General features: G+C 44.5%; 1 protein-coding gene across 1 annotated transcript; it reads right to left on the reverse strand.

Annotated features, from left to right (window-relative positions):
* Window positions 1–584: 584 nt before the first annotated feature.
* Window positions 585–38,005, reverse strand: IL2RA (interleukin 2 receptor subunit alpha; the record flags this gene model as incomplete). The annotated part of the gene is given in 9 exon segments (XM_082649340.1): window positions 585–640; window positions 643–692; window positions 815–881; window positions 2,084–2,155; window positions 2,498–2,584; window positions 3,723–3,944; window positions 6,346–6,459; window positions 8,071–8,253; window positions 37,864–38,005. Coding segments are annotated over 9 exon segments (915 nt in total). The 5' UTR covers window positions 37,928–38,005.
* Between the last annotated feature and the right edge of the window lie 34,084 nt (window positions 38,006–72,089).

A 72,089-nucleotide genomic window follows, 5' to 3' on the forward strand; every position in this document is an offset into this window, starting at 1 on the left:
CCATAGAGATGGAACGTAGATCAGTGGTAGCCAGGGAATGGGGTGGGGGGATGGAGAATTGGGAAATATGGTGTTTCTTTTTGGGGTGATGGAATGTTCTGGAATTAGATACTGGTGGTGTATACGCAACAGTGCTGAAAACCACTGAATTACACACTTTAAAATGGTTAAAATGAAGAATTTTATCTCAATTAAAAATTAAAGTACTGATGTCTGGGGCCCACCCAAGCATTGGTATTTTTTAAATCTCACCGGGTTGTTCTCCTCTGCAGCCGGGAGAGTTAATGCAAATAAGTCCACACGTGGGGTCGCGTGGGTCAGGTTCCCGGCCTAGGGGGCTCTGGTGTGAGCGGCTGCATTGGGGGGGTGAGGAGCGCAGGAGAGGACCAGGGCTGACGCTGCCCTTGGTTCTCCGCTGCCAGGTGACAGGGGCAAAGAGGTCCTGGGCACTAGACAGAGGTTGCAGTTTGGGCCTCTGCTGTGCAACCTTGTCCATGTTGCTTAACCTGCCAGAGCTTGTAGCAAAGGTTTCAGGTTGCCATAATGTTCGCAAGATAAGCATGGACCCTGGCATACAGTAGGCGCTAGTGGATGTTCGCTTCCTTGGCTTTCCCATTTCCCTGCGGCTGTAATTCTGTCGACTCTGGGAAGGCGTGCACTGGCTAGTTCTCCCTCTGCTGCTCCCCAAACCCCTGGTGGTCAGGGAGGAAGGGGGTGGGATTGCGGGGAAGGGGTCCCTGCCCCAGTGCTTTCCTGCGCGGCGCTCTCCCTCCCCCCAGCGTGGGCGGGGCTTCCTTGCCCACCCGGGACTCACCATTTCTGCTGCCAGGTGAGGCCAGTCAGGAGGAAGATGCTGATGAGCAGCAGGATGCAGCCGGCCACTGTGGACGGAGAGGAAGGTCAGGGGAGGGGGCCCCGGGGCTGAGAGAGCGAGCCCGTCCCCTTGTATCCGTCCCCACCCCCAGCAAAGGGCTCGCTGAGAGGCGAGCGCTGCGGTTTTTGCCGCCCCTTTTCAGAACGCGGCTCCCTCCCGGCAGAGTTTCCCTGGAGGCTCCAGGACCAGGGTCTGGGGGTGTGGACTGGAAGGACACAAACCTTTCCTCAGGGGGCTCCACTCTTTCTGTGGGGAGCAGCTGACAGGCACCCTCTTCAGAAAGGTTCAGAGTCCCCGGCCTCAGTTAAAGAGGCCGTGAGTGAGGCCCGCGATGGGTAAAAGAAATGTTGAAATATAAAGATGCATGATAAACACTTAGCATCTCCTGAAAGTGTTGTTTCCCAGATGCTTCTTTCCTGTGGTCCTGAAGCTGTCAAGTTATCCATACGTCCATCTGTCTATGTGTCTTAGACGTGCCTCAAAGCCTGTTTTGCTCCACTCACCCCCTCCCCTTATGAGATATAATTGACATGTAACATTGTCTAAGTTTAAGGTGTGCAGTGTGTTGCTTTGATACACTTATACATTGCAAAATGTATTGTAATTACCATTTCTTTTTTGGGCCAAGAACATTTCAGATTTACTCTTAGCAACTTTCAAGTCTACAATACGGCATTGTTAGCTGTGATCACCACGCTCTACGTTCAATCTCCATACTTGCTCCACTTCTCACTGGAAGTCTGTGCCCTCTGACGCCCGCCTCCCCATTGACCCCACCCCCAGCCCCTGGTCACCAGCATTCTGCTCTGTTTCTAAGAGCTCGGTTTTGGTCTCTGTTTTGTTTTTTTCTCAAAGCCCGTTTTTGCCGCCCACCAGGAAACACCTGGAGTGTTGGTGGCATGCTTCTCTCTTCCGCTGGTTCCACCACATCCCCGCACCCTGGCCTCCCCTCACATGCAGGTGCCGGGTATTTTGTCCTCTAGGATCTGGTCGGGAGGCACTGGTTGAGGCTGGTTTGAGACCTCACTCCTAACTCACTACAACCGGTGCCTGTGATTCCGAGTCATGTTACTATCTGGATTCGTCTTTGACTTTTATAAACATTATATAGTGTAAAGAGCTAGTTTATAGTAACTAACCAAGCAACTCACCAACCCACCAAGCAAACGTCCCCTGCTCTCTGTCTGGGGCACGTTTGTCACTACCCACCTGCGATCTGATACTCGGTTGTAAATATGAACGTATCCATGGTCGCAGCCACTTCTGTGGGTGTTTGGAAATCTGTGCAAAAGAGAGAGAAGGGTGCTAGTCACTGCTGGTCGTGGGGCTGCACGGGCTGGGAGAGTCCAGGCTTCTCGGGGCTGGGGGCTCGGAAGCCACTGGAGAGCTAGGAGAGACCAGGGGAGCCTGGGGCCAACATTTGAACATTTCGTTCTTCTGCCTCGAGGCGCCGCCCTCATCTTGTTTCTCCTGTGACACTGGCGGTGTTTGAGGACTGGGAGGTTGCCCGCAGGTGTGTGATCATCTCTAGTACCTACGGGCAGCTCCAGGCCAACTCCTCCCCTTATCCTGCATCATGGTTTAATAGCCAACCTTTTATCTTCCAAGAAACTGCAGCTGTACCTGTGGTACCTGCCATCCTCGTTGTTAAGGGAAAATCAGTTTCACTGCCAGGGGGAGCATCCGTGCTCTCCTGAGGCTCTTCATCACCTGGAGGAGAGAGTAAGGATGCTTGTGGAACAGAAGGTGGGGCGTGGAGGTCTCATGTCCACCCCCTCCCTGTCCTCCTCAGCTGACTCCAGATGCACTAGCTGAGGTGTGAGTCTCAGTTCTCGGTTCCCCATTAGGGTCACAGCAAAGTGGCTCAGTGGCCACAGCAGAGCAGGAGGGAGGGAATTTTGTGACCCTGACCCTGGCTTTCTACAGAACTCAGCAACTTTCTCCCCACGCTGCCTACTCAGCTCTGGTTTCCTTCTGTGGCTTGGAAACGGGTCATCATAATACAAATACCATCAAACCATTAAACGAAGTAGAAATGCACAAAAGGAGAGCTTTTCTCTGTGACAGGTTCCCCGTTGCTCGTGGAGATGCCTGGCGTGCAGTGTGGCTCATGGGGGTCAGGCTGTGGGAAAGAAACACAGAAGCCTCCCTAGAAGATCCAAGAGAGAGATGTGGGGTCTGGGAAGCGGGGGTGAGCAAAGAAACCACTAACAGGGTCAAATGGAAGTGACTTTTGACTGTAGAAATAGTAAGGCTATTTCAGAATGAAAATAGCAGAAGACCTCAACGTAGGTGGCTTGTCTGCATGTGTGAATGAGCGTGCATGCGTGTGCATGTGTGTTTGTGCTTGAAAAGTCCCTTCCCTGCACATCTGCACTTTGGCAAAGCTCAGGTGGGACTCACACAAGAGGAGGGGGCATGCTAATGGTGTGGCATGGCACAAATAATGGATTTACATTATGTATCAGCAAGTTGGAAATGTGTGCATGGCACGTGGACTTTCCTTTTTGAATGAGGAAGTTTTGGTAGCTTAGAGTCAGAAGGAAAATTTCAGGATCAGCTAGAAAAGGGGGCAGCAGGATCACCAGTGAGGTAGCACCCAGGGGGCTTCGGAAGACCTTTCTTCCTCTTCCATCTCCTGCTGTTTATCCCCATCAGGGTACAGGGGACCTCAGGTGATGAAGACCTTGGAGTTTATCTAGTCTGTTTTCTAGAATGAGAAAAAACAGAGGCCCCAAGAGAGGAAGAGACTTGCCCAAGGTCACGTAGCGGGTGGGTCAGGGATTCCAGGCTGGTCCGCCTGACAGAAGCAGCAAGGTGGTAGACCTGGCGGGAGGCATCTCCATACCTGGAAACTGACTGTTCTCCCCTTCACTTATGCACTCAAGCTTGGGCTGGGTCCACCTCATGTTCCCATAGATCATCTTGCAGGTGCTCTTGGTAGGGCCTCCCTGTAGGGGCCTGAATCCCTGAATGCACTGGTAGTAAACTGTCTGCCCCGCCATGAAATGGTAAATTCTCTTCAAAGGTTCACGTTCATATTCCCATGGTGGAGGCTCCTTGCAGTGACCTGGAAGAGGGAAAGGAAATTCCAAAGGCAAGCTGGGGAGACATTGTGAGTCCAGGTTGCCTCTTCCTAGAGACTGGACCATGGTTCTTACTCTTTTCTTTGTCCCCTTCCTCCCTCCCTCCCTCCCTTCCTCCCTTCCTTCCAGTAAGTATTGATAACATCTATGTGTTAGGACCTTTGCTAGACATGTTGTGAAAAGGCATAAAGACCCAGTCCCCCTGCAAGGAGCAGACAGTGGATCTGGTAAGGAAGCACATACAGGCAGAACGTGGTGAGGATGACAGCCAAGAGACAGACGCTTGCTCTTGGAATGCAGAGAGATGAGCAATTACTTCTGCTGATGGTGAGAGATTTGATAAGTAGACAGGCGTGCGAATGGTGGTCTCAGTTTAGGGCTAAAGGCAGGCTCAAGCCAATCTGGGCCAATGAAGTGTAGAGACCGTCTGGATCCCCACTGCTAAGTGCGTTGCAGCTGGTGGTCATCTTGGGGCCACGGCGGAAGGACTGGGGACAAATCCAAAGCCAGGAGGAGGGGAACACTAAGATGGTCTTGGAGAAATGGAGCCTGATCCCTGATCAAGCCATGCCTGAAGCTTGACCCAGGTGGGCCCTTTTAAGGGCTCTGAAAACTCCCATGCCCAGTAACTTTCCACTTACCCAACTAAAACCCAAGCCTGGCTGACCTTTAACCTCAGAGATCATGTCCTGCTCTGATTTAATCCCAGAATCCAACCCCTGCCCCCGCCAAATCTGGACATATGGACCACGACATATGGACCACAGGTCCCTCTAAGCCCAGAAGTGTGAAACTGCATATATGCTCTGACCTTCCACAACCCCAAGGACCCATATAACCTTCCCCTGTGCCCTCTGTAACCCTCTGCAGCAGGAGGCCGAGTGGTCCCGTCCAGGGTGGTCTGCTCAGTGCAGCACCTTGCAAATCATGACTGAACGTGTGTTTCAGTCTCAGAATCAAATTGCCTTTACAGTCAGTAAAATTCATAACCATCTGAACCCATTTGAATTGGGTTTGCTTCTTTCAAGTGAAAACCTCCATGTTAAGACAATCTGTGAAGTATCCCTTAGCCAGAGCCAGCTGGTTATCTCTTGAGTAAGGACAGTAAACTTTGAGCTCTTGAGAAAACTTTCAGTAATTGTGGAAGGTGATGCGGGAGAAACAGAGAGAAACAAATAATTAAATGTGTTCGGAAGCCTTGTTCCAGCACAAAGTCAGAGTGAAAAGGGCTGGAAACAGCATGTTGCAGAGTAGTCCTTGGATTAGTCATTGGGTTTTAGTTTTTTTAATTAATAGAAGCTGAAAATAAATTCAGACTAGTTTAAATAATCAGTAGCAAGATCCCTGTTCTAATTCAGGAGACCCAAGGCCTTATTTCAGTCCTATTATGTGAGTTTAGCCAAGTCTTTAAATGTCTCTGTGTCTCAATTTATTCAGTGAATTGAAGTAATATTTCCTGCTCCCTGACTCACTGGCTTCTGAGGTTCAAATGAGATTATATACAATGTTGTAAAGTTCTTCGTAAGGTTATAAAATTAGCATTGGACCATGGGGTCTTGTAAGGTCAGCTGGTCCCCCAGAAGGCTCAGGTTTTCCTAATGGACTCTCTTTCTTCCTGATGTTATGGCTTGACTTCAACATTTTTTTTTTTTTTTTTTTTTTTTTTTGCGGTACGCGGGGCCTCTCACTGTTGTGGCCTCTCCCGTTGCAGAGCACAGGCTCCGGACACGCAGGCTTAGTGGCCATGGCTCACGGGCCCAGCCGCTTCGCAGCATGTGGGATCTTCCTGGACCGCGGCACGAACCCGCGTCCCCTGCATCGGCAGGTGGACTCTCAACCACTGTGCCACCAGGGAAGCCCCAACGTTATTAATTTTGGGAAGTTGGGGCAGCAACTCACTAGGCCACAGCCTATTAGCTAGGAGGTGTTTGTCCGCAGCTTCCAGAGGCACCAGTGTGGCACCGCCCACTTCACAACCCTGTCCTGTAAGGAATGTCTGGAAGTAAATTGCTTTGCTTGGAGTTCACTGCCTTGTACTTAAGGGGAAAACACAGCATCTCTTTGAGGGCAGGGGTGACCGTCTGCTCAGGTTTGTATTGTCTGGCCGCAGTGCCTGGCACAGTTTGTCCCCAAACATGCTTTTTGAATTGAATTGAAATGAAGTGAATTGAATTGAGTTCTATTTGGCCAGTTCCCAAACCCGGAGGCAACCCAGAGCCCAGGTTGGCTGCTGTAAGAGTGGCTTGAAATGCTGAGCAAACAGCCTGCAAACACTACACAATAGTTCTCGTCCACATGACATCCTTAGGAAAGAGGACAGCAGGACAGATCCTCCTTCTCTGGGGCACACATCCTGTACCTGCAAGAGAATGGGTCCCCTCTTACCTGGAAGGTTAGCTTGGCCTGTGGGCTGCATTTGGCTCTGCATTTCTGTGGTCGTTTCTTCATTCTGTTCTTTGAGTCCAGGAGTAACTTGTTTTCCTGGAGTCTTAGGGGAGGCTAGAGAGTATGGATGGAATGAAGAAGATAGCTTCACAAAAGTTTAAAAGAGAACACACTCTTCATGTATTCATTTGCTCAAAAAGAGAGTCTTTCTAGGGTCTGTGATGTGCCAGGCAATATCAGGGGATACTGGGATTATAAAGATGATCCCCACACACCCTGCCCTTGGGGGGCTCTCAGGGGGCCTGTTCCTGGCCAGTGCAGCACTGGCCTGTCAGGCAGGTTTCCTGTACATGATGTCAGTGGCCTACAACGTGTTTCTGAAGGAGCTGAGATTTTTCTGGTGGAATTGTTTGTGTCTGTGTGTCTCTCCAAAAGGGACGCCATTCTGGCCATCAACCCCATCAACACTGTACGTGGGGATGAGTGTGGTAGCGAGAGGAGCTATTAATTCAACAGCCCGCCCACTCCTCTGTTTCCCAAGGCAGTTCATTTAAAAGTTAGAGAGAGGCCCTCCTAAAGCAATGACAATGGTGCAGCCACTATGGAGAACAGTACGGATGTCCTTAAAGAACTAAAAATAGAGCTACCATATGATGCAGCAATCCCACTCCTGGGTATATATCCAGAAAAGAAGAAAACTCTAATTCAAAAAGATACATACACCCCAATGTTCATAGCAGCACTATTCACAATAGCCAAGACATGGAAGCAACATGTCACCAACAGATGAATGGATAAAGAAGATGTAGTGTGTGTGTGTGTGTGTGTGTGTGTGTGTGTGTGTGTGTGTGTGTATAGTGGAATACTACTCATTCATAAAAAAGAATGAAATAATGCCATTTGCAGCAACATGGATGGATCTACAGATTATCATACTAAGTGAAATAAGTCAGTCAGAGAAAGACAAATATCATATGATATCTTTTATGTGTGGAATCTAATCAACAGTGCTAATAAACTTATTTACAAGACAGAAACAGACTCACAGACATAGAAAACAAACTTATGGTTACCAAAGGGAAAAAGTGTGGGAGGGATATATTAGGAGTATGGGATTAACAGATACACACTACTACATATAAAATAAGTGAATAACAAGACTTTACTGTAAAGCACAGGGAACTATATTCAATACCTTGTAATAATCTATAATGGAAAAACATCTGAAAAAGTGTGTGCGTATACACAAAACGGAATCACTTTACTGTACACCTGAAACTAACACAACATTGTAAATCAACTATACTTCAATTTAAAAATTGTGATAAAATGTGCATAACATAAAATGTACCATAGTAACCATTTTTAAGTGTACAGTTCAGTGGCATGAGCTACATTCACGTCATTGTGAACTAGAATTATTTTTAGTTGTTTAGTAATTATTAGTGTAATGTCTGTCCTCCCTCCCTCCCCCCGAAGTATAGGTTCCTTGAGGGCTGGGTCTGTCATATCCCCAAGTATCTGGAACAGGCCTTGGAACTAGGAGACACTCATTCAATATCTGTTCAGTGAATGACTATTCTGGGAACCACCAACATTAGTTTCCACGTAGATGGGGCGGCCAGTTTTTGTCTGTAGGGCCGTGCGAATAATAGTTGAAGCCCTGTCTCCCTCTTTGCCACAGTTTTTCTCCTTCCCTCCGGGGTTACAAATGGAAACACTTACAGGTGCTGTCGCAGTGGCATCTGTTTTCCCAGGCAGAGTGGCTGGAGTTTCCTGTGCAGCGCATGAAGGGCGACCTTCTGCGGAAGCCTTTCTTGCAGTCACAGTTTATCATGGTGCCCACCTCATACCTGAGGACCTTGAACATGGCATTTCTGAGACTCGGTGGGTCTTCAAGACAAGCATCTGCCGAGACAAAAAGGCGCCTTAGGAGTCCAGGAGCTTCCAAACATGGGCACATGATCAAATCACAGGTTCCTTCGCTCGATTTAAGGGGTTTTGTATGTACCCCACCGTTTCCTGGAGAGAAACTAAGGCTGTTGACGTTTCTTTAGAAACCTTCATATCAGAGATGGTTCAAAATTTAACTTCAGCCAAGTTCACCTCCAAACTACAGTGTCTTTCAAACGAAATGAATAGAAACGAATGAGGTTTTATTCTGAATATGCCTCCTGCTGAGCAAGTATAGAATGAGGGGGCACAAGGGACATGAGCAAAGGGAGGGACGAACCACATTGATTTCATTGAGGGATGAGATGTGTCTGTGAGAAATACTTTGAAGGAAATAAAGATTGTCCGACTTTCTGTAATTAATGATTCTGTAAGGTTGTTTATTTTTGAAGAAATATTTGTAAAGTGCTTCACTCAATGTCTGGTGAGTAGGAAATGTGTGTTTCTCACCCACCTACCCACCTCTAAGTTTACCAAATTCCTTCTCACACCACGAAGACCTGACCCTCCCTCGCCCCCCACAATAGTCACTGGCTTCCCACTAAAGACACTTGAATAGTTGAACACCCAACTCTTATGGGAGGAAAAGGTGCTGGTCTCATCAGAGCAATGATTCCATTGTATATCTCGCGACAAATTCTCCTGCTTCAAGAGATGAGATTTTTCAGGAAAAAGTCACAGGCTGGATAAAGGAAGCGGACAGGAAGGACCACAGGAAACAGAAAAAAGGGAGGCAGCCAGGGCTCCCACATCTGGCCTTGCCACCCAGCAAACGGGCACAGGGTCCAGGCAGGTTGCTGCACTTGCTCCTGGCAGAGGACCATCTGCCGATCGTCTGTTAATCACTCAGGGTGGAGTGGGGCTTCTCTGAGCCCTCACAGTCCGCCCAGCATCTTGTCATCCTGGAGACCACCCCCAACCAAGATGTGGGACCCTCCTGACACCCTTAAGAAGGTGAGGTGAGGGGCTTCCCTAGTGGCGCAGTTGTTGAGAGTCCGCCTGCTGATGTAGGGGTCACAGGTTTGTACCCCTGTCCGGGAAGATCCCACATGCCGCGTAGCGGCTGGGCCCGTGAGCCATGGCTGCTGAGCCTGCGTGTCCAGAGCCTGTGCTCTGCAATGGGAGAGGCCACAACAGTGAGAGGCCCGTGTATCGCAAAAAAAAAAAAAAAAAAAGAAGGTGAGGTGAACCTGGACAGCTTGTCCCACCTCTAACCAAGAAGGGACTACACAAAAGCAGTTTGAATAGCTCACTGGGCCAGCAGTTGTAGAGGAACATGTAAAATAATGTAAATTCCAGGAATTATAATAATCATAAGGCAAGAAACACAGCATGGTGGAAAGAGGAGAAGGATAGGTTTCTAAATTGTAGTTCTACCAGCTTACTAGCTATGCAGCTTTATTGTTTTTACGTATCTAAGACTTGGCTTCCTTTTTTGTAAAATGGGTATAATAATTATTTTACTGATTTCTTTTAAATATTACATGAAATAACATATTAAGGTAACTTGCAGAGCACCTGGCACATAATAGGCATAGAATAGATGCTAGTCAGTTGCAAACTATCATATATAGAATGGATAAACAACAAGATCCTACTGTATGACACAGGGAACTATATTCAATATCCTGTGATAAACCATAATGGAAAAGAACATGAAAAAGAATGTATATATGTATGTATAGCTGAATCACTTTGCTGTACAGCAGCAATGATCACAACACTGTCAATCAACTGTACTTCAATAAAATTAATTTAAAAAGAAAAAAAAAAAGAATAGGTACTAGTTCCGCTCCCTTTTTTTCCTGTCCAGAAAAAGAAAATGTCCAGATAGAGACTCGGCTGAGTTTTACCTTAACCCTTAACTCCTGCAAAAGTTCATCTCTCCCTACAGCCCATGTCATCAGTACCATTCACTGGCACTTATCATACGTCAATACCAACCAACAATTTAAGTATCGGAAGGTAAATCTGTTGCTAAAACAAGATGTGTGTAATAATCAGAAAAGCCAAATGAAGGAACGAGGCAAGGATGTTCCCTGTTACCACTGCTTTTCAGCATCATATTGGAAGTCCTAGCTAATACAGTTAGAAAAGAAAAGGAAACAAAAGGTATCCAGATTGGGATGGAAGAAACAAAACTGTCTTTGTTTGTAGAAGACATGTTATCTATGTAGAAAATCTGAAAGAATAGACCAAAAATAAAACCTCATACTAATAAGTGATTACAGCAGGGTTACAAGATACAAAGCTAATATACAAAAGTCAACCACTTTGCTAAATACCAGCAATGACCAAGAGGAAATTGAAATTAGAAGCACAATACCATTTACATTAGCACCCAAAAAAGGAAGTACTTGGGTATAAGTAAAAAAATATATATATATATGTACAAGATCTACATGAGGAAAAACTATAAAACTCTGATGAAATAAATCAATGAAGAGCTAAATAAATGGAGAGATATTCCATGTTCATGGATAGGAAGATTCAATATTGTCAGTATGTTAGTTCTTCCCAACTTGATCTATAGATTGAAGGCAATCCCAATAAAACGCCCAGCAACTTAATTGGTGGATGACAACAAACTGAATCTAAGTTTATATGAAGAGACAAAAGACTCAGAATAGCTAACACAATATTGACTGAAAGGAGCAAAGTTGGAGGACATACTACCTGACTTCAAGACTTACTATAAAGTTACATTAATCAAGACAGTGTGGTATTGGTGAAAGGATAGACAGATAAGTGGAACAGAATAGAGGGTCCAGAAATAGACCAACTGATCTTTGACAAAGGGGCAAAGGCAATACAATGGAGCAAAGATAGTCTTTTCAACAAATGGTGCTAGAACAACTGGACATTCCACATGCAAAAAAAAAATCTAAACACACATCTTATGTCCCTCACAAAAATTAACTCAAAATGGATCACAGACCTAAAAGTAAAACATAAAACTATAAAACTCCTTGAAGATAATATAGGAGAAAATCTAGATGACCTTGGGTTTGGTGACAACTTTTTAGATGCAACACCAAAGGCATGGTCCATGAAGAAAAGAATTGAGAATCTGGACCTCATTAAAATAAAAAAATTTCCAGAGATTGGCACAACATTGTAAATAAACTATACTTCAGTAAAAAAAAAAAAAAGTAAAAGAAAACAAACAAAAAAAAGGAGTAGGGTGTTTGTTTTTGTGTTATTTTCTTGTTACCATATGCTTTAAAAAAAATAAATTCTGATTTAATGGAAAAAAAAAATTCTGCTCTTAAGAGACACTGTCACGAGAATGGAAAGACAAGCCACAGACTGGGAGAAAATATTTGTATGATAAAGGGCTGGTATCCAAAATATACAAAGAACTCAACAGTAAGAACCCTGATTGAAAAAAATGGGCCAAAGTCCTGAACAGACACCTCACCAAAGAAGATATACAGATGGCAAATAAGTATATGAAAAGATGTTCCACATCATGTCATCAGGGAAATGCAAATTATAGCAACAATAAGATGCCACTGCACATCTTTAGAATGACCAAAATTCAGAACACCTAATGCTGGTGAGGGTGTGGTGCAACAGAATCCCTCATACGTTGTGGATGGGAAAGCAAAATGGTACAGACACTTTGGAAGACAGTTTTGGCAGTTTCTGACAAAACTAAACATACTCTTAATGTACCATCCCGCCATCATGCTTCTTGGTATTTACCCAAAGGAGTTGAGAAGCTGAGTCCACAAAAAAACCTGCACACGGATGTTTCTAGCAGCTTTATTAATAATTGTCAAAATTTGGAAGCAATCTTAGATGTCCCTCAGTAAATGAGTGGATAAATAAACTGTGGTACATTCAGACAATGGGATGTTACCCAATGCTAAAAAGAAATGAATTCTCAAGTCATGAAAAGACATAGAGGAAACTTTAATGCATATTACTAAGTGAAAGAAGACAATCTTAAAAGGCTATACACTGTATGAGTCCAACTATATGACATTCTAGAAAAGGAAAAACTATGAAGGTCGTAAAAAGAATTGGTTGGTTGCCAGGGGGTAGGGAGGAGGAAGGGATGAATATGTGTAGCACAGAGGATTTTTAGGGCAGTGAAATTACTCTGTAGGACACCATAATGATGGATACCTATTAGTCCAAACCCACAGAATATACACCACCAAGAGTGAACCCTAATGTAAACTATGGACTTTAGGCAATGATGATGCATCAGTGTAGGTTTATCAATGGTGACAAACGTACAATCTGGTGGGGGATGTTGATAATGTGACAATGGGGGAGGCTGTGCATGTGTGATGTCAGGAGTATATGGGAAATCTCTGTACCTTCTGCTCAATTTTACTGTGAACCTAAAACTGTTCTAAAAAGTAAAGCCTATTAAAAAAGAACAACTTACAAGCACACAATGGACATTTCCTGAGCTAGACAAAATAATTGAAGGGGAAAAGAAAAACAGCCCATGAGGACTTCTGCTTCCGACCATGACAAAATTTATCTTCCTGCTGAAAGCAACTTTAAAACCAGACAAAATATGTGAACAAGAGTTTGCAGGCATTTAGCAACGGGCAGTGCAGCACAGCATTATTTGAGAGGAAGGAAGCACATGAAATGAGCCCATCATTGCCATGGCTTTCCTCCTGGGGCACTTTCCTGCCAGGTAGCACCAAAGTGGAGCCAGCAGAGTGGTGGCCTCACTGACCTGAAGGGGGAAAAAATCAGAGCCCTAGGCTGCTGGCATGGGTGGAATTTGTGGGATGGGGCTCTAGAGAGGAGGGGGGCAGAAGTGTGTGTGAGGATACTCTTCGGGTTTTTAATCCAGCAGCTGGGCTGAATATAAACAGGGCAGGACCCTGTGACTTAGAACCAACTCCCTGCTGTGGAGACTGAGAGAAGAATAGTTATACCAAATTTTATTTACAAAAACAGGCATCTGTTGCCTGTTGCCAGTTGTGGCTATATTTATATCAGAGAGTAGATTTCAAAGTAAGAAACATTAGTCACAGATGACTTGTTGGTTACATGAAATTACCGAGAAATCTCCAAAATAACTATGAGAACTTATCAAATTTAGCGATCTCAATATACAAAAATCACTTGTGGTTATACTGTGAGCAACCAATTAGAAAATTAAAAATTTTAAAACAATCCCATTTACAATAGTATGAAAAGACATAACATACTCAGGAATAAATTTACTGAAAACTCACAAGGCCTTTAAACTGAAAGTTCTGAAACACTGCTAACATAAAGTATTATATAACTGGAGAAATGCACAATATTTATGGATTGGGAGTTTCTTTTTTTTTTAAAAGATGTCAACTTATCTTAAATTGATCAATAAACTTAATGCAATTACAATAAAAAAAAATCCAACACACTGTTTGGCAGAAATTTGGCAAGACACAGACCTAGAATTTTAAGACAATCTTAAAATGATGTACAAATTTGGAGGATTCACATCATCTGATATCAAGACTTTCTATAAAGCTTCAGTGACCAAGACAGTACATATTGATAAAAGATAGACAAACAGAATAATGGAACAGAATAGAAAATCCAGAAATAGACTGACATAGGTATATTCAGGTGATTTTTTGCAAACACACCATGGCAATTCAATGAGGGAAGGGAAAATCTCAACAAATGCTTCTGGAACAAGTGATAATTGTATAGGGAAAAAAGAACTTTACTCCACCTACAAAAATTAATTTTATTGTATATTTAAACATAAAATATCCATCCATACACCAAATCCATACATTATAGATGTAAACATAAAAGATAAAACTATTACGTTTCTAAAAGAACATAAAGGCGAATAGCTTTGCAAGCTAGGGATAGGCAAAGATTTCCTAAAATCACTGGAGGGCTTGTTAAACTAGATTATTGGCCCCATCCTCAGAGCTTCTGATTGAGAAAGCACTAACCATAAAATAATAGTAAATTTAAAACTTCTGCCCTTCCTAAGGCATTAAGAACATGAAGAAACGAATGCTACAGGTAGACTGGGAGAAAAATCTTTGCAACACATATATCTGACAAAAAGACTTGTGTCCACATTATGCAAAGAACTACAAATCAATACTAAAAGTCAAACAACCCAATAAGTAAATGGGCAAAGACTTGAACGGTCACTTCTCCAAAGAAGATATCTGATTATCAATAAGCACTTGACGATGTGCTGAAGACATCATTAGATACCAAGAAAAAGCAAATTGGAAACCACCATGAAATAGTCCATTAGAATGGGTAAAATGGATAAAAGACTGACAACACCAAATGTTGGCAAGGAGCTACTGGAACTCACTTCCATTACTGTTGGGAGTGTAAAATAATGCCAAAACTCAAAGTTTTTAAAATGAAGTTAAATTTATACCTGCCCTATGATCCAGCGGTTCCACTCCTTGGTATTTATCTAGGAGGAGTGAAAGCACATATCTACAAAAAGACTTAAGCAAAACATTTATAGTAGCTTTGAATAATCTCAAAAACATTATGTTGAACAAAAGAAGACAGACACAAAATACACACACTGTTTGATTCCATTTATATTATGAAGTTTACGAAAAGACAAAACTAGTATGCAGAAAGAAGTCAAAGTAGTGGTTGCTTGTGGTGGGTGGGGATTGACTGGAAGGAGACAGTAGGGGGATGGAAACATGAGTGTACATCTTTGCCCTGCTGACAAATTGAAATTATAATGGACTTGTCACAGTTCAAGTCAGGGGGCCATTGAGGACCCGGTCTCAGACATGTCCCTGCACCACTGAGAACTTGAATTTTCTCTGAACTGCATCAAACTTAAGGACACCACCAGCCATTTTCAAAACAATATCAGCCAGCAGCTGCAACCTCATGGTCTCAAGGTTTCCCCTTGAAATTATGCAACCATTTCAGACCCCAACCAATTCTTACTCAATAAGCACCCTTACTGCTTGCCAGCTCCAATTATAATTCTTGATAGACAACTCATGTCACTAACTGTAACCTTGTGGGGGTTTGCCTGTATAAGTGTCCCCTATTTTGTAGCTGGGGAAACAATTCAAGGTCTTCTTGAATCTGTGTCACTGGGGCATTCCTAACAAACCCCAAATAACACCTTTTTATTTCAATCAGGTCTCCGTTTCTGAAATTTTGGTTAACAGCCCAGACTCGTCAAATTGTACACTTCAGATCTGTGCATTTCACCACACGTAATTTTACTTCAAAAAAATCATGAAGAAGTATATTGAGCAATTCTCGTGATTATCCACTAGCACAAATAATCAAGGATTGACCTCAGCCGCATTTGGAATCTGACGACTCAACCACAAACCAAGAGAGTTTCTAAACACAGAAATTTGAAACGAAGGCAGACAGATTGCCTTCGGGGCAACTTTGTGTCCTTAAAAACTATTTACATGATGATGTGCTTTTCTAAATTAGGCCATGGGAATTTCCAGGATCATCATAAATTAGCCTGAGCATCTGAGGTGGTCATGCGGGGACAAGAGAAATTTCCAGAACTTCTTACTCCCACAGACTTGCCTTTTATAAAAGCATCTTTCCTGGAATCTAGAAGCACTGAAACTTCCCTGGTCTATAGCTAAGAACTAGTAAAGAACTTGACTATAACCCTTTTCCCTGGAACCACGTGAAGAGTGTTCCAAGTATCACCTGAAGAAAGTGTGTGTGTTGGGGGCAGGGGAGTGTGCAGGAAAGGTAGACCTGGGGTGCCGGCGGTGTTTCTTTTAACAGGAATGAATCTGGGATTTTTAAAAGCCCTTCTCAGGGCGGTGTCGTAAAAGAAACAGCAGTACAACATCTTAAAAAAAAGGATGAAAACACTTTATCTCTCCTGAAGTCTTGCAGAGGAACATTGAAGGGCAGTTCTGTTTATGTGACTCAGCAAAATGTCTTTACAGCCTCCTTCCCCATATTATCACTTACAAATTTTCACACAGCATGGCAGCTGCCTCATTCTCTAGTTTTACTCCAAAAGCTCTAAAATTTCTTGAAATTCAGCAAACAGGGGCTGTTTCTGCCTTTACTCTTGCACCCACCTTTCCAGATCTATTTCTTGCTTCCACCAGAGGCTCTGACTTTCTAGCAGAAATTATTCTCTGCGCTCAGCTCTGGCCCATTCTCCCAGCCCAGGAGGCAAATGCAGAATTTTTTTTGGAAGGTGGGAAGGGAAATGTTTTTCTCTCTGTCATTTTTAAGTATTGGTGCATTTCCAGATTGGATGTCATTTTCTTTTCTGAGAGCTTTGAAAGTGTGTGCTGCCTGCAGATTGGAGGAAAAAGTTGAGACTACTAGCCTCGTGTTGGGACTTGGGGTGAATGCTCAGAGCTGGGACACTGGGGCCCCTGGAGGGGTCCTACCATGGGCTCGGAGGAACATTGATGTGGTCTTGCCTCCTACCTTTTATGTAGGCAGAGGGGAAAGAGAGCCAGTAATTATCATTCATCCTGAAAAATCCCAAGGGATTTTCCCGAAGGCCTTGCATTGACAGTTAAACTGAGCTCTTCCGATGTTGAAAGTGTTTCACATCTTATTTCAAATTTTTGCTAAGAATGGTACCTGGAAAGACACAGGCAGGACCCCATATGTCCCACCCCCTGCGCCCACCCAGCCTCCATCCCTGTCCCTGAAACACTGTCCCAGGTGCATCCTCCCTTGGAATATTTGTAGGCTTGTTGCCTCCAGGAATTCCCGGCTCAACTGAAATGCAGGAATTCATGGCTGCCTTTGACTTCTTCAGCCGACATTAGTGACGGTAATTGAGAGCCACCTTGCTCTGGGCTGTGTCACCGCACAGGTCTGGGAGGAAGGTGGCTGAGGTTGACGGACCCTGGGACACGCTTCGCTTTTTTTTCTGTGTTGTTTTGCCTTTTGTTTTCCCTCCACTGAATTGCTAGAGGCTCATCTCCTCCATCTCACCACGCCCATGCTAGGGAGGGAAAGATTAGGCATTCGTAGGTTACACAGCAACAGATTTAGGGATTCAGACCAGCTTTTGTGTCTCCCAGGCGTCTGCTCTCTCCTTTCCGCCACTGTTCCCAGAAGGACAGTCGTACAGCTTCTACTGCTTGGGTTTCCAATAAAAGATGAGAAACTTGGTGAAACGAGGCACTCCCTTCTCTTCCTCTAAGTGGCCTGTCACTCACTAAGAGAGACACGAGATGCAGACCAGGGCTTCCTGATTGGATCTGGAATGCTGACACCCTTTCTCTCATTTAGCATATGACCTCAACTCCACTCCCCTAAATAAAGCTACCCCTTGGTGTCTTGCTGTTTTGTTTTTAGAAGGGAACAGAACTAAGGTAAATTTTGTGCCTATATATTTTTGTGTTCCTCGAGTTAACCAGAAATATCAACACCTGGAAGGCAGTCGGTCCTTTGAGCTGGGAAGTTGGTTTCCTACAGCTGGTAGGACTCTCTGCTTCACTTGTTCACAGCAGAGCTTCTCAAACTTTAATGTGTGTACACGTGGCTTGGGGGGCTTGTTAAATGCACATCTGGGCACAGTGGGGTGAGTGTGGAGGCTGAAACTATTTCTCTCGAGCGCCCCAATGCTGCAGGGGCTGTAGCCGCACTCAGCACCCAGCAGTGGCTGCCCCGTCTTCCCCCCTCTTCTGCCCCCTCCGGAGGGCCCGCCTCCCCAAGGGGACCGAGAGCGGGGCCCTCAGGCGGGGCTGAATCTGCTTACAGAACACTTTGTTCCCAGGCAAAGCATCTAAAAGGGTGCAGTGAGAGCTCCCCTGGCTGGAGGAAAGGTGGGTGGGTGAAAATGGCTGTGGGCAAGGTGATTTTTTAAAAAAATTCTTTTCTGATGTTGTTCAAAATGAGAGAGCACTCATCTGGCCCTTGTGGCCTGTGTAACGTGAAAGATAAGGAAAAGGAAGGGGCTTCAAAAGGATGTGGACAGGGTCTGAGATAAGATTCTTTGCTCTGTGGATGAATCAAGGTCAAGTTTTGTTTACCCGTACAGCCCAGCCAGCACTGAGTGCATGGCTTCATCTTTGTGTCCTTCTGCTTGGCCGTCTATACAATAGGGATCGGGGATGAACATTAGAATAACTCACTAAGCACAGAAACTTCTAGATGATGATTTACTAAGCTTTATGCAAGGGACATAGGAGTCCATCAAGAGTTTGGGGCACTGGATAAAGAAATTGTGTAGTTCTTGACCTAAAGACATTCAGCTTCTGTGTCAGATCTGAGAAGAAGCCCAAGATATACCTAATGTCAAAGACAGTCTCCAAATTCCTTGGGAAATCCACCCAGCAGTCTGAGCCTTATAGAAAGCGGGTGTTTTGGGTTCAAAATAAAATATTATAGGACATGTTGATTATTCCTCTCAATATGGATCTCAGGATCTGAGAGCTGGGAGAAACCCCAAAGATGATTTAGGTTAATCTCCCCTTTTGTTGATAAGGAAACAGGCTGAGTGCCGTTCCTCCAATTGTGGCAAACCTGGGAGTAGAACGGAGCCCTGACTCCCAGTTCAGTGCTTTCTCATCATTATCTTCAGGAACGAGTATGCTTCTCACCCTGCTATGGAAGGTTCTCTCTAGCTAGGAGTTAGAGCTATGTCTAAAGTATCTGGGTTACTGGGAAGTGTTTGTGAGATGTTGTGGTTTAATTCAGATCATTATCTTTGAAGTCAGAGAGCTCAGGTCCTCCATTTGGGGCTATTTATGTAATAGTAACTCACATCTGAGCCCTGCCTGTGTGCTGCTCACTTGTGGAGATCACCTTCCATGCTCACTACAACCCTCAAAGGGACATATTGTCACCCCACTCTGTACAGCAGGAGATTGAGTTTCAGAGAGATTCAGTCAATCGCCCAGGTCACACAGCTCAAGGTAATGGGATCAGAATCACAAGAAAGCCCACTATTGCTGCCCTTATGTCTACCTTTAAAAAAAAAATCTCACTTTTACTTCCAGGAAATTCTTTCAAATAGCAAACATAAATGTCTCAGGAAGAAGCAAGGAAGAAGAGATCAGAGTGTGGAGAAAAGGTTTGCATGGACCTCAGGTCGCCGTAAAAGTTCAGCGGGTGATGCAGTTGGTTTCTCTGTAGGAGTGAGATTCAAAATGTTGAACAAGCAGGGTAGCAGGGTCAGGAACCAAGGATGCCAATGAGGATGAAGCCGAGGGTCCTGGAGCCCTGTCTGCCACACAGTAACCCTTCAGTGCCGATATGTGGGAGGAGCCAGGGGAATGAGTAGGGAGGGTCATTTGACAGGTTCAAAGCAGCAGGTGTTTACCAACAAGCTTGGAAGTATCTCAAATTTTAACAACCAGTATGACGAAGGCAGTGATTCTCAAACCTTTTGGTATCAGGACCCCTTTATACTCTCAAAAATTACTGAGGACCCCCCCGCAAAGCTTTTGTTTTTGTGGGTTATGTCCATCATTGTTTGCCATATTAGAAATTAAAACTGAGAAAGTTTGAGTACATGTTTATTAATTCTTTTTTTTTACATCTTTATTGGAGTATAACTGCTTTACAATGGTGTGTTAGTTTCTGCTTTATAACAAAGTGAATCAGTTATACATATACATATGTTCCCATATTTCTTCCCTCTTGTGTCTCCGTCCCTCCCACCCTCCCTATCCCACCCCTCTAGGTGGTCACAAAGCACTGAGCTGATCTCCCTGTGCTATGCGGCTGCTTCCCACTAGCTATCTACCTTACGTTTGGTAGTGTATATATGTCCATGCCACTCTCTCGCTTTGTCACAGCTTACCCTTCCCCCTCCCCATATCCTCAAGTCCGTTCTCTAGTAGGTCTGCGTCTTTATTCCTGTCTTACCCCTAGGTTCTTCATGACATTTTTTTTCTTAAATTCCATATATATGTGTTAGCATACGGTATTTGTTTTTCTCTTTCTGACTTACTTCACTCTGTATGACAGACTCTAGGTCCATCCACCTCATTACAAATAGCTCAATTTCTATTAGTTCATTTTTAAGTAACAGTAACAAGCCCTCACACATATGAACTAATCTGATCCTGACAACTGTACTATGAAGTGGACATTATCATGATTACTGCCATTTTACAAATGAGACATCAAGGCACAACGGGGTTTGGAGAATTGCCTGAGGTCACCCAGCGAGGTCGCCCAGCTAGAGGACCCACAGGGATGGAGCTGGAGGCTCATCTAGGCTTCCGAGCCGTGGTCTTGACAGGATGCTGTGCTGCCTCTTCTAAATTCCTACCTCTAGCCCTGAGCTCTAGTCTAGACGGAATGCCTTCCACCTTTCCATCTGGCCATCCTCTGGTACTTCAACTCTGTTCAAAACTTCTAGGTGAAGATACTATTTCTTCTTCTACTTAACATTGCCATTGGGGTTTTAGTCAATTCAATCAGATGAAAGAATGTAGGGGCATAAAAACTGGAAAGAAAAGAAATAAAGCTATCTCTGCTTGCAGATTATACGGTAGTGTGTCTAGTAAACCCAAGAGAATCAATGGTGGGAGTAATAAAATAATGAAATAATTTTAAAAGAGAGCAATCAAGAGTGATACTAAAGAAGTGTGGCATGGGGTGGGTAGGGAAGAAACACTTTTTTTACAGGATAATGCCAGCTAAGGAATGCAGAAAGATGGATCACAAGGGAATTGTGTGCAGAAAGGTGGATCTCAAGGGAATTATGTGCAGAAAGATGGGTCGTAAGAGAATTAGGTGCAGAAAGGGAATTAGGTTGAGTGAAAAAAGCCAGTTTCAAAGGTTACATATTGTGTGATTCCATTTATTTTGCAGTCTTAAAAATGACAAAATTATAGAGATGGAGAGCAGCTTAGTGTCTGCCAGGGATTAGGGAGGAAGGAGGCCTGTGGCTGTGGCCATGATAGGGCAGCGGGAAGGATCCTTGTGAAGAGAACTGCTGTGTATCTTGGCTCTGGTGATGGTCACATGAATCTACACACGTGGAACAGTTGTGTAGAACCAAAGACACACATGCACGGATGAGAGCATATAAAATTGGTGAGATCTGAGTAAGACTGATGGATTGTAGCAAGGTCAATTTCCTGGTTGTGATATCATGCTATAATTTGGAGGTAAATTGAATGAAGGCTATATTGGATCTCTCGATATTATTATTTACAACTGCATGTGAGTCTATAATTATCTCAAAATAAAAAGTTAAAAACATAGATTTACAATAGCTGGTCCAAGATCAAGCAGAACTAGAATTTGAACCCAGCTCATTCTAAACTCCAAAGCCCAACATCTTAACCATTACAATACAGAGCTTCAATACATAGTTATCAAAATCTACATAATCTTTTACCCATGCATCCTATATCTGGAAATGTATCCTGAGAAAATCACAAAATAAAAACTTTATACATAAAAAAAAGTTAAAAACAAACACACACACAAACAATCCTCTGTTCCTCTTCTTGTCCTTGTTTCTCTTGGTGACCCTGACATTCCTGTGATGTGACACTTCAGCATCTCCCTTAAATTCCACTTTCCTTTGCCGTCAGGTCCAAACCCTTCTCAAGAGTCCTTGCTTAGACCTCGGCGGGAGCCTCGCACACGCCCCCTCTCTTCTGTAACGTTCACCACTCTCCTGCAGCCCTCCCAGCTGCAGACCCGCCAGAGCAGTAGCATCTTATCATTTCCCTCCACCTCCCGTGTCTCCCCGCCTCCGATATGTCTTTTAAAATATCGTCAAGCCAAGCATCCTAGGGTCCCAGAGCACAGAGCTGATGCGCTAGTGTCACGGTAAATGCCTGCAGGTGAGGTATTCTCTGCCTCTGTGATTCACCGCTGGGTACCACAACTGCCCCTCCCTCTTTTTCCTTTAATCTGGGAAGTGGGTTTGTCAAACACTGGACTCCCTCCTGTCGGGAGGGATTGACAGCATTTCCTTGCTTTGCTTTGGGGACTGAGTCTGCCGATCAAATAGCAGATGGCAGATTCCTCAGAGCCATTAAGGAGCTTGTGACCATAGGAGCTTCTTAGATACTCCAGGTCACTGCCTTTGCCATGCTGATTGGTTTTCTGGGCCTCCTGGCGTGGTGCCCCTGATGGGGGGGGTGGAATCCCTCCTGGCCTGTGAGCCAGGTAAGGAGAAAGGCTGCTCCTGGCTGTACCTCGTTTGAAGGGTGAACAGGGTTCACCTGGCAGGTTCGGCAGAATATGTCACCCTGGCAGGGGGAATGCCAGGTTCAGGGGACTATAAGTGGAATGTTTGCTGGAGTGTGAATGGCAAGGGTGTGAATGACAGAAATGTATCTGTGGAAATAATGTAAGTGAAAGGACCTTGATATCTGTAAAATGTCCCACAAGTCTTGATTGTTGCTATTAGTATCTCTCGAGCAGTGTTGTTTTTAGGACCAAATGATAAAATATGTAAGGTTCCTTCGTGAGTTGGAAAAAAAATTATCTAAAATGTTAATTACTTAAAGCTTGATTGTGTCAGAGCAAGGAAATGGAGTTTCTTTTGACGTCATCTTCTAAGGACTATTTATGAGAATTCTGCATTCGTTTCCTTCCTCTCACCTATATTCACAATGGCCTTCACATCTAATAAAACATGGTCAACTTCCTGATCACTGCCGACTAGCTCCCCATGGTTTAATTTGAAAACTTCCAGTCGTTTCTGGTTGTTGTTGGCTGTCCATGCCACCTACTATTCATTTAAACTGTTTCTTCAACATGGGCAGCCGTAGGCACTGAATGGATGCTTGAGTGTATTGGCAATTGCGTCGATATTATGGTCTGTTAATCAGTTAATTCAGACACATATCCATCTTTGTTCAGCATAAATGCTGAGGGGAACGTGGCAGAGCCAAGTTTGTTTGTGCTCAGGGCTGGGGGGACGGGTTAAGGCAATTTAATGGCATCAAAGAAAAGGTGTCTGATTCCCTGGGTAAGAATAAGAGGGGAGGCTGTGTACTCTGAAGGGGAAGATCTCAGTGCAACTGGGCTCATTCTGCAGTAATTAGCATCCTTCATCTGTGAGTTCTGTGTGTGTCTGACCCACAGTTTCTGAGACCCGACTGGGCCTCCCAGGCCAAAGAGTCAGAATTTCCACTACCCAAGAATGAGTGACTCATGGGGTAAGATCCTTCTGGAGAACATCTTCTTCCTTAATCAACACTTGTTACCAAGAAAAAGAAGGTGGGGGAGATGGGTGGGAATCCAGTTATTTTCTCTTTCCCTTGGAAGGGAAAAAAGGAGACTGAGAACCGACAATATTCCTCCCAGAAGCTGTCCCTGAATCAAAGCTCTCGTGTTTCGGGGTCTCAAATGCTTCTGTGAATGAAATTTTGGGGGTGGTTGTGTTTTGCCCCTGGGAGCCTTAGCTGATAACAAACTTCTGTACTTGAAAGGGTTAACCACAAGTTTACTGCAGAATGTCAACCTGATGAAAATTAAAGGTTGTCAGATAAGAAAAACAAGGGGGATAGAAATAGACCTGTGTTTTTTCTCTGAAATCGAAAAGCAGTTTTCCTTCAAATCTTTGAAACCCATTTCTTGGGACGAAATAATGTTTTTAGTAGAAATGTGCTACGTTGGTGAATCCCACCCACTGTCCCACCCATTCGGGTCTCTAACAGCAGCTGGCCACGCTGACACGGACCCTAAGTGTGGCAGGCACCCCAAATCCACGTGTACAGAGCCTGGGGGGACCCGGGTCAGGTGTTGCCAGCAGGAACCCACACCTGCCGCCTCCACTCCACCTCCCGGGGATGGCCGCCATCCCCCTAACTCCGGGACACTCTTCTTCACGCCTCAAGAATCACACTCAGTTTTAAACAAGACACACGTGTGTGCCGTTTGGATTCAATGTTTGAGGCCCCCCGGCCCCCCCAAATTCGTATGCCGAATCCTTACTGTCCAGCGTGATGGTGTTAGAAGGTGGGGCCTTGAGGTGAGATGAGGCCATGAGGGTGGAGCCTCAGGGGTGAGTTTGTGCCCCTGTAGGAGTCATGAGAGAGCCGGCATCCTCTCTGCTTCCAGCCATGTGGGGACACAACGGCCCTCCCCCAAACCCCACCACGCAGGCCCCCTGATCTCAGATCCCAGCCTCCAGGAATAAGTGAGGAATGAAGTTCTGTTGTTCTGAGCCCCCCAGGCTTTGGTATTCTGTTAGAGCAGCCTGCACAGACATCACCGTGCGTTTTGGATGGGGATCAGACCCTTGCGTGGAGAATGTCAATCCAGACATGGAAATGGAGGCCACAGACTGCCGGGAGGGGAAGGTTCTTGGTGTTTTGGGAGCAGCCCTGATCTGCTTGTCCACTGTGACTCGCTTAAGTCGGGTTCAGGGTGGACAAACAGCAGCCTGAACGTATTTCCCAAATCCGCATGTCGGCAGGCACTGCCCCATAAACAGAAGAAGGATGAGGATGTGTCAGAGTGGGCGCGTGATGGGGTGGGTGACACAGGGTCGGGAGGAGGTTATGTTAAGATCGTCGATTAAATGAGACCCAAAGCCCTCCCCGGTACTCCAGGGACTGGCCTCGGAAAAGCAGCCTCAGCTGAAAGGCTTTTGATGAATTCAGTCTGTGGACTCAGCCTGGGCTGTCCTCCCTCAGCCGGCACTGAAGGAAACAGGCTCCGTGTTCCCCAGAGCGCCCTTTAAAGGGCCAGCTCTGCACCATTCCTGCCTTCCCTAAATTCTTAGGTAGCACCGAAACCCGGCCCTCTGCTCAGTGCCGTAGGTGGGTGCTGTTCCTTTCAACAGACACCTCAGGCTTGACGACCACAGGTGATGGTCCTGCAAGGGGCATTTGTGTCGGGCTTCTTATAGAATTTAAACCCCAGGTGGCAGCGCTTTCCCAGGGCATGGGAACTTAAGACCTGTTACCATGATTCACTGGGAATTGCTTTGCGCTGAAAAGGACAGATGGGACTCGCCAAGGATGTGGTAATTGTAGCGTGAACTAGATAGACTTCCTTCCGTAGTGTGAACTGATACCTTCAGTCCTGCTTACAAATGGACCGGATGCAGGTAGGGGAGCTTGCCGGCCGCTGGGGGGCTGAATGGCTCGGTCAGCACAGGGCTGAAGGGATGACTTTTCACTCCGCTATAGGGTGTTTATTAAGCCGTAGAATGTGGGGACAGAAAGGGGCTTAGAGACCCTCCCTATCCATCTGCTCGCATGCTTAGACAGTGCCCACTCTGTCCAAGGTGTGTGAGACATTGCACACCGGGCACTGATCGGGGTACATATATGGACCTCTCTGGTCCTCACAGCCCCCTATGAAGTAGGCTGTTAGGAATATTCATGACAATTAATACAATGATTATTATATAGTACATTATTATAATTAAAATATTAAATGTATAATAAATTGATATACAAAGTACTACAGTATGATTAATATAGTTATAAATAAGAAACATTTAAATATGATTAATTATTACATAGTCATTCTTACTGGCTCTGTGTCATACGCGATGGCAGTGAGGCCCCGACAGGGTCAGTGACCTTCGCGGAGTCGCACAGCTGGTCGGTGTGAGGCCAGCGTTTGGATCCGCAGCCTCACAGATGGAGGTGCTCGTGACCCCGTTCACCCACAGTTTCCTCCCTGTGTCTCAGCTGCATCCTGTTCATGTGGCCACTGTATGCTCTGACCGTCCCCCGCCCCGTCCCACATGTGTCCCGCATGGTGGGAAGGCCATTGTGGGCATCTTGGGGTGGGGTGGGTGCTGGAGCTTGAAGAGCAGATGCTGGGTGCTAACGTGCAGAGATCATTCGGGCTGGACTCTACAGGGACTGGGGCTTCATAGGGAGTGCCAGCCAAGGGAAAGGAATAAGGATTTTGCCCAGGGTTCCTGGGCAGCTGGGTGGATAGTAGTGTCTTTCACTAAAATGGGAAATAGAGGAGGAAGACCAGGCCTGGGGCCACAGCTCTGGCTGTACTGAGTTTGAGAAGTCTGTGAGACAGCCCTGTGGAGAGGTGCTCTGGGCCTTGGCTGTGCAGATTGGAAGCCCAGCAAGCCATGTTTACTGAGCACCCACTATATCCTGGTTACTGTAGGCAGGCCGTCGCGTCCCACTTTATACCCACAGCAACTGAAGCCCATGGAGGTTAGAAGAACCTGCCCATGACCAGCTCCCCACTAGGTCACTCAGCGCCCTCCGGGGCTGCACCCCCTCCCCCTGTCCCACCTGCCGTCATACGCACAGATGCCAGAGCCAACGCTCTAAAGCCCAGACTGCGTCCTTCCCTTGCCCACGCCGCTCTGTGGTACCCATTCCTCCCAGGATACAGTCGAAGCCCCTGTACTTGGCAAGGCTCCATGACATAGCTCACAGCGCAGCCTCAACAGCCTCCACCTCTGCCCCCCCACCTGAGCTCTCCAGCCTGGTGGACTATGCTCTGTCTTTTGTCGTTAACCTTGCTCATGACTTCGCTTCCACCTTCTCTACTTCTGCTTGTCCTGCAGGCCTCCCTTGCTGTCACATTTCTCTGGGAAGCCTCCTGGACCTGTCTCTTTGGCTTTGGGCATTCCGCTGCACTCCCAAGCTACCCGCCATTTCTTTACACAGTGCTTGCCACACCGTGTCCATCAGATGCCTCCACCCTGCTGGAGCCTGCAGAGAATGGTACCCAGCGATTGTTTTAAAGGAAAGGAGAGTCACACAAGTCCAAACCAGGATCTGAATCCAAGCCTGCAGAATCCCAAATTCATGAGCCCTTTCTGCTCTCCCAAGGTGCTTTCCAGTTGGGAAGAATTCCAAATAGGCCGACGAGACGCGGAAGATTATAAGAGGCGAGGATGCCCCTAGGCTTTGAAATCATAGGCGAGGAAGCTACGGTTGCAGAATAGGAGACCTGCGGGCTGGGGTGCCTGGAGCTGGGGGGCCTGATGTGCAGAAGACATGCAGATGGTCCAGGTCAGAAAGAATATGGGATGCCAGGCAGAGGAAGTGTGCCCCACAGGCAGCGGGGAATGATTTGAGCTCTTTGATCTGGGGAAAGGCATCACGAAAGTTGTTTTCAGGAGAATTAATTTGGGGATGGATCAAAGAGTGACTTAAAATGAGACCTGGAAGGCTTACCTAAGAAGCCCAGGGGAGTTAATGAGACCTGTCGACTGTGTGCTTCCTTTGTACAGGGATGGAGCCGGTAGCTCGCCTCCATCACTTTCTTGGGCGCGGGAATGACTGCTTCACAACTTCAGTCTCCTCATCTGTAAAATGGGAATGATCATGGTGGTACCTGACTCACAGGGTCATTGTGAGTCTTCTGTGAGGTAACAGGTGCAGCGCACACACTTACTCTCCCAGGAGGAGGAGGGCGGGAGGCTGAGGTGTCCTGACAGCTCTGCTCGCAGACCCTCTGCACAAGCCCACTGCAAACTCAGGCTGGAGGAGTGAGGTTAACGAAGCCCTGGGAAGAGGGAAAGTGAAACTTGATGGCCAGTGAAAGGCGTTGAAAGCCAAAAGTGAGATAAACAACGACCCGTTTGCACATCAGAGCCGAAGTGCTCACCCTTTGCGGTACCCCGTGCTCTCCTGGGTGTCAGCAGGGTGTCAGCGGAAACTGCCCTTTTATTTTTAAAAGGTTTTGGGGTTTGTAATTTTTTTTGTAGTTGTTTGTTTTGCTTTCCACTTAAAATAAGGAGTTTTCTCTTCACAAAGATCCTTTTATTCTAAATCAGGCTCTGAACAGAGGTGTCACTACCACAGGGACCGGAAACTGATACCACATTCAGCTGGGTGTGCAGGCTCTGGCGGGTTTCATCAGCCGGGGACGCCGTGACAGCCCCGGCCGCAGCCAGGAAAGATGCCAGATGCGCAGCCTCCCCCGAAACTCCCGGGAAACTCACAGAGCCCCGAGGCAGGAAGAAGCTGACGTCAACTTAGCCTTCGGGGATTTCAAGCAAAACTCTTAGAAATGATTCCTCTGCCCTTTATTTGGTATCATGATCTTTCTCTGAGGAGATGAGCCAATTTGCTCCAAGGACCTCATTTCATGAAACTATGTATATGTAGTTATACACACACATATATACACATATTATATACACGTGTGTGTATATATATACACACATGTACATATATACACATAGTATATATATGTATGTGTATACATACACAAACATGTATACATATAAACACATACTATATATATATATGTTTTAAAGAAACACTGTTGCTTTGCTTTTAAGTATATAAGGTAACTGGACTGACTAGGTTCCCTTCATCTCTTCCTTGGAGAGGAAGGTCCTTCCTGGGCGTTTAGAATTGGGGAGTGGTTCACACTCCGCTGAGGACATGCCATCGGTCAGCACTGTGTATAAATGGTACTTCTGCAATACCTGGGGGCTGTGGGAGCCATTAGTTTCTTCTTCAAGGAATGTAACTACTCCCACCTGAAATGTTCCCACTTTCTTGGTCAGGGACTTTCTCAAGCAAAAGAAAGCTTCTGCACATCCTCTATGTTGTTATAAATTCAAAATCTGTGGTGTTTGATTTTAATAACTTCAGTAGTTGATAATGACCAAGTAATGCTCTCAGCCCTCCTTTCTGTCCCAGATGTTAGTGTAAAGGTGAGGCAGTTCTTGATTCAGTAGGTACGGGGAGGGCTTCCCTGGTGGCGCAGTGGTTGAGAATCTGCCTGCCAATGCAGGGGACACGGGTTCGAGCCCTGGTCTGGGAAGATCCCACGTGCCGCGGAGCAACTAAGCCCGTGCGCCACAGCTACTGAGCCTGCGCGTCTGGAGCCTGTGCTCTGCAGCAAGAGAGGCCGCGATAGTGAGAGGCCCGCGCACCGCGATGAAGAGTGGCCCCCGCTCGTCGCAACTAGAGAAAGCCCTCGCACAGAAACGAAGACCCAACACAGCCGAAAATAAATAAATAAATAAATAAATAAATAAATAAATAAATAAATAAAGAGGTACGGGGACTCGTATAAGAACAAACATTTGTCTGTGTGTTCCATCCACTCTTTCTTTGTATTTGCATTTTAGATCTCAGCTTGTGTTGGCATTATCTGTGCGATATATTTCTCTCCTGCTGGATGGTGTGTTCCTGGAGGCCAAGGACTGGGTTACATTCATCTCCTAACCCTGTATCTGACACATAGTAGTTGCTCAATAAATATTTGCCGAATGAATGAATCAACAAAGGAATGAAGCAGTGCCTGAATGTGATGCCACAGGCGAGACTGTCCCCCTCCACCCTCCTGTGTCCCTCCTCCACCTGTCACACCCATCCTGTCTGTCTACCTTGGCAGCAGTGTTTTCACTCTGAAAAACTTCACAGCAGAGAAGATTCCCACCATCATGCCTCAGAGGCACACCTGTCCTCACCTTTGTTTTCTTATTGCTGAGGATACAAAAAGCAGCAAGACTTCTGAAGGAGGTATCTATTTTGGGCCCAAACAGAAAAGAGTGGGTGATTCTGTGGGCAGAGATTCCTGAACGTGGTGGGGTTGACTCATGCCCGGAGGTGCTCAGAATTTCCTCTGTTTCGTGGGCGTCTGGGGCAGACGTGGCTCGACTCGAGTGCTTTCTTTCAAGCACAGTCAAATGCAGGAAAGACACCCCTAGCTGCTGTTTGGGGCGTAGAAGGAGGGGGAGAGCGGGATTCAGAGAACTTAAGTCTGCAGGGGCTCTGTGTGCCTGAAGAGGTCACCTCCTAGAGGAGATGGAGGGATCGCTGCTGGGCATCTGGGGTCGGAGTCTGTAGGAACAGGCTCGTTCACTTACGCACAACCAAAGCAGCAGCGGACCTCTTCAGAGCGGACTCCACTTTTAAAAAAGTGAAATTAAACTTGTTTACTAACATGGGTTCAGGAGAATCATCAAGAACGAGGGCTCTGCACCACTGCAGCCTGGTTCACATCCTTGCTCCCCACCCCGGTTGTGTTCCATGGGCTAACTTACTCACTTCTGTGAGCCTCAGTTTACCAGGTGCAAAATGGGGGTGAGAGCAAGGCCGACCTGATTTTCAGGATTATTGGAAGGAACACTACGTTTTCACATAATGCCTGTAAGAGAGCATGTAGGCTGTGAATATTAGCTCTTGTTATTATCATTCGTGTTTAAAATGTTTCTTGGGGAGTTCCCTGGTGGTCCAGTGGTTAGGACTCGGAGGCTTCGCTGCCGTGGCCCCGGGCTCAGTCCCGGGTCGGGGAACGAAGGTTCCACAAGCCACGCGGCATAGCCAAAAAAAAAAAAAAAGTTTCCTGCAACAAGGCTGAAGGCAAATAAGCCTCAAAGGAAAAAGTGGGTACTGGGATCAGGGTTTGTGCCAGGCCTGCCCCAGATAGCCGTCTGTTCTCCAGTTCACAGCTTCGCCCACCACTCAGCTTTCTCTCTCAAGAGGGCCTCCTGAAGACCAGCGGGCTTTCCACGCTCTTTCTTTTAAAGGAACCAATCGCCTTCTTAGCACTTACTTTTTATTCTTTAGAAACCTACTTCTCTTTCTTCTCCTTTTGGGAAAAATTATTTAACTGTTCCTAGCCTCCTGATGCCAGCCTGGCCTTTCACTGCATCCAGAATGATTGGAAAAGGGGGGAAAGCAACCCAGGAAGCAGGTCTGACTAGTCTGACCCAGGCTATTCACCTTACTTGGTCCCTTGTGAGCTTCTGGTCACCCCCCACCCTTGGCATCCACACTTAGGTGCCTTAGTGTTTCTGCTGCCTGAAATCCTCCTGGGTACCTGACGCTGGGTTCAGAGTGCAGGCACCGTGGCTGATGGAAAGCCGCGTGGCCAGGGTGGGTGGGGGCAAAGTGTCACGTGGGCGGTCAGGATGGAGGTCCCAGAGCTCTGGCCTTGTGGTGTGCCGTTGGCCAGGGCTAGGTCGGGGCACAATTTGGATGTAGGGGAATAAGACCCCGGACTTCTTGACTGTTACCCAGAGGTGTCATGTGGTCCTGGTGATGCTGATTCAGTGACCCATTGTGGGAATGAAGTCTACGAGACCCCAACAAGGTGTGTAGACACTAGAGGATCAACATGAGAGGAGGAGAACACAGGTGCTTCTTGTCGGAGCAAAGGTACTAGTTTTTATCAGATCATCATTAGCCATTTGAGCCTCATCTTGCATGCAGCCAACACAAAATATGAAAGAGTTCGTTCGGGTTTTTCCGTACCATCTTACGGAAAACCCCAAACAAACATTTTGGCCAACCCAATATTTGAAATATGCGTCATTTGTTTTGTTGCTCTCATTAACACCTCAATTTTCAGTTGTTATTCAAGGAGCATGACCCACGTATACAACTGTAGCAACATCATTAGGAAACACCACCCTCCAGCCTCTTCTGACATTCACAAGCACAAGCTTAGAGCCACCTTCTCCAAGAAGCCTTTCTGAACGCTCTGCGAAGCACCTTACCCTGCTTTGGTCGCTGTGGCATGTGTCAACTTTGCTGCATACCACTTTGTAATATTTGATCTTGTGTCTTTCCCAGACTGGTTTTCCCATTTTACTTGCAAGTTCTGTGTGGGGTGACACAGCACACATTTCTTCTCTCCTGTGACAGCCTTGCTACTCAAAATGGGGTTAGGGCATTAGCAACATGGGCCTCACAGGGAGCCTGAACCAGAATCTCAGCCCCCATCCCTGACATCCTGAGTTAGAATCTGCCTCACAACAAGCCCCTAGGTGATCTATAATAGATTAAACTTTGGGAAATACTGTGCTAGGGCACCTATTCCTAGTGAATAGAAATAAAACAATGGAATTGGACCAACCATGGAATCATTATTCTGTGGATTTCAATCCTAACCGCATCTTGAATCATCTGAGGAGCTTAAAAATAATGTTATCCTTATGTCCGATTCTCATCCCCAGAGAGTCTGACCTAATTGGTCTTAATTGGTCTTGGGTGAGGCTTGGGCGTCATTTGTTAAAGTTTCCCAGACGCACACTTAATGTGCAGTTCATGCTAGGAACCACTGCTCTAAATACATTTCCCAGTTGGACTTGTGTTTTCTCCCCGATGGAGGCAAATCCCAGAGTAACCTCCAAACAAGTCAAACAGCCAAAAACTTCCTGAGTAATCTTAGAGTGGAAAATACCTAGAGATGATTCTATTATTGTTTTCCCCTAAATGGGTGACTTATTTGAAAGCCTGAGAGGGGGAGGGATTCAGTAATGGCTGTTGACTCGCTGGCAAACACTGCTGCCTCCATTGGCAAGTCTTCAAGGTGGGAGTTGCTCAGCAGATGTTTTATCTCCAGTCTTAGGCCAGAAGCAGTTTGAGAGCAAAGACCTTTTCCATCTTGGTAATCCTAACGCGTGGATGGATGGATGGATGGATGGATGGATGGATGGATGGAAAGATGGGTGGATCAATGAAATGGATGGAAAGATGGATGGATGGATGTCACTGAGAGTCGACGTGAAGACCTAAGGGGAATATTGGACTGGAATTTGGGAAGCCTGGATTCTGGTCCTGGCTCTTCACTTTTCCTGCTTGCCTTGTGTCCTTGGTACCTTTTTCTTACCATCTTGTCTAGGCACCCAGGCCTTTTAGGCTGCTTTTGCCAAGCCAACTATAGCTCCCTTACCAGGGAGCATAACTTCCTGTGTCTCATCCTCTGTGCTCACAACTATAGCTGTTCAGATATTAAAGAACCTCATTGGAGGTCCTTCCTGGAGACCCTGGTTGATAGGGAGGCTACAACCCTAAATATTATCCTCAAAATTTTGTGCATATGTACAGTTTTCTAAGGAGACAGTTAACAGCACTCATCAAATTTGCTCAAGGACTCACCACTCAAGAAAGATTAAGCCAGATGGAGTCTTGCTATCACTTTGTTCTTCCTGTTGGGAGATTCAGGATGTATGTATAGGAGTGACAAATGAGGTCTGTCTTTATGTGGTGAGGTTCTATGGACCATTTTTTTTGCCCCCTTGATAATACTTGGGGCAACGGCTGACTCCACCGAAGCAGAACTTCCTGAAGAAATTACTAGAAAGGGTGGCCAAAGAGGGGATGAGGGAGCTCGTTAAGGGTCTCCAATCTCTCTTCCCCTGATACCTGCCTGGATGAAGAACAAGACAGGAGAGTGTCTGGAAGTTTAGATACCCCCAGTGGCTTCAGAGGGCCCCTGGGTGGGCCATGACTGGTACCAAGGTGACACACATTGTTAGCCTGGAGAGAAGGAATCCTAGCTTCTAAGTCCAAAGGGATCAGAGGCCATTCCTGCCTGGCTTGGGAAATCTCTACACCACTTTTGACAAATTTTCATTTAGGCTCTGCTTAAACACTTGCATAGAAAGGGAGCCCAGGGGTTAATGGAGAGGAAAAGGATAGAGGAACTCTTTACTCTGTTTGGCTGTTGGACATTCACCAGACTCGAATAAACCCACAGTTCAAAGTTTTACCTTTTTTTTTTGGCCTTGCCACGCAGCATGTGGGATCTTAGTTCCCTGACCAGGGATCGAACCTGTGACCCCTGCATTGGAAGTGCAGAGTCTTAACCACTGCACCACCAGGGAAGTTCCCAAAGTTTTACCTTTTCAGCGGCATCCCCCACCCAGCCTCTGTCACCTTTCCACTCAAGTCTCCTTCCTTTTCTGATTCTCACTGCCGCCTAAAGTCTGGGGCAGGGGAGCAGATGATGAACAAAAGCCAAGATCCTCTCCTAAAGCCAAGAATCTACTGGTTTGCCATCTGGGTGCTCTTTCATTTGAAAAGTATGAAAGACACATATCCCTAATTTCACTTTCTAGGAGGGGAAGTTAAAACATAGAGATTGGAGGGCAGCAGAGAACAACTGGAATTCCGCCCCATCCATCTTCCCAGCCAGCATACGCGCCCCTCTGTGGCTCCCCTGACGTGGCTGGAAAGCCTTGACCACTTTCAGGGATGCAGGGCTTATAGCTTTTTGAAACAATCGATTGAATTAAGGTCCTCTTTCCTTTTGTCATAGGGAATGGCCTCGGATAAAGAGAAGGAGGTTCCCACTCATGAAAGACCTCCCCTGTGAGAAGCAAGGAAATCATTTGAGGGCAAAAATGCCCGAAAAGCGAACAGCAGGAGCCTCACCCAGCAGTGAGAAGTGTTTTTGCCTTGACGATTACAACCTCGCCTGAGTGCTGCGCGGTACCTTCCAGGAGTTGGAAATAACCTACAATGATACGTCAGCCTCGGCACTTGGGCCCGCAAAGGTCTCTTAACCCAGACCCTGCTGTGTATGTCTTCGGTTTGGAAACTTTTTCATCCAAAAGTACGCCGGCTTGAAAAGGCCTTTCGACAGAGCTTATTTTATTTCCTGTTCAGATTTCTTGACATAGAGCGATAGAGCTAGAAGTCAGTCTCAGGATCAGCTCCATCAACCTTTTCATTTTGCAGAGAAACTGAGGCCCAGGGAGGTATAGAAATTTGCCAAAAATCACGCCCTTCACCTCCTCCAACGATGGTCGTTCGGAGGTGCCTTGGACCACTTTCTGTTCCCTGCGAAGTTCAGTATCCCTGACTCTTCTATCCACTGACCTCAGGTGACATGGCCCCCCTTCCCAAAGGAACTCTGTTTGTTTTTACAGTTTCTACTGATCATTGGAAATGAAGGGAGTGGGAAGTGAACTTGAATGACCACCACATTGAGGGCTAGCCTGACTTAAGGGTGACTGTCGCTATGATAGGAATGACTTCAACAAGAAACAACACAGAAGCCTCCAGACTACTCAGGGCTTTTGCCAAAGAAGCTAAGAAGTCTTCTCTTCGGATGAGTGAAGTTGAGGATAGGAGCTGTAGAGCTCATCAGCTGTCCTCTATAGCATCTCTAGCTGACTGTCCGTCAGTGAAGTCAACTCTTTTTGGTGTCTTAATTCTCTCAGATCTCAAAAGGAGCAGATGTACGGGTGATAAACAGAACTGCCTATTTAAGACATGCTGTTTTTAAAGAAAGTAGCAACTGTTTCATGAGGTACTTCCTAAGTTTACCGAAGCCCCATATATATATATATATATACATCTTCTCCAAAGTACATCTTAAAGATGAGCAAGGAAACAGTGGTAATAACACCTTGGGATCTAGAGAAACTGAATGATTAAATATGAAGAGTTAAACATTTTGTGTTTTAATGATACATGTGAAGATGGAAATTCCAGTGTGGGCAGTCATCTTTACAAGAAAGGATAATTAGACAAAAATATCATCTTAATGGTTTTCTGCATTGTTTTTTTTTTTTTTTTGAGTCTAGGGCATGAAGATTTGATCACAGAATTCCTAGAATGAAAGAAAGATGATCAAGGCATAGATAAACTCTCAGAATTTCCACAATGCTGAGAAAGGCACCTTCAATAACGTGCCTGTTGGCAACATCAGGAGAATTCTCTTTTCAACCACATCCCAGGACCCAGTAATACAGAGACTCAAAACACTCACGTTGACTAATACATCCCCTGTCACCCATCACAATTTTAAATGGTGGCTTTGGAAATTTTCAGACTGAAAATCTGCCTTATGAATCAGCTAGAAATTGCATCTGTTGACAGTCTGATTGATTTCGTTAGCAACTCTCCCTTCTGAGGAATAAAAAGATTTGTTTATTTGAAGACTGGGTTCCCCTGGGAGGAAAAAGCCTGAGATGAGATTATTTCTCACCCTGGAGTGGTTCCTAAGCCATATGTGGATCCCAGAAACTCAGCCCGTATCATTCTCTTTAGCTACCAAGTCCTCACTTGCCTCTGGATGGGACCATTTCATGCCCTGTCTGTGCACTTACTCTGTCTACGGAATCATCTCTGTAGAGCTTGGACCCTGTCTGCAGGGACCAGAAAGAGCACATGGCTGAGAAAACTGGGCTTGAGTCCTGGCTCTGTCACTGCCTGTGTGACCTCTGAGTTTTGAGGTCTTCTTCATCTCATGGGTTGGTGACATCCACCTTGCAAAGGGGCTATGAAGAGGAAAAGAAGACTTACACGTCTGGCACATAGAAGGTACTCTATAAATGGTCATTTTTACTTTCTAGTAGTCTTTTATTGACTCCCAAATGAAGTTTAAATTTTTAAACTTGTTACGAAGGCCTTGGGTCATTCATTTGACGCCATCCTACCTTTCCAGTCTCAATCCCCAGCAACCCCACATCCCCGTCCAAGGCTGGGGGCTGTTCCCTGATGCTCTGCTGTGTCTTTGCCCCTGTGGGCCTCTCTATCTGGAATCTCCGCTCAGGGAAATTCACTGCCCCCTCAGGGCACTTTTTGCTGCTGCTTTCAGGAAGCTTTCCCTGATATACCCCTGCTCCCCTAGATCTTATCCCATTCCACCCATACTGTTGTTATTATATCTATGCCTTTCTTCCCCTTACTAGGTTATATGTCTCTTAAGGAGTGAGGCTATGTCTTGTTCATTTTAGTATTTCCTACAGTGTTGAAAAGGGGAACAAGACGTATTGGATAGATTTTTGAAGAGGCGAGTGTATGAAGGAGGCCTCACTGCTACAAGACCATTCAAATCTTCAGATAAGTCATCATCGGCTGGCAATAACACGCGTTTACTTGAAATGTGTTTCCCAGAGATAAGGCATGATTAACTGTAAAGACTTTTCTGTTCTGGCTTGGCTTGACCTCCCACTTTGCAAAGACCCTGTGGAGGTAGAAATCTCATTATGAGCCTTCCTAAAATCACACCCACTTTTCACTTTAAAGTAAAGAAGATCCTACACCTGGGTCACTTCACAGCCCAGTGACTTGGTCATTTCCCCTAAACAAGCAAAAAAGACTCCTTATGCATCACCCTGTTTCACTTCTTAACGTATCTTTCTGTGACCACTTAGCATCATTATATATCTAGAAACGAAGGATATAAAATCATAGACTCTGATATCTTACCTGTTTTCCTGCATAAGCAAGGGAAGATGTTATTAGAAAGTTCACACTCAATTAAGAAGGAGGTTTGAGGTAGAAGTTGGTGGTTTCTTATTGCTTAAAAAAAAAAACTGACAAACCCTTTTGAAAGGATGAAAGGAATTCAAAACTTTCATATATATATATATGTATATATCCACACACATACATACATGCATATATACACATAAGAACATAAGAATTAATGTTCTGAAAGTGATATGCTTATTTTTTTAAAACTTCTATAAAGTTACACATATAAGAAACTTCCTAGGTATTATTTCCCAAGACAGTAAAAAACAAAGTATACATCCTTGAGGCTTAACTCTTCCGAGATCTTAAATGATCCCAATGTTTCACATATGAGTTAGTAATGTCTGCCAGACATTCACCTGGTCTTAGACTCCTAGTAGATTCTTAGTATTATCTTACAGCTTTGTGGGTGCAGTGGAAAACTGAATTCAGTGGAAAATCCAAGTTCTTGAGGACTCTGCTCATTAGTATGCTAACATTCAAATATCACATCACCCTATTCTTCCCAGAATCAGCCGTCAAAGACTTTGAGCGACAGAGAGCCCACCGTTCCAAGTTCTCTTTATAGGTCGGTGATAATTGAGGCATAAAACGGGCCCCCGGTGGGCTGTGGACATAGGGATAGAACCCAGGATTCAACCCCCTTCCCCGTACTTTCTACTTAGGTGCCTCTCGGATTCTGTGGCTGGGGAGAGTCGACATCCTTAGCCTTCCCAGGACTCCGAGGACACCAGTGACCCCTTACCTGTCACGCAGCCAGGTACGACGATGAATACGAAGAATCCCCACATCAGCAAGCCTGGCTCCATCGTCCGGGCCCCTGGGATCCGCTGCCGATGTGAGGGCCGGGAAGAAAAGGTACTTCTCTGCAGAACGCTGGGTTTCCTTTCAGCCTCTTGCTGGCGTCGCGCTGGGAGGCTGGGGAAGGATCAATCCGCCCAGGTTGTCATCCTCTCTGGTCCATCCGTCTCTAGGACAGTCAGCACTTGCTCTATATAAGTATTAGCCTGGTTTGTTCAGTCAGGAAATCGTGCCTACCACTCTCTTCTCTAGTCTCAAATATAGGAAGTGGTTTTAACCAGCTTTTTTTTTTTTTTTTTTCAAGTTCAGTTGCTGGGAGGTGTGGGCCGGGGTTGGTGAGAAGATTGGGGTTCGTGTATGAATCCTTTCTTCAGCGTCCCCCTGAAAAGGGGAGGGAGATTCCCGCTGCCGTTGAAGGAGGGTGAGCAAGCACTTCTTGGCAGTGGTCTCAGCTAGAGTTTCATAAACTGGTGTCACTGTGAAACTGAGGTCCTTCCCCAGACTTGCAGCTCCCGGAGGAGTGGGCAGGTGCCACACAAGATGGGGGGCAAGGTCATGCCAGGAGTGTGGGGGAGCAGTCTCGGTCCTGGACGGGAATTTCCTAAGGCTGTCTGACCACGGATCCCTTTAAAAAGTCTAGTGGGCATCCGGGTGGGGTCTCCATACTCAGAACTCATGAATACTCTCCCAAGATTTATAATCAGTACTAGCCATAATTATTTCACCACGATGCTCTGGGTTCCTGCATGGGAGTTGTCATTTTATAAGATGTTTTGCCACCAGATGTGTCTTTCTCTTAAAAGATCATTACTGGGGACTTCCCTGGTGGTGCAGTGGTTAAGAATCCGCCTGCCAATGCAGGGGACAACGTGTTCGAGCCCTGGTCCGGGAAGATCCCACATGCCGCGGAGCAAGTAAGTCCATGTGCCACAACTACTGAAGCCCACGTGCCTACAGCCCGTGCTCCGCAACAAGAGAAGCCACCACAATGAGAGGCCCGCGCACCGCAATGAAGAGTAGCCCCTGCTCGCCACGACTAGAGAAAGCCCGTGCGCATCAATGAAGACCCAAGGCAGCCAAAAATAAATAAATTTGTGGAAAAAAAACCCCAAAACAAGGATCATTATAAAATGTGGACTTTGGTTTTCGATGTTGGGGGTACTCAGGACTTTTGCTGCCATGTGTGGGATCTTTAGTTGCAGCATTCAAACTCTTAGTTGCGGCCCGTGGGATGTAATTCCCCGACTAGGGATCGAACCTGGGCCCCCTGCATTGGGAGCACAGAGTCTTAGCCACTGGACTGCCAGGGAAGTCCCTTCCCTGTTAGAGATCAGAGCTATCTTCTGATTTTCACGAAATGGTTGACTATGTTTTGCTAAGTGGAGATTCATGTAATCATGTAGTTATAGTAAAATACAATTTAAAAGATATTAGAAAGCAAGTGAAAATATTGACAAAAGGAAGAACCATCCAGGCAAGCCAAAGCAATTCATGGTTCCGATATGTGTTGTTGATAATTCTCTAAGAACATTCTGATATTCTCTAAGAAAGGTAATTATGATCTCTGAAAAGGGCTTTGAAAGGCTGCACATGGACCAAGAGTGGTTTCCAGATTAAGTACCAGAGTTTGCAGAGAAAAGCATGAACTGATCTCTTTCCACGAGTGAAATACTTTATCGAAATGTGACAGGATTATCTTTTACGATTCCAGAGCAGGCTTACGCTCATTGCTGGAAACATTTCAACCATGTGATGAGTGCGGCAATTCCTGTTATCTGCTGGGCTGTCCCTGTTATTAAGCTGGAGACTTTGCCTGGCTACAGTGATCATCGTATAGTTTTGAAATAAACTTACAGAAAAATTGGAAGTATAATATAAATAACTTCCCCCCACAAACCATGGAAGAGTAGCTGCCACTGTGATGTTCCAAATACAGAATTGACGATGTTCACTTTGATCCCTTGATCCAGGTGGTGTCTCCCAGGGGCCCCCACTTTACAGTCACTATAACCCTAACCCTAACCCTCTTTGTAATAAATAAGGACTTGGTGATAAGAAGTAAATATCGTGTTACACATCAGACTTTCAATTTATTCATTTATTTGTATGTACAGACTCAGGATTTTCTATCTTTTTCACTGGGTTATAATCTATCGCTGTCATTTATTTCAGTGCTCAAACTGTCTCCTGTTTGTCCACCGCGAGTCCATTCAAGGTGGCTTCTGTGTCCTTTTGACACATCCCCATCATTCTTTCTGTACTTCTTTGCTTTGGGAGCATAAGGAGATTCTTCCAGGCTCATCTTGTACTTTCTCTGTCCCAGCCCTGGAATCAGCCATTAATCCAAAGAGTCCGGGTTCCTTCAGAGGGAAATAGTGTTTTGATGCCAAGATATGCTCATTGCTATTGGGGTGACACTACTCCTAGGCTCCCCCAATGAACAGAGCTAGGGACAGAGGTAAGGAATACATGCATGTACACACACCCCCCCACACACACACTGATACATCCCAACATCCCAATTCCACCTGAGCACCACAGGATTGAATTCTAGTTTTTTTCCTTTTCTGTATGTGTTGGTAACTCTCTTCCCTGATGGTGGGAAATTGGCTTCTGTTTACATTTGATCAGTCCCCCTGTATGTTACCAGTCTCTCTTCTCTGCCGCCATCCCCTTCCCCACACAGGTACCCTATTCTGCCTGCTCAGGCTCTGAATCCCTGTTCTGAGCCCACCCCCAGACTCCAAGGGAATGGCCCCCTCACCTGGTCAGGCTCTGACAGCTCTTACCAGGTCACCCCCCCGCCCCCATGGATGTCCTTCTGACCCTGCTTGGGTGCTGCACCCCCATCCCAAGTCATTCCCCTTGGGAATGACCTCCTCCCCTTGTGTGAGCTCTGACAACCTTGCCACCAGCACTAGGTGTCAGCCCCCTCCCCCCGCGTGGACTCCGATAACACTAGTGTATCTGCCTGTCTTTGTGGACCCCCCCCACCTGATCAGGTTCTGACTCCCCCCACCGGGTTGCTCCCTGTGGGGACCCCTGCTCCGCTCTGCTTGGACCCTGACTCCTCATCTTGGATGGTCTCCCCATAAAGACACCGTCCTCACCCCCTTTGGGCTGTGACCGCCCCCCAACTCTGGGCTACAGTGTCACCGCCCACCGGGCACACAGTTGTCTCCCCTCCTTTGCTCCACCAGAAAGCTTTAGCTGAATTATTCAGAAAGGGAAGGAGAAGAGGACGGTTAGTGCCCACACTTCAAGATTAAGCCGTAAAAGGAAAATGAGGCCAAAATGTGCCATCCAGGCAAGCTCAGAGAATGAGCACACGTGCAGTGAAGAAGCAAACAAATCATAATGACCTCCAAGCTTTTAAGGTGCTTCATATGTTTTTAAACTCTAGCGGGTCTTAGGAATTAATATTTCTTCTTGGAAAGTAACAGTTACCTAAAGTTTACTAAAACCTTCAGTTTTATTTTTTTATTATTTTTTAAAAATTTATTTATTTTTGGCTATGTTGGGTCTTTATTGCTGTGTGCGGGCTTTCTCTAGTTGTGGTAAGTGGGGGCTACTCTTCGTTGCGGTGCGCCGGCTTCTCATTGCGGTGGCTTCTCTTGTTGCGGAGCACGGGCTCTAGGCGCGCAGCCTTCAGTAGTTGTGGTGCATGGGCTTCAGTAGTTGTGGCTTGCGGGCTCTAGAGCGCCGGCTCAGTAGTTGTGGCGCACGGGTTTAGTTGCTCCACAGCATGTGGCATCTTCCCGGATCAGGGCTCGAACCCGTGTCCCCTGCATTGGCAGGTGGATTCTTATCCACTGTGCCACCAGGGAGGTCCTCAAAACCTTCAGTTTTATATCAGTTTCTTTTTCTTCTATGAAGTTAAAGTAAAATTAAATTTAATGATATATATTTACAAATTTTTGAGGATCAAAGAAATATTAACCAGGACTTATAAGGTACATTTGGACTGAAGTAAGTAGCAAACATTAATCTCACAGATTAATTCACTGCTATGTAAAATAATCAAAACTTGAATTGTAATTTTTTTTGCTTTACAACAGAACCTCCCTCAACCCCTCCTCACAATAATTAGAAGAGTTAAATCCATTTTATTAGTAACAAGATAATAGCAAAATAGATTAAACATCTTTTATTTTACATTTTTATTATTAAAAATAATATACAAACTATGAAAACAAAAATAGTGATTTGGGGGGTCTTTTTTATAATTTAGAAACTTTATTCCCACCCCCACCGCCAATTAGCAGATGGGTTTCATATTAGTTCAACTGGAGGTTTTCTTCCTGTAGTTGTCTGGGGGGTCTTTTTAGTCAAATAACTATAATCTTTTTTTTTTTTTTTTTTTTTTTGCGGTACACGGGCCTCTCACTGTTGCGGCCTCTCCCGTTGCGGAGCACAGGCTCCGGACGCGCAGGCTCCGCGGCCATGGCTCACGGGCCCAGCCGCTCCGCGGAATGTGGGATCTTCCCAGACCGGGGCACGAACCCGTGTCCCCTGCGTCGGCAGGCGGACTCTCAACCACTGCACCACCAGGGAAGCCCAAATAACTATAATTTTTATGAGTGGTGTTGCTGAATTAGAGCCTCGTATCAGAGGCTCACATTTGACATCTTATCCTGCACTGGAATGCTGAGGAAAAAGGAAGAATGTAGAAATTGCACACTGCTCAAAAAAATGATCAGTTGTTTTATCTTGGGAAGCTCACTTCTCCATTTTAAAGAAATTTCAGGTTGGAATTTTTCATTTTCACTTTGAAATGTTAGGACGTGTTTTTAAGTCAGTCCCGTTGGGAGAACCATGTTAAAATTCTTTTAGTCACAGAGCCAAGTCAACATGATATAAATGTGGGGATTCGTTAAACTGAATAATATCATAAACACATGATGAAATTAAAACCCCAGTTACAGAACAGAGACTAGAGACCAAGAAGTTGACAACCGCACCATGACAGTTGGTGGGATGGAGACGGCCAGCAGGTCCCCCAAATCATCCTTCCCTTCGTCTTGGGCGAATGATTAGAACACATTCCCTAGCCTCCTGGAGCTAAGTGTGGTTCTGTGGTGATGTTCTTGCCAGGAAATGTTAGCGGAAGTGATGTTTAGCACCTCTGCCTGGCTTCCCTTCTTTCCAGCTGGCTGGAAGGCTGTGACCAGAGTAATCGTGGAAGTTGGGTGCCCCACCTGGGTTTCTGAATGCCTGGAGCACAGCTACCTATGACCTGGAACATGTACCTCAAATTGCTATACAGGAAAGTGGTAGATATTTTTGTACATCAAGTCACATTCTTGTTGGGTCTTTTGTTACAGCAGCTTAGCTTACCCTGACTAATATCATTGGTCCCAGTAGACCGATCAAACATCACGTGCTCCTGTATCGGTGATTTCCTTGGGGCAGCAGGCTTGCTTAGGAAGGACTCATCCATTCTCAAATCCCGTAAGAACAACCATCATAATAGCCTCGGTCTTACTCATCATACATGGAAAAAAACCCAGCATTTTGTGAGCTTCTAACCAAAAATGTTTTACCTTACCTTTTCAAACTGTAGGGCTCTAAACACTAAATCTAGCTAAATGATTCAATTGTTTGACATGTTATTCAATCCAGGTTTCTTCTTAATATTATTTTAAAGTTTCACAGAAACATCTTGACCTCTGAACCAAGACGTTGCTGAAGTTCAAATAGCTAAGCAACACCTAGTTCACTAGTACAGCAGCAGAAAAAAATATCTTTAAGTATTTAATGGATTGCAATGATGAAATATTTACATTCATATTAATGAAAAGCTTTAAAAATATATCACAAAGTCCCCTGAATTTTTCTAACAAAATAAGAAGACCAGGTGTCTCTCGGCGCTAAGATGGACTCATGTAAGACAGATAACTTGGTTATCTTTTACAGTTTGCACTGAGCTGAGCTTTCAGTCTTGTCTCCTGATCTTGACAGCACAGTGTCAAGGCTGAGATGGGAGGAGAGGAGGAGAAAGCAGATCGAGTCTGTCGTGAATTGTGTATAATTTCGTACTGAGGCTCCATAGAGCAAAGCTGCTGCCCTTAGTGGATTTACGATTAAGAAGGAAAGACACTTGACTGTCACTTTCTAATCCTTTAGCCTCGAAACCCGGGGTTAAATCCATTTCACCCATCTTCACTCATCAAGGTCATTTTAAGACTTGCACGTCCTTGAAGTGGCATGTAGCCTAAACAATAAGATATTTGCCCAAGTTGTCTTTTAGGAGTTTGGAGTCAGCTGTGTCTATTTCAAGCTGAGCTGGTTATGACTAGACAGGACCACTGACCCTTCAACTGGGCAGGTGCACGTGTCCACGTGGTGACCTTTTGAACGTGCAGAGGCCTGTAGCTTAGTTACGCCTGCGCAGAACGACCATCATCACACCTTTTCCCAATCAGCTTTCCCCACGCTCCCTACGCCTCAGATCACCCTGCTCCTTTAGTCTTCATCCCATAAATGCCCCGGCCCCTTGCCTTAGGGGAGCTGGATTTGAGACTTGTTTTTCCATCTCCTCGCCTGGCTGCCTTGTGAATAATCCCTCTCTGCTTCAAACCTCAGCGTCCCAACGTTTTTGTCTTGCTGTGTTGGGTAAGATGAACCTGGTTCCGTAACAGACTGACTCTATCATTCACTATTCCTATGCCTTTTTTCCCTCTAGTCTGGTGGTTAATCTTTGGTGGGGGGAGGGGTGATTAGGCTTTTGAGAATCTGATGGAATCTCTGATTTCTTCCCTTGGAAAAAATGTACATCAGCACATCCCCAGGAATTTGGCAGGCCATTTCAGGAGACTCTCGGTCACTTTGAGGACCTCAGATTAAAGCTCTTCATGCCAAGTTATGGGCCTCTAGGAAGCTGAACTCACGTGACCCAACACACTGTGTAACACACGTGGGTATCCAACTGCTATTTTTAAAGATACATGCCCATAAAAATGTAACTGGCATCTGTTAAAGCAACTTCAGACAAATTCTTTGTGAGCACGTGTCGAAGGTTTGTTTCAGGCCTACTGCAAGGAGGTAATTTCCAATCAATCCAGGTCACAGTTTTCTTTCCTGGTAGAGATTCTTTATGGAAGAAAAGGTGGCTAGTCAGCACTGATTATGTTCAAGAAAGGAACATTTGGTTAAAGGTAACTAAGTTCCTCCCAGGAGAGATGGTTAACTGTGCAAGCTGAATCTCAATTTTTCAGGAAATTGCTCAATTCTATTATCAGAAACACTTGGTACTTCCCAGAAGGGACTGTTCATTGCGTCAGACAACACATTTCTGACCCACACTGCCTTATCTGAGGTTTGTGACAATTTTGTAGCAGTAAAAGATGACAAATAGTAATGATCATGATAAAAGCAATAGAAATTCAGGAAGGGAAAACTACTGGGTTGATATGATCTGGACCGGCTAAGAATTGTCCTTGAAGCATGGCTGTCACCTTGGTAGGTGGATACTGAGGTGGGAAGGCGTGGTCTATGGCCAAATAGAAACAGAGGTAGGTAGACAGGTGGTGGGAGCCAAGGGTAGAAATGTCAGTTGGATTTAGACTGAGGTGGACCTCAAAGGACAGAATGAGATGTTTGGACTTCAGCCACTGATAATGTCTAAAGAGGGGTGGGACATAATTCAAGTGACATAATTAGCCTGAGCTGGTACAGGAGTGATTTAAGTTGCAGGGGAGATTAGAGGGACAGAGATGCTCTTTGGCCATGAAATAATGAGGACCCGAATGAGGTGATGATGCAAATTGGAATGGCTGAAGGATTGATGTCAGAATATCTTGCAAAGGAAAAATGCAGTTTTTTAAAAAAAATTTATTTATTTTTGCTGTGTTGGGTCTTCGTTTCTGTGCGAGGGCTTTCTCTAGTTGCGGCAAGCGGGGGCCACTCTTCATCGCGGTGCGCGGGCCTCTCACTGTCGCGGCCTCTCTTGTTGCGGAGCACAGGCTCCAGACGCGCAGGCTCAGTAGTTGTGGCTCACGGGCCTACCTGCTCTGCGGCATGTGGGATCCTCCCAGACCAGGGCTCGAACCCATGTCCCCTGCATTAGCAGGAAGATTCTCAACCACTGCGCCACCAGGGAAGCCCAAAAAATGCAGTTTTTTAATACCTGGTATTTGGAAGCAAGAGGTAGAGGATGGAAGTTGTGAGCTTTGGCAGAAGTGAAATTCATTGATTTGAGTTTCAGCTTTTCCTTCCCTTGAACACTCCTAGGCAAAGTTGCTAGTAAATGTGAAATAAAGAGGGCGGCGGGGTGGGGAGTGGGGCCGGGGGTGGGGAGGGGAGGTGGAAGACGATGGCAGATGATTCAATCCAGGTGTGTGAGGCTGAGGTTAGGTGAGTTCCAAAAAGCTCGATTAATGGATAGACGTTAGTTGTTCAGTCCTGATTGTTCTCTCATTCCCACTCTCTTGTTTGGTCTTTGAAGACAGGAACTTTGTCTGTGTCATTTATCACCCAGAGCATCTTAAGCCTTGGCTCTCCAATCTCTCCCTCCATCCCACTAATGAACAGCTTATAACAAACTGTTTCTATTGATCAGAATCTAGATTGGGGAGGAGGGGGTCTAAAGGAGTAGCAGGTGAAAGAGGAAGAGGCGGTGAGAAATCAATCACCTTCTTTCACTTTTCCTTCACTCGCCATTATGGCTTGTCAATGGTCATTTCAACAATGCCCCTGGTCCCAAGTGGCACAGATTCTCCTATGAAAGAAAGATTAAAAAAGAGGGTCATGAGGGCTTCCCTGGTGGCGCAGTGGTTGAGAGTCCGCCTGCCGATGCAGGGGACACGGGTTCGTGTCCCGGTCCGGGAAGATCCCACATGCCGCGGAGCGGCTGGGCCCGTGAGCCATGGCCGCTGAGCCTGCGCGTCCGGAGCCTGTGCTCTGCAACGGGAGAGGCCGCAACAGTGAGAGGCCCGCGTGCCACAAAAAAAAAAAAAAAAAAAAAAAAGTGGGTTATGAAAGAATGAATGCAGAAATTAAAAAGGATGAAATAAGAGAAGGCTGGGGTAAGGAAGAAAGAGATAAGTGACCACAGTGAGTGATGGTGAGTCCCACCTGGTGGTGCTAGCCCCGACCATCGTGGGAGGGGGTCATCCTGGAGACTAAAGTTTGCTAGGGTGAGCTCTCTACTGAATCCACGTATTACTGTTTTCGGGTATTAAAACGCTAGTTCTCCAAGGCGTCCTTGCAAGGATGGGTATGAGTATGCACACTAGAGAAGCCAAGGGCGAGAAAAATTGCTCCACAGAAAAAAGAAATGGTGGATGAATGAGGGGGAAGGAGGGTTGAGAGAAAGTGGCAGAGAAGGGATTAGGATAGAGTGAAAAATTAAGGGAAACTTTGGGGGGATAATAGAGAGCTCAGAAGAGATTTAAAAAATCACTGGAGGGTAACACTTCGCGATTTGCTTTGCAATGTTCACCCTTTTCCCCAACATTCCACAATTCCACAAAAATCTTGAGTCAAATGCCCATTTCTTGTTCATGCCTTTTGGAGTTGCATTCGCTTTGAGGATGCGTTCAAGTGCTGAGCACGGCTTTCTATGTGAGATTGGGACAAGAGGGAAACATATTTAGCTCAGAATCATATGATTTCTCCCCTTTCTTTCCTGCTTCTGCCCTTTTTACCATTTCATTTTTTCTAACATCTTCAAGGGAAGTCCAAGAAAGAGAGAAGGTGAGACTTGGATAAAAGGATTTCACTTCTGTCAAGTCATCCATCTACAGATGTTGACTGAGCACCTATAGTTAAATAAGTGCTGTGATAGGACCTGGGGAATCCAAGAAATGAGGGCATATCCCCGCTCAGAGGGTGCTCACGATCTACTCAAAGAGAAAAGGAGGTTGGCCCTTGACAAGGGAAATGACTGATGGGTTTGCAGGGACGCTTAGCCGCCCAGGCCTGCCCTGCCTCACCCAGCTGCACCACATGAAAGCAGCCTTGCTCTCTCATCTCACACCCTCCTTTCTCTAGCAGAGCGATGTGCTGAGCTGTGGTCTCAGAGTCAGAATCCAAGAGAAGAGAACCTTTGCCTTCTTGGATAATGGCAGTGCGATGACCGCAGGTGGTACAGGGAACCTGTTGTTTACATAGTGGGTATGCCTTATGCGGTTCCATAAGAGGTGGTTTTCTCAGGCCTGTGGTGTCCCAGCCCTTTCTCTGCCCCTTATCTCTTAGCTGTGGACCTGAAATCTCCACTGGAGGTCCCACAATTTACTTTATTCCATAGTTCATGCACTCTGGGGGAGCGTTCTTTAGTATAATCCAATTCAATGAGTACTGGGAGATGCACAAAGCAATTTAAAAGTGTTCGTACTCTCAAAGAGCCCACCATCTAATTTGGGGGGTTGGGAATCAGAAAAGCTCCCAGCTAACTGCAAACATATCTGTCAGATTGGTAATCCCTCAAGTAGAGAATCAATCAATGCAAGAGAGGCCCGAACGCAGAAGTCTTCAATCCGTGTTTGTTAGATGGTGGACTGTATCTGCCGTGATTGATGCCTGCCATCATTGAGGGGATGAGCAGTATTGATGTAATGCTGCTTCAGATTTGGCCCCAGTTGGTTCTGTGAAAACAGTCTTATTTCTCTCAAACTGGTGTCAAGAGAATGCTGCTGCAAATTCTACGAAATCTACAGGTACATCCTGTTATCGAGACGCTGAGTTGAATTTCTACAATTTGTAATTTCCACCAGATTTTACTAGTAGCAGGGTACCGTGGAAAATCAAAATCCACTTTGAATCAAATTCCTCTTCCCCTACTCACATGTCTAGTTTCTAAGGAACTGTTTGATTGCTGTGAATTGCCCTGCGCATAAAATCCTGGGAGCGAACAGTTGGTGTGTATGAATCCAAAACCAAGTCCCCTGTCTCTAATGGTTAAAAATTGACTTTGCTATCATTTTGTAGCTTGTGAAGACTCTTCCTATTGGATGCCACAGAGGTTGTCAAAAAGTGATGCTCCTTTTCTCCCTTTCTGTTTGAGAGCAGGATACGTTTGCTAGATGGAAATCAGCAAAACCCCCTCACCTCTTCCATTGTGGCTGTAGTTCAGGGATGGGTAGTAATGCATTTTATCTCTCCAGCCAGAGCTGATCAATTACCAATAGTTGCCTGGAGCAGATTCTGGGCCCCATCTGAGCTCAGTGGCTGTGGGTATTTGGAGGGGGTATGTAGGAATACCTGTATCATTTTGTTTGTTTGTTTGTTTGTTTGCGTACGCGGGCCTCTCATGTTGTGGCCTTTCCCGTTGCGGAGCACGGGCTCCGGACTCGCAGGCTCAGCGGCCACAGCTCACGGGCCCAGCCGCTCCGCGGCATGTGGGATCTTCCCGGACCGGGGCACGAACCCGTGTCCCCTGCATCGGCAGGCGGACCCTCAACCACTGCGCCACCTGGGAAGCCCCCGTGTATCATTTTTTGTCTAGACCTCTACCTAGGTTCCCAAGTGGATTCCCTGGCTCAAATGTATTATTACCTCTTACTCCTCCATAATTCTTACCCATTATGTTCAGCTTAATCTTTCTGAAGAACACGGTAATTTCCCCCCTTCTTTTATCGAAAACTTAGAATCTTAGAAATGTCCTTAATGTCCTTGAAATTAAGCCCAGATTCCTTAGCCTGGCATTCAAGATCCTTCATCATCTGCCCTAGCCTATCTCTCCAACATGAATTCTCCCCCCGATTCTCCTTCATGCTGTCTCTGCTACAGAAAAAACAAACAAAATGAAAATCGTCAACTGCTCACTAATCCCCTAGCATGGCCCCCTCTGTTCTTGGTTCTGTCTGCCAAATCCTTAAGTCCAAATCTAACTTACTCTTTAAGATCCAGCTCAAACACTACATCTGTGCTAAAGGGAATCTCACCTAATCCCTCTGTCTGGACGTGCCCTCTCTTCCCCATGTCTCAGTAATACCAATAATAATCACTGACGTTGATGAAATGCATGCTACAGGGCAGGCACCGAGCTAAGCTTTTTTTTTTTTTTTTAATTTTTATTTTATTTATTTATTTATTTATTTATGGCTGTGTTGGGTCTTCGTTTCTGTGCGAGGGCTTCCTCTAGTTGCGGTGAGCGGGGGCCACTCTTCATTGCAGTGCGCGGGTCTCTCACTGTCGCAGCCTCTCTTGTTGCGGAGCACAAGCTCAAGACGCGCAGGCTCAGTAGTTGTGGCTCACGGGCCTAGTTGCTCTGCTGCACGTGGGATCTTCCCAGACCAGGGCTCGAACCCGTGTCCCCTGCATTGGTAGGCAGATTCTCAACCACTGCACCACCAGCGAAGACCCCGAGCTAAGCTTTTCATATGTATTATCCCACCTACTTCTCACAGAAATTGGATGAGGTCCCTGTACTATATCAGGATTTCCATTTTACAAATGAAGACAGACTCTCCTTGTGGTTGTGAAATGCCCACACTTACAATTAGCTGGGAGTGGTGTCATGTCTGGGTCCCCAGGTCTCCCGCCACATCCCATCATTCTCAGGGCACTTCCCAATTTACAACTGTGTCCAGGGTCTCTGGAGACACGTCTGATCATTCCTACTCGACTCTACGTGTCTTAGAGGCAGGAAATGCCTCCACGTGCCCTTTCATTCCCAGAGCAGTACCTGGCACAGAACAGAAACTCACTAAGAATCTGTTGAATGTCAATTGCGTGGGGAACCCATTCAGACCTCTGCTTTTGAGAGACAAGAGTAATATGGTATCAGTCTTCACCGGTTTTCATCAGGCTTTTACTTTATGAAATTGGGTTTCGGGAGAAATCATTTGATTGTGGCATATCTGAGTCCACACTTACACCAAGAGTTTGGTTTATACTCACACCTTCAGTTTTAGGAGGCAGGATGGTCAGTATTTTCAACCAAGAATCCAGAGAATCGGATGCAATCAACCAGCTGATGTAAGGAGCTGAGTGTGTTCTCTTAAGCTCTGGACTCACCTCTTCTTAAGAGCAGATGGGCCTCCAGGAACTCAGCTGGGCAGGCCAAGCAAGGGGAGGGGCATGGAGGGAGGAGTATAACATTTTGCTTCTTTAGGTTCTGAGCAACTTTGATCCTCTGTTTAAAAACTTGCCGTTTTTCCACAATTCTTTCTGGCAACTTCTAGTTTCAGAGCTTGGGAAAACAAAATGAAACAAAACAAAAATAAAAACAAAGCAGGGGGCTTCCCTGGTGGCACAGTGGTTGAGAGTCCGCCTGCCGATGCAGGGGACACGGGTTCGTGCCCCGGTCCGGGAGGATCCCACATGCCGCGGAGCGATTGGGCCTGTGAACCATGGCCGCTGAGCCTGCACGTCCGGGGCCTGTGCTCCGCAACGGGAGAGGCCACAACAGTGAGAGGCCCGCGTACCGCAAAAAAAAAAAAAAAGCAAAAAAACAACAACAAAAAAACAAAGCAGGAACTTTGGGGGGTAATGAAGCCAGAAGATTATTTCATAATGGGCAAATTTTTTTTTATGACACCTGGAGGACGAAAACAGAACAGAGGAGCTCATTTGAAGAATCTAGAAGTGACATTAGCTAGTGGTTAAATTCATGGAATCCAAATATCTGTCTCATCAGTCAGGTGAGGTATTAACAATACCTCGAATTGATGAAATTATTTCTTTCTGAGAAGTTCAAAACTTTTTGAGTAACCTCATATTTTTCCTTCCCAAACTACTGTGACATATTCTGTTTCTTGTTTGCAAAACGACAAGATTGAGAGCTGTTGAGACTAGGTTAATTTCATCCTGGCTGGAGACAGGACTAATTTCTAATTTACTCACTTGGCTTTTTCTGAAAAATCCCTATCTTGTCTATTGTTACCTGTATTTCCTACCTTGGCGACTTGGCTGTTTTATACAAAGAAGGGAATTCTTCATTTTCTGCTGAACTCATTTTTGAGCTCATTTGCCGTTACCACTGCTATTTGTTGATACCTACTGTTTGCCAGGCACATTGCACTGGCATTATAGTGAGAATAAAACAGACAGCAATCCTCGCCATTATTATGGTGCTTAAGTTCTGGTGAGGCAGACAATAAACAAATAAACACATGAACCTACAGTGTAATGTTCCATGGTGATAAGCGTTACAAAGAAAAACAATACAGGTAGGTAAAGCAGGCCAGGGATGGGGATGGAGAGGATGCTTCTTTAGGTGAAGAGGTCAAGAAAGGCCCCTCAAGGACTTCTCTGGCTGTCCAGTGGTTAAGACTCTGTGCTTCCACTGCAGGGGGTGCGGGTTCTGTGTCTGGTAGGGGAACTAAGATCCTGCATTCTGTGTGGCACAGCCAAAAATTAAAAATAAATTTTTTTTAAAAAGCCCCTTGGGGCTTCCCTGGTGGCGCAGCGGTTGAGAGTCTGCCTGCCGATGCAGGGGACACGGGTTCGTGCCCCGGTCCGGGAAGATCCCACATGCCGCGGAGCGGCTGGGCCCGTGAGCCATGGCCGCTGGGCCTGCGCATCCGGAGCCTGTGCTCCGCAACGGGAGAGGCCACAACAGTGCGAGGCCCGCGTACAGAAAAAAAAAAAAAAAAAAAAAGCCCCTTGGAGGAGCTGACACTTGGCCAGAGACTTGGGTGAAGTGAGGGAACAAGGCATGTAACTCTTTGGGGGAAAATCAGGAATGAGCTCAACATCTAGGAACAGAAAGCAGGATGGTGTGAGTGGATGAGCAGGAAGACAGAGGTAAGATGCATTTGGAAATGTTAAGAGGGGTGGCTTGTTTCAGGGTCTGTAGACCAGGTCAGGAGTTTGGGATTTTATTCTGAGTCGATGGGAAGCCACAGGAAAGTTGAAAGCAGAGGAGTAAAGTGACCATGTTATCACCATTGTCCAAGCGAGATGATGGTGGCTTGGTCTGGAGGTGGTGAGAAGTGCCCACTCTGGGGATACATTTTAAAAGTAGAGCCCATAGGGAACAGGTACCACAGATCTGCAGGTGGCCCGGATTGCTAGTGACGAAACCCACGATCAGTCAGAAAAGACCCTGCTCCTTGAAAATAATCAAGGGGAACTGAGAGCTATGTTCCGGGTCCAGGGCAGGAACAAGGAAGTTAGCAAAGGAAGGAGAGAAAGAGGACAGAAAGCATGCTGGGCAAATCTTTCAGTCTCTCTCTGCCTCAACTTCCTCATCTGTAACATAGGAGATACAAGTTCTCTCTCCCAGGGTCGTTAGTGAAACCATGAACACATTTAAGGAGTCTGAGCTGTAGACTGCTAGTTATCCTCCAATATCCATTGTCCCCTCTCTCTGATCTTTAGCTGGGCCCATGACTTCCTGGAATCAAGACTCTCTTCTCAACCTCCCTTGCCTCCATCTTACCCATCTGATGACTAAATTCTGACCCTAACACTGTAAACACAAGTATGGTGTGAAGCTCTGGAGAGTGTCTGTAAAGGGAGGACATGCACTTCTTTGTCCCTTTCTCCTCCTGAGGGCTGGAACCAAGCAGCCATCTTGGGCCATGAAGTGGGAGTCATTGGAAGAAGACGGCTGAGCAGCAAGAAAGAATGATTGATGCCGGCTTTGAGAAACCTATCTTCCAGCCTCTAGGCTCTTGATTGTTTGAGACAGAAATAAATTTCTATCATTTTGGCAAAAAAAAAAAAAAAAAGAAAGTAGAGCCCATAGAACTTGCTTCATTGATTGGATGAAGACGTCAGGAAAAGAGAAGAATCAAGAATGACTCAGACCTTTGGCTTGAGTACTTGTAAAAGAGGTCGCCATTGACTGAGATCGGGAAGCCGAGTAGGAGTTGGTTTAGGGTTCTGAGGGAGAACTGGAATCAAGAGTTCTGTTCTGGCCATGCTATTTGGCATCCAGGGGGAGATGTGGTGTAGTTGGTTCGTGAACAACTCATATGAGAGGCTGTGTCCTAAAGGGGAGCAGAGGATGTAAGGCAGTAGCTAGAGGGAGTTGTGAGGCTGTTGAGGAGGATTCTGGGGGGGAGAAAAGACGTTGTTAGAGCAGTTTTAGGTTCACAGAAAACTTGAGCGGTAGGTACAGAGATTTCCCATTGACCCCCTGCCCTCACACATGCACTAGCAACACGCCACCAAAGTGGGACTTTGGCTACAACTGATGATGCTGCATGGACACGTTGTCATCACCCAGAGTCCACAGTTGACATCAGGATTCACTCTTGGGGTTGTACATTTTATGGGTTTGGACAAATGTATAATGACGTGTATCCACCATGATAGTATCACACAGAGTGGTTTCACTGCCATAAAAGTCCTCTGTGCTCCTCATCCCTTCCCCACTAACCCCTGGCAATTAGCGAGGTTTTTCAAAAGATTATTTTGTTTTCTAAGAAGGAGTTATTACAGTATAGTGGTATGCTGATTAAAATGCTGAAGGGAGGGGAAGAGAGAGAGAGAGAAAGACAAGATTGCAGGTACAAAGTCTGAGTAAAAGTCAGAGGATCTGGTGCAGAGATGAAGGGACCAGCCTGAGCTAGCAGCATAGACAGTCTTTCCACTGTAACAGGGGGAAGAGAGTAAATCATGGGTCAGAGGTAGGTCTGCTGGTAAATGTGGTGGAGGGAGGTGAGATGAATCTCTTCTGTTGCTTTATGTTCTCAGTGAAATGAGAAGCAAGGTCCTTACCTAAGAGAGAGGGAAGCACAGAGGTATTAGATAAGACATCTCATTTAACAAGTTTTATTGAGCAACTATTATGGGCCAGTCATCAATTTTGGACCCAGGGAAATAGCCATGAACAAAATCATGCCCCTGCTTTTCATGAAATTGATATTCTAGTAGATTTGAGAAGGGGTGAGAGGTAGGAGTGGGTATTAGTTTTGCTATAGTAATGAATGACCCCAATGTTTCAATGGCTAACAAAAGTTTCTCACTCTTGCTGCATGTCAACTGAGGGTCATCTACAGCCCTGCTATGGGCTGTGGCTCTCCTCCAGGATGAGGTTAGACTAACACTCTGCTCTGTCCTCATTTTTTCATGCTCAGATCTCAGCTAGAAAATCAGCCCCTGTTTGGCACGTGCCAGCCTTGTGACACAAGAGAGCTTGCAGGAACATGCTATAGCTCTTAGGGCTTTTTGGGTGCAGTGTACCTCACATACCACTGGCCAAAGCAAGTTGTGTGGCCCCGGCATGACACCAGTGGGTAGGGAGCTAAATTCCTTCGGCAAGAGGCATTGCAACTCGCAAGACAGAGAGCAGGCAGGGACACAGAATCCTCCAACAAGAAGGGGGTACTTTTCTATTCTCACTCTGTCTAGCCACCGCTTTAATTATTTTGATCACTTGTAAATCTATACATTCAGCCCAGATTTTCCCTCTCACTTACAGCACAACACATCAGGCTGCCTCTGAGAGACTTACCCAGGTGACCATCATCTCTCAAACTCAACATTTCCCAAACTGAACGTATTATCTTTTCCCCCAAGTCTTTCTCCCGGACTCCGTGACCTTTGTCACCTTCAAAGGTCGTCCAGCCTAGCAACTGGGACTCTAGTACTCTTCCGTTTCCTCTTCTACTTCCTCCGCATTCCGTTGATGGTCAAAGCCCTTTGGATTTTAACTCTTCTTCATTCATCACCTCTTTTCCCCACTCAGTGGATTTATTTCAGGCCCTCAGCATCCCTCTCCTTGACCCGAGCTCCTCCATCGTCTGCACCTCCACCTAAACTAGGAATCAGATTATATCACGATCTATGTTACATGGAAGTAAATTCCCAAATCCTTATCAGGGCCTACAGGGCATTTGTAATCTAGCCTCTTTTCTTTCCACACTCCTCTGAGCAACTAACTATGCCAACTACTACTCCCCAAAGTTCTCTAAGTGTGTCAGGCCACACTTCATACCTCCTTGGCTTTTCTCAAGCTCCCTCTGCCTGGGAAGTCCCTCCACCCCTCATCTGTCAAAGTCAGCCCATCTTTCTCCTTTTCTGAATTTTTATGACCTTCACCCACAAGTAGAGTAGACCATTCTCTTTTGTACCTGTTGTAAATGTGCTGTGATCACTGACAAAACATTTTGCACTTGTTTGTTTGTCTGTCTCCCTGTTTTGGGGGGTGGTGGTCCAGCCCTTCCCTTGGCCGCATGTTTGTTCGTTTGTTTTAAATTAATTTATTTTATTTTTGGCTGCATTGGGTCTTCGTTGTGGTGCGCGGGCTTCTCATTGCGGTGGCTTCTCTTGTTGCAGAGCACGGTCTCTAGGCACGTGGACTTCAGTAGTTGTGGCATGCGGGCTCTAGAGCGCAGACTCAGTAGTTGTGGCGCACGGGTTTAGTTGCTCCACGGCATGTGGGATCTTCCCAGATCAGGGCTCGAACCCGTGTCCCCTGCATTGGCAGGCGGATTCTTAACCACTGCGCCACCAGGGAAGCACCTGGCCTCATGTTTTCATTGGGAGGGTCTCCTGCTGGAGCAAGCAGCTGGCCTCTCATCCCACCCCCAACTTCCTCCTCTCCATGGAGAACTGACCCACTTGATGGATGGGTGACATCGATCTGACCTCTGCTCCTCAGCTGGCTGGAGCCAATCTACTGGAAATTCAAGAACACTAAAGATTCACTCTTGTTTTCTTCTATTACCATTCCCTGAGCCAGCAATCTTCGGAAGTGGGTCTACTCTGTGTCAATCTTAAGCCAGAAATCCTTTCCCCCCCAGCTTTATTAAAATATAATTTGTATATACATTGTGTAAGTTTAAGGTGTACAATGTGTTGATTTGATACACTAATATATTGCAAAATAGTCACCACCTTAGCATTAACTAACACCCTCAATCACACATAGTTACCATTCTTTTTTCTAAATGGTCACATAGTTACCGTTTCTATTTTTTGCGGGAAGAACGTTTAAGATTTACTCAGCAACTTTCAAGTGTATGATGCAGTACTATTAACTGTAATCACCATGCTATTCACTGGATCCCCAGAACTTATTCAGTTTATGACTGGAAGTTTGTAACTTCTTACCAACATCTTCCCATTTTCCTCACCAACCCCCAGCCCCTGGTAACCACCACTTTGCTCTGTTTCTATGAGCTCAGTTTTTTTAGAGGCCACGTGTAAGTGAGATCACATTGTATTTGTCTTTCTCTGTCTGACTTATTTCACTTAGCATAATGCCCTCAGGGTCCACCCATTGTTGTCACAAATGTCAGGATGAGAAGCTTCCCAATCTTGGAAAGTAGGTCTTGTCTGCAGACCCCGCCTCCTCGGATGGACTCTTGAGAGCCCAAGGTCTGCCAAATCACGCCTAGATTTAGGTGAAAAATCTAAAGCCATGTTCTCTAATCCTTACTTAGTAATAATGCTGATATTCTGATACCTGAAGTCCCTTTGCTTTTTAAAAAAATTATTAGTTTTCATTGTAAACCAAGGAGGGAAACAGAAGGTATTATCTATTATTTATGAATTGTCTAAAGCTTCAACAGCTCCCTTCTAGATAGAAATTTCCTTGAGATCTTATTCATCTTTGAATCCAAAGTGCCTGGCACAGGTCATGGCACATAACAGTGGCTCTGTAAATATTTATTAAATACATTTTTACTGAAGTATAATTTTAGCATCTGTGACACTAAAATGCACAAATCTTAAATGTACAGGCTGATGAATGTTAACTCACATATGCACCCTTGTAACCACGATCCCAACCAAATCACAGAACATTTCCACCCCCTAGGAAGTGTCCCCAGTCAATATCCCCTTCCTGCCAGAGGTAACCACTTTTCTAATTTCTGTCACCATAGACTAGTTTTGCTTCATGTAATGGGAATCCATACAGTGTGTATTTTTTTTTTCAGGGGGTTTGTTTCTTTTACTCAGCATAATGCTTTTGAGATTTATTCATGTCATTCCATATATGAGTAAGCTATTCTCTTTTTTCTATTACTGTATAGTATTCCACCATATAAATATACCAAAATTGCTCATCCATTTTTCTATTGATGGACATTTGCAGTTTTTGACTATTATGAATGTCTCCTGTGAAGATTCTTTATTTTATTTTTTTAACTGAAGTATAGTTAGTTTACAGTGTGGTACCAATCTCTGCTGTACAGCAAAGTGACTCAGTTGTACACATATAGACATTCTCGTTTTATATTCTTTTCCATTACGATTTATCACAGGATATTGAATATAGTTCCCTGTGCTATATGGTAGGACCTTGTTTTTTATCCATCCTATATATAATAGTTTAAATTTGCTAATCCCAAACTCCCTGTCCTTCCCTCCCTCAGTCCCCCTCCTCTTGGCAACCACAAGTTTGTTCTCTATGTCTGTGAGTCTGTTTCATAGGTAGGTTCATTTGTGCCATATGTTAGATTCCACATATAAGTGATATCCTATGATATTTGTCTTTCTCTTTCTGACTTACTTCACTCAGTATGATAATCTCTACTTGCATCCATGTTGCTGCAAATGGCATTATTTCATTCTTTTTTATGGCTGAGTAATATTCCATTGTATATATGTACCACATCTTCTTTATCCACTCATCTGTCGATGAACATTTAGGTTGTTTCTATGTTTTGGCTTTTGTGAATATTGCTGCTATGAACATAGGGGTTCACATGTCTTTTTGAATTATAGTTTTGTCTGGGTATATGTCCAGGAGTGGGATCCCTGGATCATATGGTAGTTCTATTTTCAGTTTTTTGAGGAACATCCACATTGTTTTCCATAGTGGCTGCACCAACTGACATTCCCAACAACAGTGTAGGAATGTTCCCCTGTGAACATTCTTGTACAACTTTTTTTGTAGACATACATTCTCAAGTCTGTTGGGTATATATAGGAGTAGAATTCCTGAGTCATATGGTGTGTTGACTCTAAAACTGCCAACCAGTTGAATACTGCCAACGAATAAAGCTCCTGATAGCATCTTTGTGGATACAGACAGTCAGTTCTCTTGGGCATATACATGCAAGTGGGAAAAGTGGGTCATTGAGTAGGTGTATGTTGCCCTTATGAGAAACTGTCAAAGAGTTTTCCAAAGTGGTTTTACTATTTTATACTCCTACCAGCGACGATGTATAGATTCTAATTGTAGTTGCTTTACATTTTCACCACACCTGGTATTGTCCATGTTTTTAATTTTAGATATTCTGTTGGATGTGTAGTGGTATCTCACTGTAGCTTTAATTTGCATTTTCCTAATGAAATAATAATGTTGCGGACATTTTCATATATTTATTGGCTATTTGGATATCTTCTTTTCTCAGGTGCCTCTTTAAGTCTTCTACCCATTTTTGAAAAATTACGTTTGTCTTCTTTAATAAATTGATTATTAGGAATTCTTTGTATATTCTGAGTCCTTTATATTAACGAATCCCTTGTCTGCTATAGGTAACACAAATACTTTTCCTAGTCTGTAGCTTGACTTTTCACTTTCTTAATGGCTGCTGAATCAATCAAAGCATATATTTTAATCAACAGGGAATGTTTATTTAAGAAAAGTTAAAAAAATCATTTTGGAAGGCAAGAAAAGGTTTCCTTTTAAAGAGGAAGAATTACTTGGTAATTTTTCTGTTTTGAAAGAAAATGGGTGTTTCTATGTCTGATTTCTTAAAGTAGAAATCATCGTTAGACAAAGCTCGTGGTGAATGTGAACTGCACCACAGGCTAGATATGCTGGTGAATGTGTGATTTTTGCCACATTCCAATGGTTTGCAGCCTTGGCTGATCCTTAGAATTATCTGGAGAGACTTAAATCTTTTTTTTTTTTTTGCGGTACGTGGGCCTCTCACTGTTGTGGCCTCTCCCGTTGCGGAGCACGCGCCTCCGGACGCACAGTCTCAGTGGCCATGGCTCACGGGCCCAGCCGCTCTGTGGCATGTGGGATCTTCCCGGACCGAGGCACGAACCCGTGTCCCCTGCATCGGCAGGCGGACTCTCAACCACTGCGCCACCTGGTAAGCCCGACTTTAGGTCATTTTGATGTTAAGTCTCTGCACCTGGAGTTTGACTCAGTCAGCGTGGGATGTGGCTGGGGCCTTGGCAGTTTTGAGAAAACTTCCTGGTAATTTTCTGTTGTAGGCTTAGGTTGAGAAGCATGCTTAAATGGTTACTAAGATTTGAGATTAAGAGTTTGGGAGTAGAGGAGGCATATGGTTTGATTTTTTCAGAGTAACAGTTGGGGCTAATAAATAAACCTTTTCAAAGACAGAGTGTCTTAAGGAACATTTAATTGCAATGAACAGAAATCCACTCAAAGTAAACAGAAAGAGGAGAGTGAACAGGAGGAGAGAGAATTATGGAAAGATATGGGGTATATCACAGAATCCAAGGAAAGCTGAACAACCAGGCCTCAAGAAGTCAGAACTCAGAGTGGAGAGAGGTGAAATTAATTAGCACCCTGAAATCCCAACACTGTGGGTATAGTATCAATAGAAAAGATTTACGCACTGAGTGAGGTGATGGGGCCTATAGTCCCTTTCAGCCCTAAGATTATATGATCCTATAATGATTGTTCAATTCCATCCCCTTCTCTCACTCAAAGCATAGAGGCATGCAGGCAAGTCCCTCTATGGCCTTTGACAAGAGGATGACCCAAATCAGATTTCAAGAAGGTGTTTCAGATTTGCTTTCTTTTCTGGGATGATGTTCAGACAAACAAAATGTCTCTTCTTAGAGGAGTGAAAACCAACTATCATAGAAGAGGAAAACAAATGGATGGAAACAAATTATGTTTTTCAACTTTTTTGTAATAGAGAGAAACTATGTTTTTGCTTAAAGAAGAGGTCTTAGCTTTAAAGGAAATGAAGGAAGGATACTTGTGAAAAAACAATTCACTAGCACTTCTTGTTCTGTTTCTTTGAAGGTCACAATTACAGGTATTTTGATAAAGACATCCTCTTTAATGCTTGTGGGCTTTTCACTTGGTGGGGGAGATACAGTTGGTACTGTTTAGTCACAGAGCTGCCACATTACCTTGAAATATGGTAGAAGAAATGAGGTGGGGAAAACAGAAGAAAAGTTTTTTTCATTGTCTCCAAAGTCATTTTATCATTTTCTAACCATATATGTGTACTCCACACTTTCATTTTGATTCCCATGCTCCCTGTTAGGAAACAATCCTCTGGTTTAAAAATGTGTGTTGTGGAATATGAGAGTGTGTGGGAATCATTATTTGGAATTATAAAACTAGAAAAAGAATTTGAAATGCATCCTGCATTCGAGTAGGATCATAAATAAATAATTGAATAAATCAACAATCCATCACTGAGTTGTAATTAAATCAAGAAATGGTAAGAGACTCGGCCCCCCAGCTGAGGTGCAGGGGCAGCCATTTTGTACCAGGAGCTCTGGTCTGAAGGGCCGAGGGCGAGGCCCCTGCACACACAGCACCCTGTGAGCCAGTAAAACCAGATGAAGAACAAAGGGGAAAAAAAGGAAAGAGATCTTCACATAAACATTCTTACTAGCTGGTGTGAAGAGTCATTCCAAGTCGTGTGGCTGACAGGGTCTTGGTGCTCCTGCCGGGTGTCAGGCCTGAGTCACTGAGGTGGGAGAGCCAAGTTCAGGACACTGGTCCACCAGAGACCTCCTGGCTCCACGTAACATCAAACGGCGAAAGCTCTCCCAGAGATCTCCATCTCAATGCTAACACCCAACTCCACTCAACGACCAGCAAGCTACAGTGCTGGACACCCTATGCCAAACAACTAGCAAGACAGGAACACAACCCCACCCATTAGCAGAGAGGCTGCCTAAAATCATAGTAAGCTCACAGACATCCCAAAACACACCACTGATGCAGTCCTACCCACCAGAAAGACAAGATCCAGCCTCATCCACCACAACACAGGCACTAGTCCCATCCACCAGGAAGCCTACACAAGCCACTGAACCAACCCTAGCCACTGGGGGCAGACACCAAAAACAACAGGAACTATGAATCTGCAGCCTGTGAAAAGGAGACCCCAAAAACAGTAAGTTAAGCAAAATGAGAAGACAGAGGAAACACACAGCAGATGAAGGAGCAAGGTAAAAACCCACCAGACCAAAGAAATAAAGAGGAAATAGGCGGTCTACCCGAAAAAGAATTCAGAGTAATGATAGTAAAGATGATCCAAAATCTTGGAAATAGAATGGAGAAAATACAAGAAACGTTTAACAAGGACCTAGAAGAACTAAAGAGCAAACAAACAATGATGAACAACACAATAAATGAAAATAAAGAGTCTCTAGAAGGGATCAATAGCAGAATAACTGTGGCAGAAGAACGGATAAGTGACCTGGAAGATAAAATAGTGGAAATAACTACTGCAGAGCAGAATAAAGAAAAAAGAATGAAAAGAATTGAGGACAGTCTCAGAGATCTCTGGGACAACATTAAATGCACCACCATTCGAATTATAGGGGTTCCAGAAGAAGAAGAGAAAAAGAAAGGGACTGAGAAAATATTTGAAGAGATTATAGTTGAAAACTTCCCTATTATGGGAAAGGAAATAGTCAATCAAGTCCAGGAAGCACAGAGAGTCCCATACAGGGTAAATCCAAAGAGAAACATGCCAAGACACATATTAATCAAACTATCAAAAATTAAATACAAAGAAAAAAATCCTAAAAGCAGCAAGGGAAAAACAACAAATAACATCCAAGGGAATGCCCATAAGGTTAACAGCTGATCTTCCAGCAGAAACTCTGTAAGCCAGAAGGAAGTGGCAGGACATATTTCATGTGATGAAAGGGAAGAACCTACAACCAAGATTACTCTACCCAGCAAGAATCTCATTCAGATTCGATGGAGAAATTAAAACCTTTGCAGACAAGGAAAAGCTAAGAGAATTCAGCACCACCAAACCAGCTTTACAACAAATGCTAAAGGAGCTTCTCTAGGCAGGAAACACAAGAGAAGGAAAAGACCTATGATAACAAACCCAAACAATTAAGAAAATGGTAATAGGAACGTACATAACAATAACTACCTTAAATGTAAATAGATTAAATGCTCCAACCAAAAGACATAAACTGGCTGAATGGATACAAAAACAAGACCTGTATATGCGCTGTCTACAAGAGACCCACTTCAGACCTAGAGACACATACAGACTGAAAGTGAGGGGATGGAAAAAATATTCCATGCAAATGGAATCAAAAGAAAGCTGGAGTAGCAATTCTCATATCAGACAAAATAGGCGTTAAAATAAAGACTTACAAGAGACAAAGAAGGACACTACATAATGATCAAGGGATCAATCCAAGAAGAAGATATAACAATTGTAAATATTTATGCAACCAACAAAGGAGCACCTCAATACATAAGGCAAATGTTAACAGCTATAAAAGGGGAAATCGACAGTAACACAATCATAGTAGAGGACTTTAACACCCCAGTTTCACCAATGGGCAGAACATCCAAAATGAAAATAAATAAGGAAACACAAGATCTAAATGATAAACTAAGCAAGATGGACTTAATCGATATTTACAGGACATTCCATTCAAGAACAACAGAATACACTTTCTTCTCAAGTACTCATGGAACATTCTCCAGAATAGATCATATCTTGGGTCACAAATCAAGCCTTGGTAAATTTAAGAAAATTGAAATCATATGAAGTATCTTTTCTGACCACAACAGTATGAGACTAGATATCAATTACAGGAAAAAAACTAAAAAATACAAATACATGGAGGCTAAATAAGACGATACTAAATAACCAAGAGATCACTGAAGAAATCAAAGAGGAAATTAAAAAATTCCTAGAAACAAATGACAATGAAAACACGACCCAAAACCTATGGGATGCAGCAAAAGCAGTTGTAAGAGGAAAGTTTATAGCAATACAATCCTACATCAAGAAACAAGAAACTTCTCAAATAAACAAGCTAACCTTACACCTAAAACAATTAGAGAAAGAAGAACAGAAAACCCCAAAGTGAGAAGGAAAGAATCATAAAGATCAGTTCAGAAATAAATGAAAAAGAAAGGAAGGAAACAATAGCAAAGATCAATAAAACTAAAAGCTGGTTCTTTGAGAAGATAAACAAAATTGATAAACCATTAGCCAGACTCATCAAGAAAAGAAGGGAGAGGACTCAAATCAACAGAATTAGAAATGAAAAAGGAGAAGTAACAACTGACACTGCAGAAATACAAAGGATCATGAGAGATTACTACAAGCAACTATATGCCAATAAAATGGACAACCTGGAAGAAATGGCAAATTCTTAGAAAAGTACAACCTTCTGAGACTGAATCAGGAAGAAAGAGAAAATATGAACAGACCAATCATAAGCACTGAAATTGAGACCGTGATTAAAAAACTTCCAAGAAACAAAAGCCCAGGATCAAATGGATTCACAGGCAAATTCTATGAAACAGTTAGAGAAGAGCTAACACCTATCCTTCTCAAACTCTTCCAAAATATAGCAGAGGGAGGAACACTCCCAAACTCATTCTATGAGGCCACCACCACTGTGATACCAAAACCAGACAAAGCTGTCACAAAGAAAGAAAACTGCAGGCCAATATCACTGATGAACATAGATGCTAAAATCCTCAACAAAATACTAGCAAACAGAATCCAAAGAACGTTAAAAGGATCATACACCATGATCAAGTGGAATTTATCCCAGGAATGCAAGGATTCTTCAATATACGCAAATCAATCAATGTGATAAACCATATTAACAAATTGAAGGAGAAAAACCATATGATCATCTCAATAGATGCAGAAAAAGCTTTCAACAAAATTCAACATGCATTTATGATAAAAACTCTCCAGAAAGTAGACATAGAGGAAACTTACCTCAACATAATAAAGGCCATATATGACAAATCCACAGCCAACATCGTTCTCAATGGTGAAAAACTGAAACCATTTCCTCTAAGATCAGGAACAAGACAAGGTTGTCCACTCTCACCACTATTATTCAACATAGTTTTGGAAGTTTTAGTCACGGCAATCAGAGAAGAAAAAGAGATAAAAGGAATCCAAATAGGAAAAGAAGACGTAAAGCTGTCAGTGTTTGCAGATGATATGATACTATACACAGAGAATCCTAAAGATGCTACCAGAAAACTACTACAGCTAATCAATGAATCTGGTAAAGTAGTAGGATAATTTATGCACAGAAATCTCTTGCATTCCTATACACTAATGATGAAAAATCTGAAAGAGATATTAAGGAAACACTCCCATTTACCATTGCAACAAAAAGAATAAAATACCTAGGAATAAACCTACCTAAGGAGAAAAAGACCTGTATGCAGAAAACTATAAGACACTGATGAAAAAAATTAAAGATGATACAAACAGATAGAGAGATATACCATGTTCTTGGATTGGAAGAATCAATATTGTGAAAATGACTATACTACCCAAAGCAATCTACAGATTCAGTGCAATCCCTATCAAACTACCAATGGCATTTTTCTCAGAACTAGAACAAAAAATTGCACAATTTGTATGGAAACACAGAGGACTCCGAATAGCCAAAGCAATCTTGAGAAAGAAAAATGGAGCTGGAGGAATCAGGCTCCCGGACTTCAGACTATACTACAAAGGTACAGTAATCAAGACAGTATGGTACTGGCACAAAAACAGAAATATAGATCAATGGAACAGGATAGAAAGCCCAGAGGTAAACCCACGCACATATGGTCACCTTATCTTTGACAAAGGAGGCATGAATATACAATGGAGAAAAGACAGCCTCTTCAATAAGTGGTGCTGGCAAAACTGGACAGCTACATATAAAAGAATGAAATTAGAACACTCTCTAACACCATACACAAAAATAAACGCAAAATGGATTAAAGACCTAAATGTAAGGCCAGACACTATAAAACTCTTAGAGGAAAACATAGGCGGAACACTCTATGACATAAATCACAGCAAGATCCTTTTTGACCCACCTCCTAGAGAAATGGAAATAAAAACAAAAATAAACAAATGGAACGTAATGAAACTTAAAAGCTTTTGCACAGCGAAGGAAACCATAAACAAGACAAAAAGACAACCCTCAGAATGGGAGAAAATATTTGCAAATGACACAACTGACAAAGGATTAATCTCCAAAATTTACAAGCAGCTCATGCAGCTCAATATCAAAAAAACAACCAACCCAATTCAAAAATGGGCAGAAGACCTAAAAAGACCTTCCTCCAAAGAAGATATAGATTGCCAACAAACACATGAAAGGGTGGTCAACATCACTAATCATTAGAGAAATGCAAATCAAAACTACAATGAGTTATCACCTCAAACCAGTCAGAATGGCATCATCAAAAAATCTACAAACAATAAATGCTGGAGAGGGTGTGGAGGAAAGGGAAGCCTCTTGCACTGTTGGTGGGAATGTAAATTGATACAACCACTGTGGAGAACAGTATGGATGTTCCTTAAACAACTAAAAATAGAACTACCATATGACCCAGCAATCCCACTACTGGGCATATACCCTGAGAAAGCCATAATTCATAAAGAGTCATGTAGCACAATGTTCACTGCAGCTCTATTTACAATAGCCAGGGCACGGAAGCAACCTAAATGTCCATCAACAGATGAATGGATAAGGAAGATGTGGCACATATATACAATGGAATATTACTCAGCCATAAAAAGAAATGAAATTAAGTTATTTGTAGTGAGATGGATGGACCTAGAGTTTGTCATACAGAGTGAAGTAAGTCAGAAAGAGAAAAACAAATACCGTATGCTAACACATATATATGGAATCTAAAAAAAAAAAAAGGGTTCTGAAGAACCTAGGGGCAGGACAGGAATAAAGATGCAGATGTAGAGAATGGACTTGAGGACACAGGGAGGGGGAAGGGTAAGCTGGGATGAAGTGAGAGAGTGACATGGACATATATACACTATCAAATGTAAAATAGATAGCTAGTGGGAAGCAGCCGCATGGCACAGGGAGATTAGCTCGGTGCTTTGTGACCACCTAGAGGTGTGGGATAGGGAAGGTGTGAGGGAGACGCAAGAGGGAGGGGATATGGGGATATATGTATATGTATAGCTGATTCATTTTGTTATGAAGCAGAAAGTAACGCACCATTGTAAAGCAATTATACTCCAGTAAAGATGTTAAAAAAAAAAAAGAAATGGTAAGAGATATTTTCTTAAAATTTTTATTACAGAGGACATTTTTATATGAGATACTAAATAGTATGCATGTGGTCAGTACACAAAAGCCTAGAGCTCGGAAATAAATTCCCTTCTGAAATAAAAGTTAGCAAGGGAGTGTAAGCCCCCATGAAGTAAAATCAGAAATTATTGCCATGAATGTCTGGGAAAATCTGGGAACACATGTCCATTGAAGATAATGTGTGTAAGAAGTGGGCAGAGCTGGAATAGGAATGTAATTTTTATTTTCATTTAACTTTTATTGAAATATAGTTGATTTACAATGTTGTGTTAGTTTCAGGTATACAGTAAAGTGATTCAGTTATACATATACATAAATATATATATTCTTTTTTGTATTCTCTTCCATTATAGGTTATTACAAGATATTGAGTATAGCTCCCTGTGCTATGCAGTAGGTCCTTATTGATTGTCTATGTTATATATAGTAGTGTATATATTTTAATCCCAGACCTCTAATTTATCCCTCCCTCTCTCTCCTTTGGTAACCATAAGTTTGTTTTCTATGTGTGTGAGTTCTATTTCTGTTCTGTAAATAAGTCCATTTGTATCAATTTTTTTTTTTAGATTCCACATATAAGCGATATCATATATTTGTCTTTCTCTGACTTAGTTCACTAAGTATGATAATCTCTAGGTCTCTCCATGTTGCTGCAAATGACATTATTTCATTCTTTTTTATGGCTGAGTAATATTCTGTTCTATATATGTACCACACCTTCTTTATCCATTCATCTGTCGACAGACATTTAGGTTGTTTCCATGTCCTGGCTATTGTAAATAGTGCTGCAATGAACATTGTGGTGCATGTATCTTTTCAAATCAGAGTTTTGTCTGGGTGTATGCCCAGGAGTGGGATTGCAGGACCATGTGGTAGTTCTATGCTTTAAGGAACCTCCATACTGTTCTCCATAGTGGCTGCACTAATTTACATTGCCACCAACAGTGTAGGAGGGTTCCGTTTTCTCCACACACTCTCCCTCGTTTATTATTTGTAGACTTTTTTTAACTTTTTTTTTTAAAGTGGTTTGAAAGATGGCAATTTATTTATTTATTGGCTGTGTTGGGTCTTCATTGCTGTGCAGTGAGCAGCGAGTGGGGCTACTCTTCGTTGCGGTGCACGGGCTTCTCGTTGCGGTGGCTTCTCTTGTTGCGGAGCACAGGCTCTAGGCACGTGGGCTTCAGTAGTTGTGGCACGTAGGCTCAGTAGTTGTGGCTCTCGGGCTCTAGAGCGCAGGCTCAGTAGTTGTGGCACACGGGCTTAGTTGCTCCGCGGCCTGTGGGATCTTCTCGGACCAGGGCTCGAACCCGTGTCCCTTGCATTGGCAGGCGGATTCTTAACCACTGCACCACCAGGGAAGCCCTGTAGCTTTATTTTTAATATAACAGAAAATGAAGATCACAGTATCTCAATGTTTTTTTTGTTTTGTTTTGTTTTTGCGGTACGCGGGCCTCTCACTGTTGTGGCCTCTCCCGTTGCGGAGCACAGGCTCCGGACGCGCAGGCTCAGCGGCCATGGCTCACGGGCGCAGCCGCTCCGCAGCATGTGGGATCTTCCCGGACCGGGGCACGAACACGTGTCCCCTGCATCGGCAGGCGAACTCTCAACCACTGCACCACCAGGGAAGCCCGCCCTGTAGACTTTTTGATGATGGCCATTCTGACCGGTGTGAGGTGATACCTAGATATGAATTTAATTTTTAAAAACTTAAATCTGATATATTTTTAGTTGCCTGTTGAAAGCATGTGCTAACAGGAGGGAGGTTGTTTAAAGAGAGTTTCTGAAAAGAGCCCAAAGAGCAAGACTTTGTTGTCCAAGAGGGGAGTGCTCCATCCGTGCAACGTGCATGCTTCCTTTGTGGACGAGGGAGGACACAGGTGATATTGTAGGAGTCAGCTCGCGATAACTTGGCCAATGACTGGCCTTACCTTATCCTCCTAGGTTTCAAATGTCTCTGTTCTAGACCCTCCTCTCATTTCCTGTCCCTTAAAAGGACATTAGATGTAGAGCCTCAGAAGTTGAAGAGGTCTTAAGGTCATCTAGTCGATGATTTGAAATAGTGGTGTCCTGACACACTGGTGGGTCTTTACCTGTGGTGAGGAATGTGACAAGTATCAGTACTTAGTTAAAAAATCCCAGCCTTCACCAGGCTTATAAATTAGCCTACAGATATCCTTAGAACTTCCTTCTGACTGACCTGTGTATGGCTAGTCTCTTGAGAGAAAGTGAGTGAAATGGCAACTGGTACCCATTCCTGAAAATGTGTCTGGGTATATTTTGGTGTATTACATGTGTGTCGTGACATGTCCATTTCAGTGACCCAAATGATGCACTTGGGGTTCCTCCACCCCATAGGCCCCTTTGTGCACCCCATACCCCTTTGTAATTCCTTCTCTGTACTCAGCCCAGAACTGAGTCATATGCACAGTGCAAGTAAGTTACTACTGACGATGATGAAACCCTGGAAAGTTGGAATATGCACACCCTTGTCATAAAATGGCTGTAGCAGTATAGACCATTTTAATAGCACCAGGAGCAATTTAAAGAACCACCACCTGCCCACCAGGAGAGCGCAAAGGTGAGAGTCCTCAGCTCTCTTCTACTTGTTCCTAAATATTTCCAACACCTCAACCTTTCAAGTTTTTAAAATTAAATCAAAAGTCTTCCAACTCTACGTTGCCTATAAGAAACCCACTTTAAATATAAAGATACATATAGTTAAAAGTAAATGGTTGAAGAAAAACACACCATACTAACAGTAACCAAAAGAAATTAGAAGTAGCTGTATTAATTTCAGACAGAGCAGACTTCAAAGCAAGGAAAGTTACCAGGGATACAGAAAGGCATTACATAATGATAAAGGGGTCAATTCTTCAAGAAAATATAACATGTATGCACCTAACGACAGTATCAAAAACTGATAGAACTGCAAGGAGAAATAGATGAATCCACTATTGCAGTTGGAGACCTAACACCCCTCTCTCGGAAATGGACAGATTCAGCGGACAGAAAACCAGTAAGGACATCGCTGAGCTTAACAACACCTTCAATCAACTGGATATAATACATTCATAGACCACTTCATCCAACAACAGCACAATACACATTAAGCTCACGTGAAACATTCACCAAAGTAGACTACATTCTGGGCCATAAAACACAGCTTAACAAATTTAAAAGAATAGAAATCATACAATGTCTGCTCTCAGACTGCAATGGAATTAAACTAGAAATTAATAACAAAAAGATAATTGGAAATGCCCCCAAATATGTGGAGATTAAACAACAGACTTTTAAATAGCACCCGGTCAAAAAAATCTCAAAAGAATTTTAAAAATATTTTGAGCTAAATGAAAATGAAAACACAATTGGTGGGATGACAATTTGTGGTATGTAGGAAAAGCAGTGCTTGGAGGGAAGTTTATAGCATTGCATGAGTATATTAGAAAAGAAGAAAGATCTAGAATCAATCTTGATTCTATGATTCCAGCTATATGACATTCTGGAAAAGGCAAAACTATGAAGACAATAAAAAGACCAGTGGTTGGCAGGGGTGGGGGATGAATGGGTGGAGCACGGAGGATTTTTAGGGCAGTGAAACTACTCTGTATGGAACTATAGTGATGGATACATGTCCTTACACATTTGTCCAAACCCACAGAACGCTCCAGGATATTTTTAGGGAGTATCTCCCACTCTCTGTGCCTCACATGTCTTACGAAGGCTTCCAGCAGGCCAGCCATTTCTTGCTCAAGCGGCCTGATTGCAAAGTACCAACGGGCTGCTCTGTGGGATGTCTGGACCCTCCAGATCTCTTCAAGCACATGACAGAGGGTAGGAGAGTCAACATGGCCCTGGGGCAAAACCGTAAACGTAGATTGTTGTCTCTTGCAACTAGTTATGACTGAAATAAAAGGGAATGCATTGCCAAACCATAATTCCACACGTTCTGTGCCCGAGGCTGCGTTCATCTGCTCTGGCAAAACCCCCATATTTGCTATGGGAGCCGCAATTGAGGCTTCTACTTGGTTGACTTATGGTAATCTACTGTTATTTTTCAGGATCTGTCTGATGTTTTCTAAGGTCGGACTGGTGCCTTTAATGGAAGTGTGATGGCGACTATCGCCCTACATCATTTAGGTCTTTCAGGGGTCCACAAGCTATGGCCCATGGGCCAAATCCAACCCACTGCCTGTTTTTGTACAAGCTGTGAGCTAGCAGTTGGGAAAAATCAAAAGAATAATATTTTGTGATACATGGAAATTATGTGAAACTCAAATTTCAGTATACATATGTTTTATTCAAACTCAGCAATGTTACTTCATTTACATATTGTTGATAGCTGCTTTTGTCCGACTATAGCAAAACTAAATGGTTGTACTTGAGACCATGGCCTGCAAAGCCTAAAAGATTTGCCAACTCTTGCTTTACAGACTTCAGGGTGGCACTAATCTCTGCCATGCTTCCCATTCATTGGGGCATGGTATTGATTTTCTATCTTGACTCAGGAGGAGGGAGCTTCAGAAATGTCCCCCTGGCCTTTTCCACTATAACAGCCCTCACCCATAGGCCAAGGAACCAAGTATGTCCATCTCAATTACACATCTAGAAACTGGGAAAATGCACCACTGGGTAGGTGCATGTAAGGTGGACCTTGGCCAGGACTCGATTTATTATCTGTCCTCTTGTACCCCAGCTTGGACAAGGGGGCCATGATTGCCCATCAGGTCTCCAGGTATCAGTGTCAGCACTAATCCTCAAAATTTTTTGTTATTTCTCTCTCCCCAGTACGGTTGCCCAAATAAAGGACCTCAGGTCCCCTGGTGGAAGGCCTGGGGGAATTATTAGTATGTATACTTGCAGCAGTGCTGCAGGAAGAACCAGCCTCCTCTTTGGTCAATGGATTCTGGGTCTGATAACTGGCTCAGATCAGGAAATTGGGCAAGAGATCATGACTTTTCATTGGGATGACTTCTCTCAGCCTCCTGGTCAACCATCCTTCACTTCTGAGGGTACAAACTGAGTAGTACCCGGGTGAGCTGCCCAGCTAGGCTCACTGATAAGAATGGAGGTGATACC

The sequence above is a fragment of the Grampus griseus genome, assembly GCF_964374135.1.
Source record: "Grampus griseus genome assembly, chromosome: 2".
NCBI lineage: Eukaryota > Metazoa > Chordata > Mammalia > Artiodactyla > Delphinidae > Grampus > Grampus griseus.